General features: G+C 38.9%; 1 protein-coding gene and 1 pseudogene across 3 annotated transcripts; both read right to left on the bottom strand.

The window, feature by feature from the left end:
* Positions 1-15,358: 15,358 nt before the first annotated feature.
* On the bottom strand, positions 15,359-68,998 carry RNF182 (ring finger protein 182). Of its 3 annotated transcripts, none has more exons than XM_033216282.1 (2): positions 68,733-68,998; positions 15,359-17,593 (listed from the first exon to the last, which is right to left on the bottom strand). In XM_033216282.1, the coding sequence occupies exon 2, from the start codon at positions 17,380-17,382 to the stop codon at positions 16,639-16,641; it is 744 nt and encodes a 247-aa protein (XP_033072173.1). In that variant the 5' UTR covers positions 17,383-17,593; positions 68,733-68,998; the 3' UTR covers positions 15,359-16,638. The 3 variants fall into 3 exon arrangements, with proteins under 3 accessions (XP_033072173.1, XP_033072174.1, XP_033072175.1); XM_033216283.1 differs by lacking the exon at positions 68,733-68,998 and adding an exon at positions 33,304-33,393; XM_033216284.1 differs by lacking the exon at positions 68,733-68,998 and adding an exon at positions 20,119-20,285.
* Positions 44,747-45,675, bottom strand: LOC117086751 (annotated as a pseudogene).
* Positions 68,999-72,089: the final 3,091 nt, after the last annotated feature.

The following is a 72,089-nucleotide window of genomic DNA, read 5'->3' as shown; positions in this document are numbered from 1 at the left end:
AAGAAGAAAGAAAGAAGAAAGAAGAAAGAAGAGAGAAAGAGAGAGAGAAAGGAAGGAAAGAAGGAAGGGAGGGAGGAAGGAAGGGAGGGAGGAAGGAAGGAAGGAAAGAAGGAGGAAGTAAGGGAGGGTGGGAGAAAGGAAGGAAAGGAAGGAAGGAAGGAAGGAAGGAAGGAGAAAGAAAACAAGAGAGAAAACCTAGGCGGCCTTAAGTTTGGTGATAAATTTCAGATACAACACAAAAATCACAATCCACAAAAAAAGTTGATAAATTTGATTTTATTAAAAATTGATAAATTGGACTTTAATCTTTTCTTCTCTGAAAAATACATTGTTAAGTAAATGAAATGATCAGCCACGGTCTAGGAGAAGATATTTGCAAAACATATCTCTGATAAAAGGCTTGCGTCTAGAATATATAAAGAACTCTTAAAACTCAATAAAAATCAAACAACCTGATAACAAATAGGCAAAATATCTGAACAGACACCTCACCAAAGGAGATCTCTATTTCTATCTATCTATCTATCTATCTATCTATAACTTCTTCTTTTTTTTTTTTTTTTTTGAGACGGAGTCTTGCTCTGTCGCCGGGGCTGGAGTGCAGTGGCCGGATCTCAGCTCACTGCAAGCTCCGCCTCCCGGGTCACGCCATTCTCCTGCCTCAGCCTCCCGAGTAGCTGGGACTACAGGCGCCCGCCACCTCGCCCGGCTAGTTTTTTGTATTTTTTAGTAGAGACGGGGTTTCACAGTGTTCGCCAGGATGGTCTCGATCTCCTGACCTCGTGATCCGCCCGCCTCGGCCTCCCAAAGTGCTGGGATTACAGGCTTGAGCCACCGCGCCCGGCCTATCTATAACTTCTTGTAGTTCCCAAAGTAAGAAAGTGCTCAAAAAGAAAAACAACATAAAAATCCACCATAATTAGCATGTGTCAAAAGGAAATACAAGCCAACTGAAAAACTTCTCAATGGCCAAAGCTGGAAGAATTTCAGCAACAAAATAAATAAAGTCGTACTGGATTATATCCCAAAGTATAAAATGTGTACCCATGAGTCCATGTTGAAATAAATAAAGATTGAAAACATGAATAAATGAAGGAGAAGAGACAAATATCCCATATGGAAATATTCCAAATAATTGACTAGGTGCTCTATGCTCAAGAAAACGGAGCACAACCCACACTCCTTAAGTCCGGGCTGCTCATAGCGACTTCCTTCCAAAGGTACAGTGCAAAAAGTGGGGAAAAGAGTAGCCTCACAGAGGAGAAACATGATAAACCCAGGCCATCAACCATTATGAGTCATGTTGATAGTCTGTATCATGATATAATGCAAGAAAATGGCACTTAATCTCAGTGGTCTTGCTCCCCAGAACCCATAGGCCCTGTCTAATGATGAGAAAAACATCAGACATGTTGAGAGACATTTTGTAAAATACCTGACCAAATCTGCCAAAGTCATCAAAAACAAGAAAAGCTGGCTGGGCATGATGACTCACACTTGTAATCTCAGCATTTTGGGAGGCCGAGGTGGGTGGATTACTTGAGGTCAGGAGTTTTGAGACCAGCCTGGTCAACATGGTGAAACCCCATCTCTACTAAAAATACAAAAACTAGCCAGGTGTAGTGGTACTCACCTGTAATCCCAGCTACTTGTAAGGCTGAGGCAGGAGAATCGCTTGAACCCAGGAAGCGGAGGTTGCAGTGAGGCAGAGGTTGCAGTAAGCCATGATTGCACCATTGCACTCCAGCCTGGGCAACAAGAGCGAAATTCCAACAAAACAAAACAAAACAAAACAAAAAAAACAAGAAAAGAAAAGTCTAACAAACTGTCACAGCCAACAGGTACCTAAGGAGACAGGACAACTAAATGTAATGTAATGTCCTAGATGGGATCCTGGGACATAAAAAAGACATTAGAACAAAACTAAGGAAATCCAAATAGAGTATGAACTTGACTCAATAATAATTTATTAATTCAGGTTCATTAATTGTAACAAGCATACCCTATCAATGTGAGATGCTAAGAAGAGAAACTGGGTATAGGGTATATGAGGATTCTCTCTACTGTCTTCTGAATTTTTCTGTAAGTGTAAAGCTTTTTTTTAAATAAAAAAGTTTATTTAAAAAATATTTACTTCAGGCTGCTCGCAAGCATAGCATCTGACCGTTTTCGGAGTTTCCATCCCAAATCAAAAAAAAGCTGAGATCTCAGAATCAGAGTTTAGGGAACAAAGAGAGGCATCCAGCCATGGAGAAATTAGATCAAAGTTGAAGTATATGGCCTATTTGGTAGGAGAATTACAGAAAACATAATCAACAAAATTTAAGAGAAGAGAAAGTGGAAAGTAATGTGAGTTAAGTACCTCCACTCTCAAAGAGGGGAATCTACAGGTAGTATGTAAAGCAGATACCTTTTGATAATAATAAAAAACAGCTTAAAGGAAAAAGCTGTGTTTGGGAAAAGACAACTTTTCTTTTTCACCTGGTAGCATCCTGAATTTAGTCTCTAGATGAGCGCAACAGGGTTGCTCTGGTGATTGACTGAAATAATGCATTTTAAGACAGTTACCCCAGGCCGGGTGTGGTGGCTCACACCTGTAATCCCAGCACTTTGGGAGGCAGAGGCAGGTGGATCATTTGAGGTCAGGAGTTTGAAACCAGTCTGGCCGACATGGTGAAACCCTGTCTCCACTAACAGGCACCTGTAATCCCAGCTACTAGAGGAGGCTGAAGCAAGAGCATCACTTGAAACCGGGAGGTAGAGGTTGCAGTGAGCTGAGATCGCACCACTGCACTCCAACTTGGGCGATAAGAGTGAGACTCCATCTCAAAAAACACAACAACAACAACAACAACAAAACGGCAGTTAGCCCAGAACCAAGTATATGTAAGTGCTCAGTAATTTGACAGTGCTATCATTTGCAAGTCTCCCATGCTACAGATGCTACAGGGAGAGGGAACAAGGCCTTACATTTCTCAGAGGACTTATAATTCATAACCACAATGTAACTTAAAAAGTTCAGAAAAATACTTTGTTGCTCAGCAGAGTACATCACTTCAGGTTGGTTACTTCTTAATATATAGCGTGTTATAATTTCACAGCCCAAAGTTATGGAGTTGTCTGATGTACCAATGTCAGATGCCTGTACAGACATAATAGACTCTAGTCCCACATTTACCTGCACAATTGAAAACAAATGATGCCTGACAAATGTTTAATTATTTCTGCATTTTATATTAGAACAATGTCAGCATCTTGCAAAATAGATTTTGATGAATAACTTGACCACAATAAACCTTTTAAAAGAAAAACGCTGGCTTTTATGATCTGAGATTTTCAGATTATGAGATCATTAATCACTCCAAGTGTTATGTCTCATTTCTACCCGAGAGTTATTTTATACCCGTAGGGCCATGACATGTTTATTAGACTTAAGTTAAAAAAAAGAATGATTTCTGCTCATGGTTATTCAAATTCTATTAAAAATAACTTCTAAGTCAGTGACCATTTTTCCATGTCTCCATTAAATACAGGGAATGTTGGAGTGAGTTGGAAAACAAATCTACCAGACTCCTCTGTGCATTTTTCACACCCTAATACAGTGAGATGATATTAATACCCATTGATAAAGAATCTTTCTCTTGGGTAAGATTGCTACTGAAGATGTGTATCTCTTTTGCAATTCTGTACTCCAAGTGAACCCATCCATGCTCCAAGTAGAATTGGTATACAGCATTGCATGTGCTTTGGGAACATTTTTAACCCTCATTGCATTGTGTGTATACATTTTAAGAAAAAGTTCCAACACTCCTGGAACCCATGGGAGCTCATTTTGAATCACTACAGCCAATAAAGTTAGTAAGCATACATTTTACTGAAAGTTGCCCCCAAGCCTGCAGCAGGAGCAAGTGGAAAAGTACAGAGGAGAGGAAGGATACCAGAAAGAGGTAAGCTAATTCTTGCAGAAGAACCCTGGAAAAGCTGGAGAATTAAAGACACCAGCTACCTGTGAACCTGGAGAGGATTGGGCCATTGAGAGTTGGCACCCAGAAAATTCACCTCCCAGATCCCCTTGTCTACTCCTCCATGAAGCCTGCCAACTGCTCCTCCCCTGCCCTCCTGAAGACCAGAGAATGTCTGTCCTCAGAGACACCAGATGCACCTGAGGGTGGAATGAGCCCTGCTGAAAACAAAGGTATTCAACGACAGGCTGCCTATTGAGACGGGAGTCTGACACCCTCCTTCCTTCAGCTTCCAAGACACTGGCGGCCAGGATTATCCTCTGTGGGGAGACGTGTCAATGTAAAAGAAAGACCTACATGGATTGAGAATTGGGCATCTGCCAATAAAACAGAAGACACCTCCCAGGAGGCCCATCAGTTGACAAGCCCCAGCCATGCATACACAGCTTCCAACTAGTTTGTTTAGCTCCTCACTAAACTGAAAAGACAGCTAAAGATCAGATACGTGAGGGACTGTCTCCATGAAAAATAGAGACCAAAATAAACAGATAATATGACTCAGAGGAAATAGTGCAGGGAGCAAAAGAACACATAAAAACTCTAAAATTAATATTGTCACAAAAGAATGAGAAGAAACAAGAAGAGAGTATCACTCAGAAAAAAAAAAAGAAACATTCAGAGGACAAGAAAGCACTCTAAGAAATTAAAAATGATGGCAAGCATGATAAAATTAAAGACAAATGCTGAAGATAAATTTGAGGTAAATTCTCTGAAATTAGATTAAACATGAAAGAGATGAGAAACAGGATAAGAAAATCAGAGGATCAACTCGGAAGGTTCAGAAGCTGACCAGCAGGAGTTCCAGAAACAAGAAGAAAGAAAACATAAAGAAAGCTATTTTGTAAAAAAAGTTAAAAATTTTTTAAACTGCAAGAACATTTCCAGAACTGAGGGACATGAGCTTCCCAATGGAAAGGGCCTGTTGAGTCCCTAGTAAAATAAATGGGGGAAAACAGCTGCACAGTAATTTTTTTACTACGACAGTGTGGAACACTGTGGATAAAAAAGAAGACCCCAATGGTTTTCAAAATGGAAAAAAAAATGATATATGAAGAATCAGAGATGAGAATGTTAAATCACTCCTCCGCAGCAAAGTGGGGATTGAAAGGCAACAAAGCAATGAGGGAAGATCATTTCTAACCAAATCATCGATCAAGCTTAGGGCTAGAGGAAAAATGTTTTCAGACGAGATCAGGCACGTTCAGAATGGTATGGCTGTAGACGGAGAGATATTTTCAGACATGCAGGGTCTTAGCATTGTTACCTCCATGCATCTTTTTCTCCCAGCAAGCTAGTAGAGAATATGCTTTGTTGTCAAAAAATGAATAAACCTAGCAAAAGATGGCAAGGGACTCGAGAAAAGGGGATCAGAGAATTCTCACGATGCCTGGCTGGCAGCTGTGCAGAAAGTAACTAATCTGGATTAAATCAAGAGAGGGAAGGGCTCCAGGAGGGCTGTCCCATGAGGGTAAACTGGCACATTATCTATCATGTTTAACAGAAAGGAAAGGTTTTTTTCAATAATCATAGACTCTGGGGATGCTTCAGTTATACATACAAAGAAAACTAAGCAAATTCTAAAATGAGGCAATTAATTCCAGGGAAAACAAAAAGTTGTATATGAAAGAAAATGTATTCACAATACACTAGAACCTCAGCTATGAGTGATATTACATAGTCATAACAATTTAAGCACCAAATGTTGATTTTACCACGAATTGTGATATATTGGGAAGATGTAAGAACTGAAAAAGTGTGTGTGTGTGTGTGTGTGTGTGTGTGTGTGTGTGTAGGGAAGATCGTAAGAAAATTAAGTCATTTTCCACAATAGAATATCAATAGATAATGGCTAAAATTGAAAAAAAAATTAAGAAATTATCATATAAGTACAATTTTCAGAAATATGGAAGTAAAGAGAAAAAAATATTTAAGAGTAGAAAGTGGTTGCCCTTAGGAGGACAGGGAAGGATGGTTCAGAGGCACCTGGTTTTCATTAAAAGTGCTTAATACTATGTAACTTTTAATACCATGAACATGTATAATTTTAATAAAAATAGAAGTTACTTTTTTAAAGAGCTATCTATCAGTCCCTCTGAGAAAGCAGTTTCAGTGCAGTCGTAGTAGTAAAAGCCAAAATGCAAGCCACTCGAGAGCATGCATGGGTGATGAGAGCGAGAGAGTGAGAGGATGGCATCGGGACTCATCACCAGAGTGGAGGTCCGTGCACTAAGGGAGCAGAGCACGCGCACAGCATCTTCCCAAGTCTGATCATGATCCCAGGTACCGAGGTCAGAATGGCATAGGTTGTTCTTTACACGATGCAGTAAAATTGCCTCAAAGATGATTGCAACTATACAGGTAAGGGTCTAGATTAGGGTGGTGCACAGGGTAAGGAAAGATTACACGAAAGCTTCCTGATTCTGATCATTTGTCACTCACATACTGACCTCTCACCTCAACGCTCTTCCTTTCTGTAATGACTACAGCTGTCTGCTTGTATATGATAAAGCTCTGTGTTTGTTTATGAATAAGTTTTCTGTTCTCACATGCTTTGACCTTACTTCTCGAGAACAAAATGAAGAATGTAGGTGATTATTTCATATCTTCATTACATATTTTTGTAGCTAGACATAGCTTCTAGGCATAAAATAATCTCTGTCCCGCTGCATATTTTGTCCATAATTCAGTAATCCACGTGGAAAAAATAAATTGACGGCTAATGGCAAAGAGACAGGGGAATGTAGGGTAGAAAGCAGACTGAATGGCCCATATTAGAACCTATCTCTCACCTTTGTGAGAGGGATCATTTCGAAGTGTTGGTTTCATCATTTAAAACAAGGCAGCTTATAAGTGTTGGTTTTGTCATTTAAAACAAGGCAGTTCTATGTGTTGGTTTGATAATGTAAAACAAGGCAGTTGGACTCTGACATATAAAACCTTTCCAGCCCTAATATTCAATGACCAAAACTTTAAATCTCTGTTACACATTTTCCAACAGTTGGAATATTAGGTCTACTCTGCGAATTAGCTGTGGAAGTTTCATAGGCTCAAAAAATAACTAGCACTTAATTATTCCACTTGAAATCCCCTTCTGCATATATTTAGATATTTAGTAGGGGCTAGAGACAAAGTTCGAATATGTCATTCCATGAAAGTCTGACAAAAATTGTTCATTGTAAATTGTTTTGTGTTGGGAACAAGTGAAGTGACCAACATTCCTTCACTATCCATGTTCCTGGTGGTCCGTTCCTTTGCTCCTTTGCACTCTGCCACTCTGCTGGGATGCACTGCCTAATTGTGACTTTTTGACTGCCTTTTAGATTCATGCACTGGTTTAGTGATTTATGTCTGCCGTCAGATTCTATATGATGACAGTTTTATCAATTCTCTATTGCAGATTTCACAAAATATGCTCCACAGAACACTAATTCCACAAAATATTAATAGATGTTTTGAGAAAGATTTCCATGGTTACGTAAGTTTGGGGAAACAGTAGATTAGACTGCTAAGTAAGTTTCTTTAACCAAATTACTTCTCAGGCCCTTTCCTGTAGCAACACTTATGAGAACCTCTAAAAGAAAGATGCATACGCACAGCTTCTGAGCAGGCACAGCCAGGAAGTCCTCCCTTCCTGGGCCAGCTACTGAGACATGTTTTATGTCATATATTTTGAAACTACTGCCTTAATGAGATACACCTTGGAAACATTATAATTGTCTTTATATCCTTCCAATGAGTTGTGACATGTATGGATATCTTGTCAAAGAATCAAGAAATATTTGTATGCTATGTATCATAAGTAGTCAATAGTTTGAATTAAAATGATGAATGTTTAGGTTTTGTATCAAAAACTCTGGCAAGGTTCCCATTTGGGATATAAAGCTGTAAGTAGGAAACAGGGTTGTCTTCATCCATTTTTGCATTACTATAAAGGAATACATGAGGCTGGGTAATGTATAAGGAAAAGAGATGTGTTTGGCTCACAGTTCTGTAGGCTGTACAAGAAGAATGGCACCAGTGTCTGCTCAGCTACTGGTGAAGTCCTCAGGCTGCTTCCACTCATGACAGAAGGCAAAGGGGAGCCTATGTGTGCAGAGATCACATGGCCAGAGAGGAAGCAAGGGAGAGAGGGGAAGTGCCAGACTCCTTTAACAACCAGCTCTGGGGGAACCTAACAGAGCAAGAACTCACTCTCCAGCAGGAGAAGGACGGCACCAAACCATTCATGAAGGATCCACACCATGACTCCAGCCTTTTGTTAGGCTCCATCTCCAACACTGGTATCAAATTTTAACATGAGGTTTCAGGGGACAAGTAAGTATCCAAACTATATCAAAAGCTGGGTAATTAGCAGTGCCACCTGCCTCCCCAGTTTCAAGGACAGAATTTAATATTCTTTGGTCTCCCGATGACCACTTCTCCATTCTCCACTCTAGCAGCAGAAAAACCCCACAAAATTAGGGCATGTTGTTTACTCCCTCTTAACTGGTGATTAAGAGTTGGTCAAATTATAGGCTAGAAATAATTTCATAATTTGTAAAACTCTAACCAACAATAAAATTCGTAATGACAGTAAATTTAATCATATAAGTACATAGTTCAAACTGGAATCTCTTGAAAAAAAAAAAAAAATCGTATCAGGCCGGACGCAGTGGCTCACACCTGTACTCCCAGCACTTTGGGAGGGCAAGGCAGGTGGATCACGAGGTCAGGGGATTGACACCATCCTGGCTAACATGGTGAAACCCTGTCTCTACTAAAAATACAAAAATTAGCTGGATGTAGTGGCGCATGCCTGTAGTCCCAGCTACTTGGGAGGCTGAGGCAAGAGAATCGCTTGAACCCAGGAGGCGGAGGTTGCAGTGAGCCTAGATCGCACCACTGCGCTCCAGCCTGGTGACAGAGTGAGACTTCGTCTCAAAAAAAAAAAAAAAAAAAAAAAATCAAATGGAAGCAGCATCAACAACCATCCATCCCATCATTTAGCTAGGAATAATCTCCATTGCTCAGCTGTGGTGAATATTGCGAAAGACGGCATAATTACCTCTGAGACAAGCAGCCAGAATCCATTGTTCTACAAGAATTCATAAATGTAGTTGTTAGTCATCACAAAAATATTTTAAAATAGTACTTAAATGGATAATCCCCAGCTAGTGGAAGACTAATGTGGTTCTCTTTCATAGAGCTTTGTTTCCTGAAATATAAAGCGTGTGTGCACAGGAGGTGTGGAGGAAGGTGGCAGTGACTGCGCTAGGTCACTAATGTCCTAAATGACATTAAAGAAATCAGAGGAAATGGGGGCAAAAGCAAAGAGCGCAGGAGGTTTTGGCTCAGCACATAGCAAAAACAGATGTTCATTTATTGACTAATGATGTTATGTGGCATTAAAAATAACATTTCATAGCTAAAGTGTTACTTTAACTCTTTTGAAACTCCATGTTAAAAAATGAGCTCTCTTATTTGTAGGCATGGAACAATAAAACGTTTAACTTATTCTAAACTACTGAGGATTTACCATTAAGCCAACTCAGAATTACCTGACTTTAGTCCAGTATACATCTGTTAACCAAGAGCTGCTAGAGTGGAGAATGGAGAAGTGGTCATCAGGAGACCAAAGAATATTAAATTCTGTCCTTGAAACTGGGGAGGAAGGTGGCACTGCTAATTACCTAACTTTTGATATAGTTTGGATACTTACTTGTCCCCTGAAACATCACGTTAAAATTTGATACCAGTGTTGGAGGTGGAGCCTAACAAAAGGTTTGAGTCATGGGGTGGATCCCTCATTTGTGATTGGCTCAACCAAATTGGGACTGTATTAGCAAGAATTAGGGGCAAATGTTAAGTTTAGAATTACACAGCATATATGTACTAAAAAATAATGCTTACTAAAAGTTTGAAAACATTATCTAAAGACTACAGTATTGTGTGACTTGATAGGCATCCTGCATGCATTCTACTTGCTGCTATAAAGAATGAAAAAGATCTAAAAAGAGAGAGTACATATATAGAAAAGTTCCAGGATAGTGTAACACACAGTGGATGCTGTGGAGGAACCCACTGCCTGGCAGGGATTTTAAGAAGAGATGAAATGGTCAGACAATAGGCAAGAGGTTATTCTGTGCAAACAGGATCACTCTGAAAAACAGAATAAGGAGTGAACTAATTACTAGAGTAACAAGGAAAGAGAGCTGTCTAAAGCAAAGAATTTAAATTTGACAAAGATTGAGAATAAGGAGTACATAGTCTTCAAGGAAGTAATGATTCAGCAGATGACCTGAGAGCTGCTTATGAAATGTCAACAAGAGAGTGGTTGAGAATGGACAGTTCAAGGCTAGAGTTCAGTGAATTATTTAAAGGTTAAAAAAAAGTTACTTCACAGATGATTTGGGCTTCTTTCTCCTCTGAGATCATAGAAAGTACATTGGAAGATAAAAGTGATGTTCATTCCAGTTTATTAACTATAACGATGCATTCAAACCTTAAGATTTACTGAAGTTTTAGACAGGGCTTGGTTTCTATGGTCCTATTTCCTCCACTACACAGCTGACAGTCAGTAACTGGATCACCCTTACTTAAAAACCTCCAGTGAGGCGGGAGTTAGTTCTCACCAGAGTAACACTCCAAATCTTTGGAAAATGAAGTACCTGTAGTTGATTCACGCAAGGATCATAATTGGCTGTTAAATCCATCAGGTGAAAATTGTTAGGGAAGTGAATACTGGCATGGATCCAAAGTGTCATCCCATGGATTTTTTTTTTACAGTTGCACAGGGGCAGTAGAGAGACCACCTTAACTGAGGGATCAAACTGAGTATTTTCAATGGGAGGGCAACCTTTTATTTTATGCCTCCAAGTGTGATGCAATACAAAGGTGACTAAGACAACTTGTTGCCCAAAATCTGAGTCCAATCAAGCTTCTAGATTTTCGGCTTACAGAAAATACAGGTAACAGAAATTAACCACCACCAAACACAGAATGTGGGACATTGCACAAGGTAACTGGCTTACTTTCTTCAAGAAGTCAAGGTCATGGAGAAAACAAGGTGGGGTGACTATTCCAGAATGAGAGAATAAAGATATAAAACAACCAAAGGCAACGTGCCAGACTTGACCAGATCCTGGTATTTTTTTTTAATTTTTGTTGGTTGGTTTTTTTTTTTCAGTTACAAAACATATTTGAGAATAGAAAATTTTGAGAAAAATGCATATTAAATGACATTAGAAAAGTATTTTAATTGTCTGAGATACTATAATAATGTTTTAGTCAAATTAGAGGGTAGTTCTTTATTTTTAAGGACGACAGAAAACAATATTGCAAAAGATTAACTGTTGACTCTAAGTGGTACGTGTACAGGTGATAATCACTCTATTTTCTCAACTTTTCTGTATCTTTGAAAATCTTCATGAAATAAGCCTGAAGAACCTTTCTTCCACCAACCTGAATCTGCTTCTGTTGTGTTCACCCACTCATCGTAACTCCATCCCCTATCCTTGCCCCCATGACCACTGCCTCTGGTGTCCAATCTCCCCCTCTGGCTGCACCATGACAGGGGCTGTGCCCGCTGCCCTACTGAGCGTTCAGTTATATCCTGGAGAGCTCAGCCTCTCAGTCCTCTCTGGGCCTCAACATTTCTCTACCCCCTCACCTTCCACTGCTATTGAAATACACTGTTGGTGGAAATATAAACTAGTACAGTCACTAGGGAGAATAGTACAGTCGCTATGGAGAATAGGGTCCTCAAGAAACTAGTCAGAACTGTGATCCAGCAATCCAGAGCATTTATCCAAAGGAAAGAAATCAGTGTATGGAAGAGGCATCTGCACCCCATGTTTACTGCAGCACTGTTCACAATAGCCAAGATATGGAATCAGCCTAGGTATCTAAGAACAGATGAATGGATAAAGAAAATGTGGTATAGTACACAACGGAATACTACTCAGACATAAAACATAATGAAATCCTATCATTTGTGGCAACATGGATGGAACTGGAGGACCTTATGTTAAGTGAAATAAACCAGGAACAGAAAGTTAAATACCGTGTGTTCTCACTCATATATAGAAGCTAAAAAAAAAGTTGATCTCATAGAAGTAAAAAGTAGAACAGAATACTAAAGGCTAGGCAGGGTAGAGAGAAGGGAGAGATGGGGAGAAATTTGTTAAAGGATACAGAATTACAGCTCGATGGGAGGAGTAAGTTCTAGTGTTCTATAACATTGTAGGATGACCCTAGTTAATAATAGATTATATAGATTTAAATAGCTAGAAGGAGGATAGTGAACGTTCCCAACAAATAAATGAAAAATGTATGCAATGGTCATGCTAATTGCCCTGATCTGATCACTATTCATTATTATGTATCAAAACACCACTATGTACTACATATATACAATTATATTTCAATTTAAAATTTTTTAAAATACAGACTATAAAAAAGAAGAAAGAACTGCTAAAGACTCCCAAAGCTGTCTTCAGGCCTGATCTCTTATCTGAGGTAATAAGAATGTAAATATAATGTGAATGTGAATGTACAAAGAAACTTTCCTTACACTTAATGGGAAAAACAAGATCTAAAATCACCTACAATCAGAGCATATTCTTTTCTCCTATGAAATTCCAACCCTCTCAATTTAAAGTGTTAATATGTTACAAATCTAATAAACTCTTAATTAAAATGCTTGTGACTTTTTGGTTGATGTTTTAATTAAATCAAGGTTTAACCACTTTTAAAAATACATTAGCACAGATCCGTACTTAGTATACACAGTATTCAGGATGTAATTTAATTTTTGATTCTTTTATTCACAAGCTTAAAGCACCTTCATGTCAGAACCATAAATGTACCCTGAGTATATGCAGATTTGGAGTCTACCACAGTATGAAATGATATCAGGAACTGGGCTGAATCTGTTTTACCTCCGGGACCCATTTGGAATTTACTCAAATTTCAACATTTATTCACATTTTTAAATCTCTTTTACACAAAAGTAAATGTGTAAGGAAAGACCCAATACTAAGCCTATAGTTCCTCACAAAGGAGTAAAAATTCATGAAGGGTACTGAAGTAGAGAGAATAATTTAATAAAAGGGCAAAGATGTCGAAAGCACACAAAACTCTAACTTGGAGAGCAAATGGTTAAACTCTTTCAGGGACCTCACCAAGACTCTCACAGGTTTTGAATAAAGCTCTGGAATAATATGTGGTGTTTCTGTGGCATTTCCAAGGAATCAAAGCAAGTGGAGGTATTTTTTACCAAGAAGAGTAGGCAAAAAGAGCAAGTCTCAAAAAATGCAGAAACACATAAAATCGTAGTTTGCTTGCATTATACTCTCAAGTTAACTCATTTGCATCTCATCTGTATCCCATGAACTATAAATATGAGCTACTCCAGAGCTCATACTTACAATGGCTATATCAGTTCGCCTATCAATACCAGGATTCATTTGGCTTTGGGACTACCTGGTTGACATATTAAGAAATTTCTTCAAGGTGTCTTCGAAGCCTAGTATCTGTTTACAATCTGGAAAACACACATCATTCTCAGGTCTCTCGGGAGATATGCATGAATTCACTCTGTAAGTTATGACCAATACAGGTAACTGCTTTCTTTAAGCTGATTCTTTGCTCATTTACATAAACATTTCAGAAGAAGTGAATGAAGCCATTATTCTTAACATATGGTGCCAATTCACTAATTATCATAAGCATAGAACTGTTGCATATTCCCAAATTATTTCTATTTTGCCTAACAATGGTCAAATTTAGATACCATATAATTTTTAGATTTTTCCCAGACCATACAAGGTAAGTGATTTCTCAACTAAATTGGATTCTATTTTGTTGAGCAGTTAGACAAAAACCTGGAAATGAAATCAAACAAACTAAAACCGAAGAATTTATTTATAAAGATGGTATTTTTATTTCATCTCCCCTAATTCTTCTCCCCTGCTAAAAACAAAACAAAACAAACTATGAAGGCCTTTTAGAAGTGTGATGGGTTAGGTCCCTGTTGTTGGAAAGTTCTGAAGTCTTCATGGGCATGATAAAGGCATTAGCTGAACCAACGTTTCTAAAAGTTCATGTTTGCCATTATCTAAAACTAACAGAGGTGCAAAGTCATAACTGAATTTTAACCATAAGTCAGAGAAATTAACTTCTAAATTTGGAAATAATAACAATTTAATAGACAAACAAAACAGTATCACAGTGAATAAAATATTAAAGCATTGTCTTTTTTTCATTCAAAAGCATGAAGAGTTTTCTGGTGTCATACAAAGATTGCTTTTTAAAGCCAAATTAACTAGAAAAAAGACTGCCACAATACACGGAGACACAAATTTATCACTGTAGACATTATACAGATAAGCAAAACACATAGTACCCATGTCCAGAGCTTTCTAGAAATCTCATTATATAATTCATCAATTTACTCAATGTTACATTTCAGAAAAAACAAACATTTTTTTAAAAAACCTTATATATAAATCCAAACCACAAAACATCTTCTAAACATGATATTTACTCTAAACACAAATGGATTTCTGGAAATTGCATCACAATGCTATCTAAACTAGATTTTATGAAATCATAAATGTATTTAGCTGTATCTTGGGGCTTAAATTCATTGGACCATATCCCATGTATACTTTTCTCATCCTACTTAACTTTGGTCATACATATTCCCAAAGTTTAGTTTTACAATTAAAATCAAACTGCTATTCCAGTTGGAATGGGTGCACTGTACCTGCATCACACACAACAAAGATTTCATCACGAACAAGTTAAAGTCGTCTTAGTAATGCCCCCTTTCTAAATTACAAATATTTTAATGTTAATCATTAGTAATGGGTTTTAGAGACTAGAATGCTTTTTCAAATTTTTGCCTAGTTTCTGTGAACATTCTATTCTATTCTGCCAACTTGTAATCTGCTAAGCAATTTCTTCTCAGAAATATATACATTCAACTTTCCCTACATCATGAAAGTAAGTTCATTAACTCAAATCACCTAGGTTATGCTTGCATTCAAAATAAATTGTGTAAGAACTTGATCCCAGCACTTTGGGAGGCCGAGACGGGCGGATCACGAGGTCAGGAGATCGAGACCATCCTGACTAACACAGTGAAACCCCGTCTCTACTAAAAAATACAAAAAAACTAGCCGGGCGAGGTGGTGGGCGCCTGTAGTCCCAGCTACTCGGGAGGCTGAGGCAGGAGAATGGCGTGAACCCGGGAGGCGGAGCTTGCAGTGAGCTGAGATCCGGCCACTGCACTCCAGCCTGGGCGACAGAGCGAGACTCCGTCTCAAAAAAAAAAAAAAAAAAAAAAAAAAGAACTTGAATCCATTCCAAAACCAACTCAAAGACAACAGGGATAGCAGCATGTTAAGCTCCACTCTGTCCCTGCCATTTACTTCCTTGAAGAGTCTTTTCAAGTAGGGCATCAGCTTTGCATGTCTCTTGCCCACCCCTTTGTCTAGACTACAACATAAAGTCTTGCACATAAACCTAAACCATCATATTTTGGTACAACTCAGTACTGTACAGCAAAATACTTAGGTTCTTAGTACTTCAAACTGTAAACTGAAGCATCTCATTAACTGTTTCTGATTTTCATTGCCACAGTTCACCTCTAATTGTTGTAAGATTCAGTAAAGTAAATCCTAATAGAACCAAAAATACAATGGGGAAAAAAAGTCTTTATGAATTTATAGCAACTAATTTAAACGGAACCTTTTCAGGACAAGGGGTGAGGCTGATTGGGCAACGTGGTTTAAAAAAACCAAAACTAAGATGTTATAAGGAAAGACTCAAATGAAGGTTTTCATGAATAATAACCGCTCTATGGAGAATTCATTCTCCTCCATTCTTCTCAGAGAAGACTGAGGAGAGAGGAAAATAGACATGGAGGAAAGAGTGTGTCTCAAGGACAAATGGCCACATTCTGCCATGAAGTTGACTGTGATGCAAATTCTTCAGTGCTTTTCATTCTCTGTAGTAATGTGGCAAAACAGGTATTCAGTTGAAACCACCCAAGGGAATGGAACTGAGTTTCCTCTTAGCAAGGGAGAATGTGCAGAGGGAACAGGTATCTCAATAGGAATGCTGACTATAGAGAGTGACTTCAGAGAGAAAACACCTGAAGACAATTCCAGGGTGTTTCAATACCAGGAATATGGGGAGGGGAGGGAGTACACACTTTGTAAATGGATGTGTCTCAGAGCAACTTTCCTCTTGTGTCCAACTGCCATCACAGAGTATCCATGAATACGAAAGGAAGGATCCATTCATTCCTAAATCTCCCTACAGCATAACATACCACACCACTACCGTCTGTCTGACTGTGCTGAGTGAAACCCTGCCCTTTCTCTGGGAAGACTCACTGCTGTCAGTGCTCCATGAAGGGTGAGCTTATACAACTGTTCTAACCCCTAAGTAGAAATGAACATTTTTACTTCCGACCTACAGGAAAACCAATCAAGTCAACACATGGCCAAGGGCTCTGTTAATGTCATGGACACTAATCATAAAGAACATAAAAGAAAATAAATTATAAATTATCTAACTTCACACTCAAACATGGCAATGTGTGTCCAATTCTTATTTTGCATATCAGTCAAGAAGGAGGTGCCATACAGTCTAGAAATTCATGACAAAGACACTGGCAAAAACCATACACCATAAGAATAACAAGGCTCGAAGGGACTAAGCTGACAAAGACGACCCCAAGGGTGACTTTCTTAGACACCAATAAGTAGATTCCTAAGGGTAAGGAGCTGAAGTAGAGCAAACCTAGCAACCACACTAACACCCGGATAGATGTCTGAAACAGCAAGGACGTGCAGTTCCACACAGTCCAGTTGTGTGACACAGTGGTGACAGAGTCGAAACTCGCAGGCCTATAAAATTCTACCACAGGAGTGGAGCTCAGGGACGGTGAGCTCTCTCTCTGCACCTCCATGATGGTTATGACCAGGCAGTTGGAGGACGTGTGAGAAGGACTGACCAGAGAGGCCAGCCTCTTGGGGGTGAGCAGCAGCTCAGTGGGGTTCTCTGGCAGGCACTTCTTCCCTTTGCCTCCACAAGTCAAGTTAACAAGGATGTTGTTGTCATCGGGCAGGCTACTAACTTCATCATCTGGCAGGCATGTCTCAAACCTGCAGAAAGGACAGACAATGACACCTTGTGGGGAGTCCCCAAAGTCTATGATTTTGTAGAGGCATTTGGCACAAACCCTATGACAACACTTCAGCACTTTGGGTTTCCTCTGTTTCAGATTGTATCGATTGTAACAGATTTTGCACTCGAGCTCGTCAGAGGCCTGAGACTCCGCAGTGTCTTCGGGAGGTTGACTAGCCATCTTGAATTATGTGTGCAATCTTCTGCCAGGTGGGTCTTGTTGAAGAATGGCTTTGATTAAGGTGCCCCTCTGAATATCATATCATCCAAATCTGGCAGCAACACAAAAAGGCAGGACAAGTAGTGAAAGAAACCAGAAGTCTTCCAGGCATTTTCAACTTCTGCATATAACTCTGTCTCAAATGCATATTTATAAAGGCCACATGAAGAGTCTGTAAAGAAGAAAAGAGATTCTAATATAATGAACAGTTCATTGAAAAGGTGTTTCTGAAAAGTGCTTTATGGAATTTTCTGAGCTTCAAGGATTAGAAGCAATAAACTTAGAAGGTTAAATCCCCTTTATCTTTTCACATACTTCTATCATCAGAACAGGAAAGTGTTATCTCCACGCTTAGCTGTTTCAGTCAACAAGCATGATAGTGAAGAAAGAGTTAGGAATCCTAATGGGTGTAAAGGACAGTGTAGAGCTAGCTATGTGCTCTAGAACATACTTTAGATACAAGAGATTTTCACTCTGAAACTTGTAACAAATTCTGGCCTCTGAAAACAGAATGGGACATGTATCAGAAACAGAAGACTAATTCAGAGTATTGCTGGTGTAAATACCAGGTGTCTAAATACCGTCAATAGTGCTCAGGAATACATAAAAGGGAATATTAAGGACAAATGTTAAAAATGTGTTTTCAGAGAGTGCTTTGATAGAGATAAGAGCATATTTAAGTAGAGCAGACTGTTCTTACCTTCTCAGTGTAAAGAAATCTGTTATATAAAAGCCTTTATTGTTTGACTATTCCATTTCAATTTTTTTTGTTTCAATGCCAGTCTTGAAAACCACAGCTGTGCATATACATTCACTAAAGGAAGAATGAGGCATGTAACACCCAATATAAGCACTATAAACAAGTCAAGTCTAAGACCCAAGAAAGAGAAGTAAACACAGATAAAACATGCATAGCTATGTCTCTAGACATGAAGAAATCACTTGTGCATGGCTATCAATAAATACTCAACATTCACTTACTATCTACTTTATTTCACACAAACTCTTTAGTAAAAGGAAAGTGTAATAGAATCTACAGTCCTTACTACTACTATTACTATTACTGGTTATTACTGGCTTTGGACAAATGGCTGAAGGTTAATTTCATATGCACAGTCAGTTCTCAATTTTCAGTACTAATGGAAGGAAGCAGTGTTAACAGAAAATCTCCAAATTATTTTTAATTAGCTTTAATATATGTGGTATTTTTGGTAGTTGATTCACCTTAAATTATGTTTGGCTTAGAAAAATATCAAAATGTATTTGATTTTCTGAGCACATCTGCAAGCAATAACAGCAGAAAGCTGTCATAACAGCTCTGAGGGCAGAGAGTAACTGCTAGACATTTAAATTTGCTATGGATCATACTGCACTAACAGAAAAAGGCAGTGTGTAGCTGAATCTGGATAATTTTAAAAATCATGAATAGTTGACTTATTAATACATATTATCTTCATCTTAAGCCTTTAATTTTTAATTGACTTCCTATTCTACAAGAATGTGTAATGGATAGCAGTGGCAAGATGTATACTTGGTGGCAAAAGGAAGTCAATCTATAGAATCTCTGGTAACCAAAAATGTAGGTAGGATTTTTTAAAATACAGTATATGTATGCCTGTATTTCAAAACTGCTACCATGAACCAATCTCTATGCATCCAGTGTAATACACAAAAAAGATACACAGACACAAACATCAACTCTTCTCTCTCCTTTCCTTCCATGTGCCCTAATTTTCCTCATTCCTGATGCTGATCCCATTCAGGATATGCATGCCCATGTCCCTGCAAAACATGACTATGTCCTGCTCACAGTACCACAAGGCTGGCATTTTTCCTCCTATGGGATGAACATCTTCAGGATGATAGCCAAAGAACAAGAAGGAGTTCTATCCTGGTCAACATACACAGTCCTAGCTCACTTCATGGGACAGCCCCTAGCCCTGGGCAGTTCACTGGTGATCTGCCACCTAGAAAGCTCCCATTCATTCCCTGCTGAACACAGGGCTCTTACAACAGTACCCCTGTTAGCCACACACAGACTTCAGCCCACCCAAATGGAACATGTAATTTGTTCTTTGGAGCTACATGCCCACCCAGACATAACGCTCTCCTGAATCCAGAGGTTAGGAAGCTGATGGTCCCAGTAGGATTAGCAGCATTGTCTGTCCCCACTGCCATAGAAAGGACTGAGGTATGTGAAGTCATGTGGAAAAAGGAAAAGAAAGTATGTAAACATATGCATAAAGACATCAGAAAAAAAGAGTAAAACATCCAGTGAGGATAACTAGGCAAAATTACATCTAGAGGCACAGAAAGCTAGAGTAGACACATAAGTGTTTATGAATGTGTGAGAACACATTAGAACATCAGCATTTGACAGTCAGCGGTTCACATTCCTCCTTTCGGTACCAAGCTTCCAACCATTAGAAGAGTAGCAATAACACTTTATGTTGAGCCAGCCACAATTTCTAGCTGATAATTGTGTGAACCTAAATTATTTCCTTGACAATATTGAGCTATTATTTGAAACAAAGCTTTGTTTTGTCACAGAAATACTCTATCAGATTACTGAATATGTTAAGATAGAGTGTTATGTGATTACAATGTTCATATTTATAAAAATTTATATAAGGGACTTCTTGGTAACATGCAGAGAAAATACTCAATATTCAAATATCCAATAAACAATATACCTACTCTAATTCCAAGGCCAGCTCTAGCAAACCTATTCCATCAGCAGGAAAGCCTTCATCAAGTCCTGCCTCTAAGAATGGCTTTTCTGGGCAAGACCAGGTGACAGCCTTGAGCTCTGGCAGCATCCCTGGAAATGCAGCCAACACAAGTATTTCTTCCCGGAACGGCAGAAAACAGCATGATGATTGTTCCTCTTGAAAAGCTAGGCTACCAACTGCTAGAGTTTAAAAAAAAAAGTTTCATCTATCTCATTATGATTTTAAGATCCCTCAAAGAACTTGAATAATAACCAAAAATCCAAACCTTTCCAGGGTTATAATTAGTCAGAGTTGTTCTTTGGGCCTCTAAAATACAGTCATTCCATCCCATCTCCACCCTGTCTTCACTTCTGTCAAAGGCTGTGGACAACAATCATGATGTTCAGTGAAAGCCAGATTCAAAAAGAGTAATACTATATGAGTCCATTTATATAAAGTTCACAAACACACAAAATCAAGTTGTAGCATTTAGGGGTGCAAGCTTAGGTGGTAAAGTTATTATGAAAAGTCTGGAGGTGATTAGACTACATGTCAGGTTTATTAGTCCATTCTCATGCTGCTAATAAAGACATACCCAAGACTGAGTAATTTATATAGAAAAAGAGGTTTCATGGACTCACAGTTCCACATTGTGGAGGAGGCTGGGGAGGCCTCACAATCATGGCAGAAAGTGAAGAAGGAGCAAAGGCATATCCTACATGGCGTCAGGCAAGAGAGAATGAACGCCAAGCAAAATGGGAAACCCCTTATAAAACCATCAGATCTCGTGAGAATTCACTATCATGAGAACAGTATAGAGGAAACTGCCTCCATGATTCAATTATCTCCACCTGACTCTGCCCTTGACATGTGGGGATTATTACAATTTAAGGTCAGATTTGGGTGGGGACACAGAGCCAAACCATATTATTCTACCTCTGGCCCCTCCCAAATCTCATGTCCTCACATTTCAAAACCAATCATGCCTTCCCAACAGTCCCCCAGTGTCTTAACTCATTTCAGCATTAACTCAAAAGTCTACAGTCCAAAGTCTCATCTGAGACAAGGCAAGCCCCATGCACCTATGAGCCTGTAAAATCAAAAGCAAGTTAATTACTTCCAAAATATAATGGGGGTACAGACATTGGATAAATACACCCATTCCAAATGGGAGAAATTGGCCAAAACAAAGGGGCTGCAGGCCCCATGCAAGTCCAAAATCCAACAGGGCAGCCAAATCTTTGACTCCATGTCTCACATCCAGGTCATGCTAATGCAAGAGTTGGGTTCCCATGGTCTTGGACAGCTCTGCCCATGTGGCTCTGTAGGGTACAGCCTCCTTCCTGGCTGCTTTCACAGGCCGGCGTTGAATGTCTGCAGCTTTTCCAAATGCATGGTGCAAACTGTCTGTGGATCTATTGCTCTGGGGTCTGGAGGATGGTGGCCCTCTTCTCACAGCTCCACTAGGCAGTACCCCAGTGGGGACTCGGTGTGGGGGCTCCAACCCCACATTTCCTTCCACACTGCCCTAGCAGAGGTTCTCCATGAGGGCCCCACTCCTGCAGGAAACTTCTACCTGGACGTCCAGGCATTTCCATACATCCTCTGAAATCTAGGTTCCCAAACCTCAATTCTTGACTTCTGTGCACCCAGAGACTCAACACCACATGGAAGCTGCCAAGGTTTGGGGCTTGCACCCTCTGAAGTCATGGACTGAGCTGTACACTGACCCCTTTTAGCCATGGCTAGGATGTAGGCCACCAAGTCCCGAGACTGCACAAAGCAGTAAGGCCCTAGGTCCAGCTGACAAAACTATTTTTTCTCTTAGACCTCTGGGTCTGTGATGGGAGGGGCTGCCATGAAGACCTCTGACATCCAGAGACATTTTTTCCATTGTCTTGGCAATTCACATTTGGCTCCTTATTACTTATGCAAATTTATGCAGCCAGGTTGAATTTCTCCTCAGAAAATGGGTTTTTCTTTTCTATTGCATCATTAGGCTGCAAATTTTCTGAACTTTTATACTCTGCTTCCCTTTTTCTTGAGATGGAGTCTTGCTCTGCTGCCCAGGCTGGAGTGCAGTGGCGCAATCTCAGCTCACTGCAAGCTCCACCTCCTGGGTTCATGCCATTCTCCTGCCTCAGCCTCCCGAGTAGCTGGGACTACAGGTGCGTGCCACCACGCCCAGCTAATTTTTTTTTTTTTGTATTTTTAGTAGAGATGGGGTTTCACCATGTTAGCCAGGATGGTCTCAATCTCCTGACCTCATGATCTGCCCGCCTGGGCCTCCCAAAGTGTTGGGATTATAGGCATGAGCCACTGCACCCGGCCACTTTGCTTCCCTTTTAAACATAAATTCCAATTCCAAACCATATCTTTGTGAATACATAAAACTGAATGCTTTTAACAGCACCCAAATCACCTCTTGAATGCTTTGCTGCTTAGAAATTTCTTCCACCAGATACCCTAAATCATCTCTCTCAAGTTCAAAGTTCCACAGATCTCTAGGGCAGGGGCAAAATGCCGCCAATCTCTTTGCTGAAACATAGCAAGAGTTACCTTTATTCCAGTTGTCAACAAGTTCCTCATCTCCATCTGAGACAACCTCAGCCTGGACCTTATTGTCCATATCACTATCAGCATTTTGGTCAAAGGCATTCAAAGTCTCTAGGAAGTTCCAAACTTCCCCACATCTTCCTGTCTTCTCAGCCCTCCAAGACTCTAGAAGTTCCAAACTTGCCCACATTTTCCTGTCTTCTTCTGAGCCTTCCAAACTGTTTCAATCTCTGTCTGTTACCCAGTTCCAAAGTTGCTTCCACATTTTCAGGTATCCTTATAGCAGTACCCCACTCCTGGTACTAATTTACTGTATTAGCTCATTCTTATGCTAATAAAGATATACCCAAGACTGAGTCATTTATACAGAAAAAGAAGGTTAATGGACTCACGGTTTCACATGGCTGGGGAGGCCTCACAATCATGACAGAAGGCGAAAAAGGAGCAAAGTCACGTCTTACATGGCAACAGGCAAGAGAGAATGAATGCCAAGTAAAATGAGAAACCCTTTATAAAACCATCAGATTTCATGAGAAATTACTATCATGAGAACAGTATTGGGGAAACTGCCCCCATAATTCAATTATCTCCACCTGGCTCCACCCTTGACATGGGAATTACAATTCAAGATGAGATTTGGGTGGGGACACAGAGCCAAACCATATTATCAGGATAGCCAATGCCTTGAAGGGAAGAAAGGACAATGTCCAAGCAGACTTAGTGCAGGCTACAGAGTGGCTGACAATGTGCTCTTCTTGACTGGGGTGGTACTTACAAGGGTTCATTTTGTGCTACTCCATCACACAGTACCATTTTCTGTACTAGTGTTATCTTTCACCATAAAAAAAGAAAGGAAAGGAAAAACGAAAGGAAAAAGGAAAGAAAGGGAATCTATGACTTTTTTGGCTATTTTTATAGATACAGATTTTTCTACATTCAAAATGTATAGATGTATATTTTGGATCAACTCACTTTTTCCATATGATCTGTATGTAAGTTCATTAATTTTTTCACAAAATTGAAATGTCACTTATCTATCATCTTAATTTTCATGCATTACTATAAATCAATACTGCTGGTAAGAATATAAATTAGTACAACCACTATGGAAAACAGTATGAACATTTCTCAAAAAACTAAAAATAGAAATACCTTACAACCCAGCAATTCCTCTACTGGGTATCTACCCAAAGAAAAAGAAATCAATATATCAAAGGGATACATGCACTACCATTTTTATTGCAGGACTATCCACAATAGCAAAGATATGGAATCAAGCTATATGCCCATCAACAGAGGAATGGATAAAAAAAGTGAACTACTATTTGGCAATAACAAAGAATGAAATCCTGTCATTTGCAGCAACATGAATGGAACCACAGGCGATTATGTTAAGTGCAATAAGCCAGGCACAGAAAGACAAATACCTCATGTTCTCACTCACATGGGAGCTAAACAACTTTACCTCAGGATGAGGTGGGTGAGGGAGAAAGAAGAGAGGTTGGTTAATGGGTACCAACATACAATTAGATAGAAGTAAGAAGTTCTAATATTTGATAGCATACTAGGGTGACTATACTTAGCAACAATAATGTGTATATTTCAAAGTAACCAGAAAGCTTGAAATACCAACATATAAAAATAATAAACAGTTAAGGTGATGAATAACCCAATTACCCTGACTTGACCACTACACATTCTTTGTATGTTACAAACACTCACATGTACCCCATAAATATGTAAATTACTATATATTAAGAAATGAGGGAAAGTGGATGGAATCTCCAGGATGGACATATCTGTGCATGCCTTGGTGAGAACAAGGGCTAAAGTATGTCTCACCAGACACTGAGTAAAGAATCTGGTATGCTAAAATTGCCTTAAAAATAAATACAAAGTTTTCTTTTCCTAGAAAAATACATACATTTTCAAATATATGAAGCTGGTATACCTAACTAACACTTCACAGTCTTTCATCCTTTTTAAGTCATCTGGGGATAAGACTATACAAATAATTACCTACTATTATTCTCACAAATTAGCTTGAGCTCCTGGACTATTGGGCAAATGATTGTTTTCACAGCCCTAAATGTTTACCACTTATTATTAGACTCGAATCCATCTTACTCTGCTACTTAATGCCCTTGATGGTGAAGATGCAAACTTGGGTTACATTTTAAAGCAAAGTCCCTCTAGTGGACATCTGTTGTTTGTATCTACCTAGGATCTTTTTGCTCCTTTAGATCACACTGCTCCCTTCCCAACTGCCCCCACTTCTTTAGCGAAGTGTTCCCTACTCACTCAAATTACAAAATGGTGGGTGGGCTGTGCTAATCATAGTACCTCCCTTCTCTCCAAAGGTGTGGACTTGGGACCAGGCCTGACTGATCACATACTCCACTACTCCCCTATTCACAAGGATTAGTCTAATGGGCATGTGAGCCAAACCAGACTTCTCAAAGCTACTGCCTGGAACTCTTTTTATTTGAAGCTAGGGAAAAACAGGACAGGACAAGGACCAGGGGAGGGGACCAGAACCAGAAAAAGATGTATCAAGGAACTGCCATGGCAGCAAGAGGGAGAAGAAGAAGAACAAAGCCAAAATTATGAAGACAGTAAAGGAAAACAAGAGGCAGAGATAAAAAAAAAAAAAAAAAAAAAAAAAACCAGAGACAAACCTGATGAGACCTAAACTGAGTTTCTGAAGTCAATAATGTATGAAGGTTTCTGTGAGCCAATAAATTCCTTTTTATGCTTATGTTAGTTTTCTGGATGGATTTCTGTTACTTACAACCCAAAGTGCCCTAATACAGTTACCATGCTGTACTTGACGTTGAGAATTTATTGTTGTTTTAGATCTAGGTTGCTACTTAGTATTACAGAAATTTATATAAATAAATAATTCAACAAAACAACTCAGAGGCAATAGGCATTCTCTAAGATTTCATTTGCACACATGTGCACACACGCATGCACATGTACACATAAACACACATTTACATATATAAATACACAAAGGTCACCAGACATATTGTTGCTTATTAGTGGCCTTTGTGTGTGTGCATTCTTTTTTATTTGGTTCTTTTCTCTTCCACCAGTATCAGCCTGAATACCACCCCTCCCCTGTTCCACTTCCCCCAGGAGCCCATATTAACTACCTGGTATGTCTTCTTCTACATACAGATGGTTCGCAACTTACTATTTTTCTACTTTACACTCATGCAAAAGCCATACACATTCAGTAGAAACCATATTTTGAGTATCCACAAAACCATTGTTTTTCACATTTATTACAGTATTCAGTAACTGACACGAGATACTCAACACTTCATTATGAAACGGGAAAAGTTCCCTTATCCCTCTCACAGGGCATGTGATGGGGGTGTAGCTCGCTTCTTCAGTGCCCCACTGCTCAAACTTCAAGGCGGAGCATGAAGACAGGCAGGTTATGGGGCTCTGACCCCACAGCAGCGTGTAAGGCTGAATGTTTACAGCTCCTGAAGCCCCGGAGGGTGTGTGTTACCATGTGCTCTTTTAGTTTAGCCGTCTGTAGGCGGCTTACGTTAGTCAGCTCAATTAGACCCTCTGCTTTATCGCACGGAAAGAGGGCTTTCAGTATCCTGGGGTTTCTTGCCTTGGTGTACCAGAAGAATCGAATCACACGTGGGCTTAGAGAATGACTGCAAGGTTTTATTGAGTGGAAGTTCTCAGGAGATGGATGGGGAGCCAGAAGGGAGATGGAGTGGGAAGGGGTTTTCCTCTGGAGTCGGGCAACTCAGCGACCTAGACTCTCCTCCGACTACCTCGGCCAAACTCCTTGTCATTCCACCGGTTGATGGACTGCCAGCCTGCCAGCGTCTGTCAGTGTGCTCTTGTGCCAAAGTGCTCCTCTCAACGTCCAGTCGCTTGTGTGTCTCAGGGTTTTTATAGGTACAGGATGGGGATGTGGTGGGCCAGGGTGGTCTTGGGAAATGGAACATTTGGGTGTGAAGGCAGGAGGGCCTGTCCTCTCTAGGTCTGTGACAGGTCTGAGGGTGGAGCCCTAACCAGGGACCATGCCCTCCTCTAACCAGCACTTCCCTGACCCCCTTCTGTATCAATTATAAGCTTTGTGATAGATGATTTTGCCCAACAGACCAATGTAAGTGTGCTGAACACATTCAAGGTAGGCTAGGCTAAGATACGATGTTTGGTAGGTTAGGTATATTAAATGCATTTTCTTTCAACTTAAGTATTTTCAACTTCCGAAGAGTTTATTGGGATGTGACCCCATCATAAGTAGAAAAGCATCTGTATTTCTCCATCTACATATAATTGCAAGGACACAAATAAACACAATCTTTGTTTTTTATTAATAGTATATTATACCAAGTTTTCCGCATCTTGCTTTTCCTACTGAGTAATAGCTCATTCAACTGAGATAGCCCTAAATTACTTTTATAATGGCTGCATGATATTTCACCATTTGGATGTACTAGAATATATCCAACCATTCCTCTCCTGGTGGCTATTTGTCTAAATTTTTCCCCCAACACAAACAGTAATGCCGAACACAACCTTGTAATATATATATCCCTACATGTGGGTGCTTTTATTTCTTTAGGAGAACAAGGAGTAGAACTTCTGGATCAAACAGATACTACTTGTAATCTATTTTGCCAGACTGCTTTCCAAAAAGGCTGTAACACATACTCAACCAGTAATATGAATATTCTTTCTCCTGAACATCAATAGTTATTGAACTTTTAAGTTTTGCCAGCCTATAGGGTTTCATTCCATTCTGTCTGTTCCAATAGTTTTTATTACTAGCATCTATACATTTTGTTAAATGCTTTTGCAGCATCTATTGATGTGATCATATGATTTTCTACCTTTAAATAGATCATGTAATAAACTGCACTGACAGATTTTGACTTCTGTATTCTTGGAATAAACCCCACCTGGTCACAGTTGGGTTCTCAAATACATTCATGGGTTCTATTCACTAATATTTTATTTAGAAATTCTGCATCTGTACTCAAAATTAAATTGGTCTCTAGATTTTTTTGTGTGCTGTTAGGTTGTGACATTAAATGTATGCTTATTTGATAAGTGAAACAGGAGCTATTCATCTTCTGGAACAGTTTAAATACTGATAAAATTATGTATTCTTTAAAAGTTACATAAAACTCAGTTGTAATTTCATATGATTCCATTGTCATTTGCAATAGTAGATCTTTAATAATGTTTCCATCTGTTTTAGGGTTATTGTCCTATTCAAATGTTCCATTTCTTCCTAGGTTAAATTTAGACATTTATATTTGACAACCTGGGGACAGGTTCCTGATCTGTCACCCGGGCTGGAGTGCAGTGGCACGATCTTAGTTCACTGTAACCTCCACCCACCAGGGTCAAGCAATCTTATCTCCTCAGCCTCCCAAGTAGAGATTACAGGTGTGCGCCACCACACTAAGCTAATTTTTGTATTTTTAGTAGAGATGGGGTTTTGCCATGTTGCCCAGGCTGGTCTCAAACTCCTGTACTCAAGCGATCCACCCACCTGGGCCTCCCAAAATCCTGGGATTACACATATGAGATTACAGGTGTGCGCCACCATGCTTAGCTAATTTTTGTTTTTTTTAGTAGAGACAGGGTTTTGTCATGTCGCCCAGGCTGGTCTCAAACTCCTGTACTCAAGCAATTCACCCACCTTGGCCTCCCAAAGTGCTGGGATTACAGTTATGAGCCACCATGCCTGACCTGGGTTTTGGTTTTTAACTCAGTCTGACAATTTTCCCATTAAAACATTTAATGAATTACAAAAATTTGTGAATTTTCCAAGTTCATTCACATTTAATGTAAAGGCTGTCATATATTAACTCATTCTTTCCTTCTCACTTGATTTATTTGATTCAATTCCAAATATTTCCCTCCTGTCATCTTCCTTCATCTCAAGGTATGCGTTTCTGGTTAACTTGTGGTTCAGTTACTTTTTGTTTTGTATTATTATTTTTGTCAGAAAACACGTGATATTTCTGAATGCTTATATAGTAATAAATTTCCTCCTGACAGGGAAATGTATGGGATTTTCAGGCTGCTGTCTTTTTCTCTCTGAAACCAACCCAATAGTCCTATAGACTAATCTTTTTTATAAACATAGATTGCCCTTTTTTATCTTAAAGCTTAAAACTTAAATGTTTTATCTGAGCTCCTTCCTCAGGAGAGGACTTTCATGCCTCTCAGAAAAAGTATCAAAGAATTGAAACTCACCAGATCACCACACCAGATGAGGGGCCCCTCATTGATCATGATTGCTTCCTTGCCCCTCTCTAGTTCCTATTTTCTTACACATCGTTACATTTCTTCCCTGTTATATAAACCCCTGGTTTTAGTCTGTCAGAGAGATGGAGTTGAGAAGGATCTCCCATCTCTTCAGCCACAGCACCCAATTAAAGCCTTCTTCCTTGGCAATACTCACTGTCTCATGATTGGCTTTCTGTGCGGCGAGCAAGTAGGGCCTAGACCAAACCCTTGGTATTTTGGTAACATCTCCATGACCTGCAGAAATTGCTATCTCTAGTTTTCTGTGTCACAGATGAGAAATCTGCTGCTAGTCTGATACTTCTTCATGGTAAGTAATTTGCTCTGTCTAGAAGCTTCTAAGATTTTGCCTCTTATTTTTAATATATAGTTCAACAACTTTTCCAATAAATGCAGAGTGTCTTTTTTCATAAATTTTACCTGGAACTTAATAGGCCACTTGAATTTACAGACTCAAGTCCTGATTTTTAAGCTCAAAAAATTTGTTTCTTATATTTATTTAATTATTGCCTTTCCCCCATCTGTTCCTTTTTCTCTTTCTGGCTCTCTCCTGTTACTCACATGTTATATTTCCTGGATCTATTTTCTTTTGTGGTTTCCATTCCTTTATATTTTTGTTCTGTACTTTCATATTCTTCTACTTGACCAACTAGGCTGCCAATTCAAGCCCCAAGAATGATCATTATCACCTTCAGTTCATTTACTAAAATGTTTGATGGGGAAATCATGCATTTCATCTCTAGAAAGTCTTCTTGTGCTGCATCTGCATCTCCTTATGTGCTCTTTCTATTTTTTGTCAGGTTGTCATCTGTCTCTGGCTGCTGCTCCATCTCATTCAGCGTGAGTTGTCTTTTCTCATACACTGTCTTCCCTTTGGCTGCAGTGCCAATATTTTTCTTTGTTATATCACTGGGGTTCAGGCCTGATTGTTGAAGGACTCATGGAACTGAAGTTCTGTGAGTAGGGGAAACACAATGATCTCTTCTCCTGCGATCTAGCAGTGTGACAGGTGGGCTGCCAGGACCCTTCCAAGGCCTCCTGCTCCAAAGGATGCCCCCAACTACTGATTTTTCTCCTTGGTCTCTTGTGGAACACACACACCATGTGGTGAGGGTGAGTTTCAGTTTTCCTCCCAGGAGTCCCCATCCTCTGTAGGTCAAGCTCATCACAGTATCCAATGCATCCTGATCTTCTGGTGGGACTCATCCAGTGGATGCCAGCCCTCGGTACCAGCCAAGCCTAGAAGGGAATCTCCCATCTGCTCCCACACCCCTACCCTCAGCTTTCATAAAGCTTGGGGTTTCACTTGCACTCAGGGGTCTGCTGGCTCCAGAAGTAGTTGGGATCAGGAAAGGCAGATAGAGTAGAATTGAGAGAGCAAGATAGCAAGCCACTTTAGCTTGCTATCTTTCAAGAATCCTTGCCACCTATAATTCCTGGAGTTTTTCCCAAACAGTTACCTAGATGGAAAAATGGAAATTTGTGATAAAAGTTTAATTTGGGGAGAACACTGGCAATACTAATCATGTTCAGTGACTATTACATAAAGATATATACCAAACTGATTCTCATCCCTAAGTTAATTGTTTTTGAAATTCACTTTTTAGAATTCTCCTTTTTGCACATTATTTTGTTTTACTTCCTCTATAGCAAACTGTCTCATTCTAAGAATCCATAAATTGGACACTCAACAGTATAAGAATCATTTTCCTTTGCCTTTGGCTATCTTTCTTAAGTAATGCCTTTCAAGTTCTACCTTTTAATTCAAAGAGCTATATTTCTATATACTAGCTAGATAAAAAATTTTTTTTTTTTACATTTTAAAAACATTTGTGTTTTTTTAACTGAAATTGTCTTGAGTCTTTGCTGTTTGGTTCTTGAACTGTTTTTGGGTCTTCTTCCCCACTTTCTCATGATATTACCCTTCTATTTCAATTTTTTAAATTTATTAGACCATCTCCCCTAAATACTCTTTGTCCTAGCCCCTATCATGTGTGGCAACTTGTCTGCAAATATGGCTGCAATAATTCTCCACAGACCTGTACAAACACTTTCTACAATGTGACCTTCTTTTCATCAGATCAACAGGTAATCTGCTTTTCCCCACTCCTTAAATCTTGGCCTTGTGACTTGCTTTGACCAATATTAAGAGTTTGAAGCAAATTTGTGACCTCAGGGTGTCTTGAAGCTTCTGCTTTGCTCTCCTGGAATTCTGAGACCACCATCGAAGCAGCCCAGGCTAGCCACTCCAAAGATGAGAAACCACAGAGAGAAGGGCCCAGACAAAAGCCAGCACCAAATCCAGTCATGTGAGACCATTAGAGACCATCCAGCCTCAATTAACCACGAGGGACAACTCCCATTTGAATAAGTGTCACCATGAAAGAACAGTTGAAGAATGTGCCCCACTGAGCCCAGTAGAAAATGCTGAGCCACAGACTCACGAACCAATAAAATGGCTGTTGTTTCCAGCCACTAGTTTTGAGGTGCTTTTGTAACAATAGATAAGCAAAATAGCATGCTAAACTATTTATTTCCAAACTAATCCAAAGCCAATCTCTGCCCAAAGAAATTATTTCCCTCATTTATCAATGAGTATCATGCCTACCTAGAAGACTCTTTTATGAACTTTGAAGCTGTCCAATCCATACGTCTTGCAAGTTTTGTCAGTCAAAATACAGTTTCTATGTATTCTTCCATGCATAAACTTCAATAATTTGTATTATAATAACTTCTATTAATTCAAGTCTTTTTAAAAAGCTCAAAAATTTTAGAAACACTGCATAAGCTCTACTACAGTAAGTGGAAATTATAATTCCCACTTAATAGGTATATGAACATCCATTGAAATTAAGTACTTTTCCTAAGATTACATGAGAAGTCAGGACAAAAAAAGTCAAAATAAGTAGAGCTCAAAACAAAAACAAAACAAAACAAAACAGAGCTGTCACTGTGATCCTATTATTTGTCTATCCAGGGCTCTATGCTGTGTATTACTCCACTGTCCATATGAATTAATTGTATAGGTCTTAGGGTGAGTTGAATTTCTTTAAAATATTTCATATACAGTTTCATGTAGCCTGAATTATTCTTATAGAATCCATCAACCATTTTAATTTGGCATCAACAGGAGATATATTTTTCCCCTTACGAAAAGACAACTTTCAAATTTCAACTCTCATTTCCAAAAATACTCCTCCCATCCTAGAAAATAAATGTTGTAAACATTGCTCTCTAGATGATGAGAAAATATATTTTAAATGGCTCTGTAACAAGAAAACTGATACAAGTTAAGATATTGTCATTTTCATTAACTATGGTTTGTTTTTATAAATGGTGCTAAATACCTGCTTCTATGTTCAATTTATTTTTGTGCAAAATGGAGAATCACTCTTCAAACACTTTGACTTCTTGATCATCAGTTTTTATGATGTCTTAAATTCTTTGACTAATAACTCTATCTTCAAAAACATATGAGAGATTCTGGCACTTGTAGCATCATTTTTCTTTGTGACTATCAAGGTAGAACATTGGTTTTTAAGCTCAGCTATTGATAAAGTATACACGCTTGCCATCTCTCTGACACCCAATTGCTCATTCACAAAACCCGATGTTCCTAACCTCATTATTTATGGAGCTTGAGTCTCAAGTTAAGCTTAAACCACACGTGGAATCTACCTCCAACAAAGTCCAGTTTTTCCACCTAGAGATTCAGAAGCTGGATTCTAGTTAGAGCTTGAAAGACCCGCATTACTGTTAATAATTACTAACAATAATATCCTGGTCTCAGTCCCAATTATCACAGTTATGCCTTAGGGAACATTAATAATAGTTGAACTTTGTAGAGATTACAGTCTCAGAATTAAGGGTTTTAGTATACCTTTCATTAAAAACAATCCTTCTCACTATAATAAAAGTCTCCAAAACTCAAAAACCTAAAAAGAATAGGCTCAACAAATGCCAAGCTCTCATTCTTGAAGGACCATCAGCTGACTCTAGAAGAATTTAACCCACAACACTCATAACCCCTAATGGTTGTTTGGCAGCATAAGGAGCAATTCCAGAAAGCCTCCCTCAACAATTAAAACTCTTACCTCCCCCCTCCTCCAAGAACAAGCAATTTAATTTGATGGAGAGTCATAATCTATTTATTAGGATACAGCCAAGTTAATAACCTAGCAATCTAAGTTATTAATTTTGGAAGAGAGGCCACTATTTTTATATATGGAGTTGTGATTTATGCTGTGCTGTTTGCCAGCAGTTTTAAACGAATAAATGTTCAGGAATAAGAGAGAAAAAAACAGGTACACCGCACCCTATATTTAGGTATCCATATCTGCTTTCTTCTTCAAGACTCTGGAAGTGCAGCCAGGAGCATGACCATTGCTTGCGGGCTGTCTACAATGGAAGCACATAGCATCTAGAGTCAGGATACTGAGATTTGGGACCTGGCTCTGACACTGTGATCTTAGACTAAAAGATAACACCTGCCTCACAAAGTGGTTGTGAGGATTCAATGAAATCATTTAGGTGTAAATATTTTACATACATAAGCACTATATGGATGCGACTAGAAATTTAGAAATAATGGATCCATTGATATGGTACTTCAGCATTCTAAATTAGTAGTGGATAGAATATGCATTGAACACAGTATCAGAAAGTACACAGGTTTTCTGTCTATAGATAGATCAGATAATAAGTAAAGCAAGTAAAGCACAATTTACCAATGTTGTAATAACTTCCACTACCTGATGAGCTGAGAGAGAAATGTCATTATTTCTCTTTTGTTTATATTATCTATATGGAACACTAACAAATAATATATAAAGCTCATAAGTTTAGATTTTTTGCTTAGTACCTTACTCTTTATTTGGAAGAGGCAAAGATATAATATAAGATCATGGTTAATAAGAATATGGCCTGAAAATTACATTATTAAGAATGACTGAATCCTCTTCCATTAGACTAATTTCTTTCCTATTAATTTCTTCCTTCATAATTTCCTTTAGCCAAAGTTTAATAAAACTCTCTAACCTTATCAACAAAAACTAAAATGTCTAAAGAAATTAGCACAGATTACATGTACCATTTCTACAATTTCAAACTTAAGTAGATTATTTTGATGCCTATTTCACTAAATGGAACTAATAGTGTATATAACATGCGCACGGGCGCCTGCGCACGCGCACACTCTCTCTCTCTCTCTCTCTCTCTCTCTTCCTCCGTCAAAAAAAGTGCATAATACTCCCAAAGCCATGGCTGAAAATCACCAACTGTCCTTCATCAATACATTTGTGATTGACAGAAAAGTCATCTTCAACTGCTATAGAACTCACTTAAAAGAGTAACAGCTGGGTTTGGTTTTTGATTTGTTCGCTTGTTTTTTGTAGAGATGGGGTCTTGGTACATTGCCCAGACTGGTCTCAAATTCCTGGCCTCAAGCAATCCTCCTGCCTTGACCTCCCAATGTGCTGGGACTACAGGCATGAGCCACTGCACCTAGCCAAGATAGGTTTTAATTCTTGATGGACTCATGATGTAGCCCTCTTTTGATATATTATCACTTTCATTTAATAATTCAGCAAGCATTTACTTAATATCTTTTAAGTGTCATACCATGTGCAAGATGCTGGGGATTCAAAGACAATCAAGACAAGGTTCCTGAAAGCAGAGGCTGATTGTAAAGGCAAATGGATCCTTTCCTGCCTTTACCTTGTCTCATTTGTTCTTCACCTTCTTCCCAGTGGCTATACCCTTACTCTTGAAACTATCTATTCTCACAGTTCCATGACATCACAGTCTTCCAGTTTTCCTCCTAGTTCACTGATCACTGATCACTATTCTCAGTCTTTTCTGCCAGCTCCTCTTCTATCAAATCTCTAGATGTTAGAACTCCGTAGCCCTTGCTTGCACTCTTTCCCTTGGATTGTTCCATCTCCTCCAGTAGCTTTGAATACCATGACATGATGACTGCTCCCCAATTTGTGTCTGCAGCCTATCCCTTCCCTCTGAGTTCCAGAGTGCTTACAGCACCTCCACTTGTATTAACACAAACATTTCAAATTTAACAGGTCTAAGACAAATTTCAATCCTCACCTCTCACTACCACCCAATTGTTTCCTGCAGTTTAAATAAATGGCACCACCATTCTCTTAGTTTTTCAAAAACTAGGAGTCACCTTTGATTCTACATTATACCTCACTCCTCATGTCCAATCCACTGGCAAGTCAGTCAATTCAACCAAAGTATGTTTCCAATCCTCCAATATCATTCCATCTTCATCATGAACATCCTAATCCAGGCTTTGACCCTGTTCATTGCAGAACCTTCTAATTTATCTTCATGCTTCTAATCTTGCCCCGTTATAAATTATTTTCATTGCAATAACCAAAGTAAGCTTCTAAAAATGTAAATGGGATTATATCTACCATCTGTTTATTACACTTAAATTGTTTTTCATTACATAGAGATTAAAATACAAACTCTACGCAGCAAGGTACTGTATGATCTGGCCTCTGCCTTCCCTCCAACCCTGTCTTGAACATATTGTTTTCCTGGCACACTGGCCTTTGTTAAGTTCCATGAACAGTCTAAAGTCTTTCATGTTTTAGGCTGTTTGCTCAATGTGAAATATCATACTAATTTCATTCCTTCTTAGAGATCTTGCCTTAGTCTGTTTTGTGTTGCTATAAAGGAATACCTTGACGCTGGGTAAATCATAAAGAAAAGAGGTTTATTTGATTCAAAATTCTGACTGGCTAGCAAGTTCAGGACTGGACACCTGTATCTGATGAGGCTCTCAGGCTGCTTCTATCCATGGGAAGAAATGAAAGGGAGCTGATACGTGCAGATATCACATGGCAAGACAGGAAGCAAGAGAGAGGGGAGGTGCTAGGCTCTTTGTAACAATTAGTTATCAAGGGAACTAACAGAGTAAGAATTCATTCACCTCCAAAGAAGAGCATTAATTTATTCAGGAGAGATCTGGTCAAATTTCAACATGAGGTCTGGAAGTAACAAATATCCAAAACAACAGCAGATCTCAATATAAAGTCCTCAAGGAGGTCCTCCCCAATTACTTGTTTTCAAAATCACTTATCCCTTGTTTTCTATTATGGCACTCTGTTTACTTCCTTCAACAAACTTCAAGAAGTCCAATTTAACTAATTTGTCTGTTCTAAATTTCTACTACTACAATGTAAATTATAAGAATACAAGAACCACTAATACGTTGCTTACCATTCTAGCACAAGCACCTATCGATAAGCTAGCACAGAGTAGATACCCAATAAATACCTGCCATATAAATATATTGAAATGTTTCCAAGACTCCTCCCACCTCTTCCTATCCGTGAATGGTATACCACACCCTTCTGAATGTGGTGAAGTCAGCACTTTGTCTTGATAAATATTCTTGAATGTGACACATTTTATAATGTAGATTTTCAGATTATGGATTTTATATTATTATTATTACTACTATTACTATTTTGAGATGAAGTCTTGCTCTGTCACCAGGTTGGAGTGCAGTGGAGCAATCTCGGCTCACTGCAACCTCCGCCTCCCAGGTTCAGGCAATTCTCCTGCCTCAGCCTCCCGATTAGCAAGGACGACAGGCATGCACCACCACACCCAGCTAATTTTTGTATTTTTAGTAGAGACAGGGTTTCACGATGTTGGCCAGGATGGTCTTGATCTCTTGACCTCGTGATCCGCCTGCCTCAGCCTCCCAACAGATTATAAATTTAACACTCTAAAATGTCCATGAAAATATCAAATCAGCTGGACTTCCCAAGAAATCTATAAACATTAAAAAATACATTAAAGACTTATAGCATCTAGGAAGCTCTCAATACATGTTGAAAAAATAAAAGAATTCCATTATTTGTCTTCATCATTTAAAATCTCCAATTTGATAAATATTTGTCCACAATCAGCTTCAGGTTTAGGCTCACTGAAAGTATCTATTAATACAATTCAGAGAATAAAATTCCCATAGGATTGTTTCTCTGTAAATGTTCAGATATGTACCTGAAGAAGTATACTTTGTGCTTAAGGCTTTTAAATTTTCTACAAATGTTTCTTTACATACTAAGCAAAATAGTTATCACTACAATATTTCAGTATTCACAATGTTCCAAAAATTATACATACAGTTAAAGCTAGAAAGGTATTATTTTTATAATATTATCCTAAAATAAAAACAAAGTCACAAACCAAAACGTTTTGCTCACTTTCTGTAATTCTAAAGAATACACCATCTCTTTTTCAGCATTAATAAAATTGGCTACAACATCTCATGAGATGAAGTAGATTTCTGTTTACCAAGGTCCAGCTGTACTTGGACTCAGCAAAAATGTCACCAATCCAATTAATGAAATGCCTCAATTAATAATAGGCAAAAGGTTTTAAAATGAAATAAAAACACTTTCTATATTCTACCACATTTAATATATGCCTTGACCCAAGCTTGACAAGAAAAAAAGAACTCTATAGATTAAATTTTATTGAATTTATTTGCCCTCAGTGGCTTTTCTCAATAGGCCTTTTAGAATCAATCTTAATGAATGTGTCACTTTGCAACACAGCTACATAATGTGGCATTATTGATTGACATATATTCAACTGTGAAGATTAGGATAAAGTAAAAGCCTGTAGTGTTTTTTAAAATGAGACAAAATGATACTTACATAAAAAGAAGATTGCTAGGAAAGATAGTTTTATATTTATTGTATATTAAGATTAAGTAATTTTGTCGTGTGACAGACATTCTAAATACTCTATTCCCAAAAGGCCCCTATGCAAGATGGAGTCTCTCTAGTTTGAACACCTCTGACAGATCCCTTGGTGTGGAAACTGTGTGACATTTCATTCCATTCAGTCACACAGTGGACAGGTGAGTTACTAGTGAAGATGTAGAACAAAGGGATTAGTACTGCCCTGGGTGTGTGTGTATGGTGGGGGCAGGGGGTGGTGCTTGTTACTGACTATAGAGCAGGAAGAAAGTAGAGCACGGCTTCCTTTCATATCAGCCCAGGAAATGATGAATTTGGGGAAGCTTTTAAATTATAAATAAATTCTTCCTATATTTGTGGTTGAGAGAAAAAGAGCTCAGCCGTTGGAATCCTCGAAGATGGTCATAATTAGTCTGGAAAACCTCCATGGAAAGAAGTGAAACTCTGGAAACTTTCATAGTGAGCCAAGATACATTAAGGAGAGAAAGAACATTATAGAGTAATCTAATGCAAAGGACAGGCTGGGAACAGTGGCTCACGCAGGTAATCCCAGCACTCTGGGAGGCCAAGACGGGTGGATCACCTGAGGTTAGGAATCTGAGACCAACCTGGCCAACACAGTGAATGCCTGTCTCTACTGAAAATACAAAAATTAGCCAGGCGTGGTGGCATGCATCTGTAATCCCAGCTACTAGGGAGGCTGAGGCAGGAGAATCGATTGAACCTGGGAGGTAGAGGTTGCAGTGAGCATAGATCACACCATTGCACTTCAGCCTGGATAACAAGAGCAAGACTCCATCTCAAAAAAAAAAAAAAAAAAAAAAGGCAAAGAACAGTCAGGATACATTAGGCCAAAGCAGAGAGAGTATGCAGCAGAAGGTAAAAATAGATAGCTGGTCACTATTACAATAGCTAATATTTGGAATCAAGTGGCCATCAGCAGATGAATGGATTTAAAAATGTAGTGGGTATACACAATGAAATACTATTCAGCCCTAAGAAAGAATGAAATCTTGTCATCTGCAGCAATATGAATAAGTCTGAAGGACATTATGTGAAGTGAAATAAGCCAGGCACAGAAAGAGAAGTACTGCACGTTCTCACTCAAATGTGGGAGCAAAATAAAATTTTAGCCCATGGAAATTTTAAATATTATGTAAAACTGTTAGAATCAAATTTCTGAATTTGAAAACAATGTATTTTCATACCTAATAAAGGTATGAAAGTGGGGAGGGCATAGAGATAAGGTCTTGCTATGTTGCCCAGGCTGGTCTTGAACTCCTGGCCTCAAGCAATCCTCCCACCTCAATCTCCCAAAGTGCTGCGATTACAGACGTGAGCCACACTGCACCTGGCCTAATAAAACTTTTTTAAAATGGCACCATCATGGATCGTAAAGCTGCAGACAGAGACCACTCATAGAATTTACAGTAACAGTACAACTGAGACATGGAAACCATTCTGCCAAGCAGCACATAATGCATCAAAGGCCCTGTGGTTGCAGTGCAACTGTTAACCAACACCAGCCATGGGGCTCCTCCTGTGTACCCACAGGACCTAAGTCTAGAAAGACTGAAACACCAAGTATGTCAAAAAGCCATGATTTCCTGATGATACTTAAAAAACAAAATGAACTCCTTTGGAAGATGTGAGGAAAATAACCCACTCTGAAACCAAATAACCAAGCGAAAGACACAAGAATTTATTCTGCCTTTTCTTTATATGCAGCTTCCTTTCTGTTACGCCTTTAAAGTAACCAAATAATTGATGAGGTAAAATTCTTCTTTATAGAAGTATTTCAACCAATGATGATGGAACTGTATTATTTTGTAATCCTTAGTAAAATAATCTAGATCAGAAGTTGGCAGATAACTCCCAGTAGGTCAAATCTAATCTGGTAAATGTTTTATAGGTACGCAGTTGTGCCCATTCATGCACATACTGTCCAAGGCTGCATTCCTACTACAATGACAGAGACCATATTGGCCCTCAAAGCCAAAACTATTTACTATCTGGCCCTTTACATAAAAGTTTACTAACCCCTAACCTAGGAATTAATTACCAATGGCTGCCAAAATCACAGAGCAAAAAGCAGATAAGGAGGCGGATGACACACGGGTCAGGCTTACAACACCTGTGCTCACTGATGGGGCTTCACACAACAAAGGGAGGGACAAGGCAGCAGGTGCCTCCTGATGCCATTAAGCGGGAAGCGTACAGCACCCCCACCTTCATAGGCCTTCTTGCCAAAAATCTGAAAACACGATCAAACCTCAGATTGTTATTACCTGTTCATAGGAAATACAGCAGACAGAAAAATGAATTTAAGTACATGGGGATGTAGTTAGTTAAAATTCTGACTGTGGGAAATTCTACAAGACAAAGGATCCAGTTTCTTCAACGAATAAATTGCAAAGAAAAAAAGAAGGGTGAACCCACAGACCAAGGATGCCCAATCTTTCAATTTCCTGTGCCACACTTTAAGGAGAATTGTCTTGGGCAACACATAAAATACACTAATGCTAATGATACCCAAAGAGCTACAAACAATTAAATTTAATTTAAATTTAAATTTTGAAATCTCATAATGTTTTCAGAAAGTTTATGAATTTGTGTTGAACCACATTCAAAGCTGTCCTGGCAGCATGTGGCCCACAGGCCACAGGTTAGACAAGCTTGCTATAGACTAAAAGAAGCCTAAGAGATTTATTAGCTAAATACATGAGTAGTCCTTGTTTGGATTCTAATTCTAACTGACCAATGGGGAAGGGGGGAATTTACAAGACAATAAGGGAAATTTGAATACCAATATTTCATGACAGTAAGGAATTACTCTGCAATTGTTGTCTGGTGTGATAATGACATTGTGGTCATATTATTTAAAGGCAAGTCTCTTCAATGTTTTGAAGATACATACTGGGGTTTCACAGATGAAATAATATGACATCTGGGCTTTGTTTCAAAATAATCCAATGGGGAGGGGGGCAGATAAATGAAGCAAGATTGGCCATATGTTGATCACTGTTGAGGCTGAGTGATAAGTAAAAAGGGATTCATTGTACCATTTTCTCTACTTTTGAATATGTTTAAACATTTTCCATAATAAAAAGATAAAAATAAAATCATTAGTAAAGCTTTCTCTCTACTTTCCAACATCTGTGCTCATGGATGCTTTGTTTCTCCCCCTGCCCATCTACCACATATATTCATTCATTAAACAAATGCCTACTGAATGTTTAGTACAGCATAAGCCCTGGGCTAGGTGCTGGCGATGGCCTCACCTTCAAGAAGTGTACATCCTAGAGGGGGAGCCCAATAAGGAACTCAGCCTTACCACACTTGATGGTCAATGCTGCGTAAGCAAGACCCACAGGGTGCTAAGGAATGCAGAGAAGGGGCATCTATGCCTTCCCATGTTCCTCATTCCCACCCCTTAATATTCTTTAACAGTATGGCCACTCTCTCCCGATTGTCTACTTTGCTCTTCTAAGGAGAGATTTCCTTTCTCTAAGTGGCCCTGACTTATAAGCCAGAGGCTTCACATTGCCTATTCCATGAATATAAAACACTGGACTCTTCCTCCACTCTGTCCCTCACATGCCTTTGACTTCTGTGGTAACTACCCTGACAGCCCCAAAATCCCATCCTCACCCAGTGCTATCCTACTTACTTCCTGCTCCATAGTCAGTAACAAGTGACACCCCACCCCCGCCCCCACCATACACATACACCCAGGGCAGTACTAATGCCTTTGTTCTACATCTTCACTGCTAACTCACCTGTCCACTGTGTGACTGAACGGAATGAAATGCCACACAGTTTCCACACCAAGAGATCTGTCAGAGGTGTTCAAACTAGAGTGACTCCATCTTGCACAGGGGATGGGTAAAATGAGGCTGTGAGACCTACTGGCTGCATTCCTAGCAGACTAGGCATTCTTAGTCACAGGATATTAACAGTTAAGGGAAGAAGTTAATAATGTTTATTGAACAGACCCAGGACTTAACAAATCCAGGAAATAACAGACCCAGGAAATGTTCTGATGTCCTGTCTTATGAACAAAAGCAGTCTTAGTTTAAGAATAAGTTTTGCAATGAGATTCCGTCTCAAAAAGAAAAAAGAGTAAGTTTTGCTTTTAAAATAATATTCTTGTGAAAGTAGTTACACAGAGATTAACAATCCTTTGTCAAAAGCCCTTGTAGTAGAGCACATCTCCCCACGACTTTTTGCTTTGTTATCTTATATATAAACAAGCATTGTACCTCACTAAGGCAGATGTGTTCCTCCTCTCACTCTTGGGAATGCCCTGGTCTCTCTATGGAGTAGTCACCCTTTTATTCCCTTACTTTCTTAATGAACTTGCTTTCACTTTATTCTGTGGACTTGCCTCAAATTCTTTCCTGCTCAAGATCCGAGAACCCTCTCTTGGGGTCTGGACTGGGACCCCCTTTTCAGTAACATATTTTGTGATGAGCCATGAAGGGATGATACTGAAGAGACCCCCACTTAACCAAAGTAAAATTGTCTGCACAGCACCAACTGGCCGACTTTGGATAAGTGGTAGGATACACTTCATCCCAGGTAAAGGACAAAGTTGGGTTAAAGGCCCAGCTCAGACGGGTTAGCATCCCTCCTGAGACATAAGGGGTTAGAGAGTCCTCTCAGTAAGGCCTCTTTTGGTCAAAAATGGATTTGACACTATAGGATGTTGACCGCTTTTCTCTTTGGATTAATCTGCCTTGAACTCTTTGCTGACGGCTGTGGGTGACAGGATTAGGCACGTACAGGATTGTCGGACACTGCGGAGCTTTCTCTCCCACAAAGGGGGAAATGTGAGAGCTGATGGGGCTGCTGGAGAAGATCTCTTCACAACTGACAAGCAGCTGCCTAGACTTTTGATTCAGTGTTGCTGCACTGGGTGGGTCTTTCCCTGGCCTCCCTGAGCTCCTCGCCTCCCTGCCCCACCACAGGCAATGAATGCTTTTTGCCCTTCCCTTTCCTCTCTCTCTTTCTCTCCTTTCTTTACTATCTTTTCTGTCATGCAGGGCAACTGTCCGCTTTTCTATCTTGCCCAGAGACCACATGTTGAAACTCCTGGTTAGAGGTCATTCCACCCCACTTGAAGTGGATCAAAGACGACAGGGGTTGACAGGGGCCAACAGGGGAAAGTTTGAGCCTTGCCAGGTTGATGCTGGGTGCTGACTGGGGTGACTGGTATCTATGTTTGTCATGTGTATTTGGTCCAGACAAAATGGAAAACGTTCATTTGTTTCCCCCACACAGCCTGTTGGGTGGAAGCTCGCAAAACTGAGAGGCTTTACCTATGTGTCCATGAAATGGAAAAAGATGATTTTCTTTTGTAACGTGGCTTGGACCCCACAGCTATGGGGCAACAAGCAAGACTATCAAAGCCACTCAGAGAAAGGTAACTCAGAAACCTATCACGCTGGCAAAAAGGTAAGAATTTCCTACCAGTCAGGCTTCTGGTCTCTCTGTGAAAACGGGTTAAATGAATGGTCAAAATCACTTGCATTTTGAGAGCTTTTAGCCTTGGTGTCTAATAACCAGGTAGGACATACACTTTTAGGGATAGCTAATGGCAGCTATGAGGGAGGAATACTCTGCACTTGGCACACTGGGATCAGAGAAGCATGTTCTTGACCACCTGGAAAGTATGGAAATGTCCCCAGCCCTACTGAAAGATAAGACTCCCATAGGGGAGGGGCTCATTCTCTCTTTTGGGGATCAAGGATCCAGTATAAAAATGGGACTTTTAATTTTGGAGGATCTGTTTTGACTTCCATTGTGCCTGCTTATTAGGCCCTAGAAATTGCATGCTTTTTAGCCCTGTTCTTTGAAGGGCTTCAGCCTGAAGCCAGTAATCCAATTAAGAAACTTAAAACTGGCAAATAAAAAAATATTATAACTATTAGATCTTCTTCCATCTGTGTATTTATATGTGTTATGTGTGTGATGTTTACATATGAAAGAGCTCTGGTTAACTGACTTAAAGAAAAATAAGTGGCTGGGTACAGTGGCTCACACCTGTAATCTCAGCACTTTGGAAGGCTGAGTTGGGCAGATCACCTGAGGCCAGGTGTTCAAGACCAGCTTGGTCAACATGGTGAAATTCCATCTTTACTAAAAATACAAAAGTTAGCCAGGTGTGGTGCCGCACGCCTATAGTCCCAGCTACTCAGGAGGCTGAGGCAGGAGAAACACTTGAACTCAAGAGCCGGAAATTGCAGTGAGCTGAGATTACACCACTGCACTCCAGCCTGGGCAACAGAACAAGACTCTATCTCAAAAAAAATAAAGGGGGGTACAGGTGTGGTGGCTCATGCCTGTAATCTCAGCACTCTGGGAAGCCAAGGCAGGTGGATCACCTGAGGTCAGGAGTTCAAGACCAGCCTGACCAACATGGTGAAACCCCATCTCTACTAAAAATACAAAAATTAGCCACGTGTGGTGGTGTGTGCCTATAATCCCAGGTGCTTGGGAGGTTGAGGCACGAGAATTGTTTGAACCTGGGAGGTGGAGGTTGCGGTGAGCCAAGACTGCGCCATCACACTCCAGTATGGGAGACAGAGCAGAACTCTGTCAACAACAACAACAACAACAACAAAAACAAAGAAAAGAAAAGAGAGCTGAATAATTATTTTAAGTTAGATAGAATAAAGCTAAAAATTTGACCAAATGGTAGAAGGTTTGTAAAAAATTCATCTTGTAAAAGAAATTCTGTGTGTGAACAAAGTGACTAAAATTAAAAGGATATTGTTTAGTTTTTCCATAAATTGAATATTGGAAAAACGCACAACAGGGTTTGCTTAGAGTACTGACTTAGTCTTCAGCAAAAAATTGTTTAAGTTTTAAAACTTTTATAAGTTTAACATTGGCACTGTATGTTTACCTATTCGTTGGTACAATTTACATGAAGTTTTACATTTACCCATTTTTGCGAAGATATTATGTACACAAATATACATATTCAATAGCTGAGAAACAAGTGAAACTTCTGATCTATACTTTCAGGTTTGTTTGATCATAATACTTTGATAAGGATCATCATCATACCGGTTTTTCGTCTCTTCCAGAAAGAAGTCATCATTTTATCTAAGAGTTTACTCTGGGTTTTACTGTAGAATACAGATTCCCTCAATCGCTTTTTTTCTTGCAAGTGTTTTTTTCCATAATTTTTTCTTTTTTTTTTTTTTGAGACAGAGTCTCGCTCTGTCGCCCGGGCTGGAGTGCAGTGGCCGGTTCTCAGCTCACTGCAAGCTCCGCCTCCCGGGTTTATGCCATTCTCCTGCCTCAGCCTCCGAGTAGCTGGGACCACAGGCGCCCGCCACCTCGCCCGGCTAGTTTTTTGTACTTTTTAGTAGAGACGGGGTTTCACCGTGTTAGCCAGGATGGTCTCGATCTTCTGACCTATAACCAGCCTTTGTCTTCAACCAAAGGCCAGAATGAAGTCGAAGAAACCTACAGATGACAGCTTTCACAGTCTTTCTCTTGCCTTTTTGTGTACAGGCGAATGTTAGAGATCTGACTGGCAGCTTCAGGACACTTGGAAGCAAAGGGGCCACTCTATTAAAGATCACTGCAGGATGCCCACAAGTCAGGTTTCTGACAGATGTGGTAAGTCTGGGAGTGGAGGAAACAACTGGTGTCTGAATATGACTAAAACGTCCAGTAGACAATGCAGAAATAAGAGAGGCATTCTTGACACAATTTTGGTAGGCTGAAGATGCCAAAACATTCAGGGGCTATAAGGTTCCTGAAGCTGCTCTCACTACACTGGCAAAGACAAAGGCAGCCATCTTGCCATCAACAAAAAATTTAAAGGATTATAAAAGGTTTATGAGAATCTTACTTTATGGTCAAACTGATTTGGAGTGAGTAGATTTGGTCCATATGATTTTATTAAAAATTGGATTTGACATTAATAGTATATTAACACAAAAGCGAAATTTGGCTTTCTCTTTTGAACAAGATTTTCATGTAATATTAAAATATAAAATATTTTTGTTTGCCTTTTGAATAAAGAAAAAAAAGAAAGGAAAGAAAAGAGACATTATTTGGAAAGCTAACTCTTCCCTCTATCAATGGGTAAAAGTTTTTGCCTTTTCTAAATCTTTAAGTTACCATTTTGGCTAAAGAAATCGGTGACCTGAGATTCTATTTTATAACATAACGTGTTTTACACCTTTGCTATTTAACAAACTTTCCAAAATCAAATTATAAATTAAGTCTTTCCTGACTTGATAATCCTTTTAGATATGAGGTCCCCTGAAGTTAAATAATGGCATATTTGACTTATTTGACATACTAAAATCACATAGGAAGTATTGTCAAATACAAAATGGCATCAGACGTTCTTTGGGTTATTTATATGTGTCATTGGTATGTGTTCCAAAATTATGCAAAACTACAATAATTCTTGCATAACTTAGTATATGTTATCATTAATAGTTATAATTGTTATCTTAAATTATTGTGTGTCACAAGGGTAGCCAAATTTCCTTGTCAACTGTGTCTCTGACTACAGCTGCCCTAAGACTTTTTGTCATCCACAAGCAATTGTCTTGTTTCGATTCTCTTCAAAAGGCAGTTTATAATCAGCTATAGGACTCTGACAAGTACTCTTATAAAGCAGGATTTTGACAGCTTTGAAATGTATGCCATTAAAATAGAAGAAAACTTCCAAGACTCTTGGAAAACTAATGTATTCATAAATATTGAGAAAAACAGGAATTGCATAGACAACTAATAAAAGACCAAAATAATCTATTTATGACTTTTTGCCTTTCTGTTTTAAGAGTCAAGAAAACTTTTATTTTGAGCTATTTACAGCTTTTAACAATTGAGTATAGTATACTACTGTAAACAAAATTTACAGCACGTTTCGTTCTCTCTACCCGATTTCTCCCAAATTTGGAAACTATTTGTGAGTATTTTTAACTTACAGTGATATAGCTATTTACGTAAGTCCAGTAAGACTTTTTCCTTTGTGACAAGACACAATTGGAGACACTAGTTATTTTACCAAGGCTTTGACTGGAATGACTGACATGCTTTCAAATGTAAACAGACTGCTTTAAGGAATCAAAATTCATTTATAGAGCCAATTAAAGCCCCTAAGAAAATTGACCTCATATCTTGAGCCTTGTACAGAGCTCCTGACCTGTGGTAAGTAAAGAATGTCACTTTCTGACAGGCCCTGGAGCCCCAAATATCTTGGGACCTCCAGAGGAGAGAAACTTACCCAACTCGTATTTGCAGGCACATATAAATCCATGACTGGTCTCAAGGCTTTAAAAAGTCTAATCTAAGATTACATTATAGAACACAGTTCCATCAAAGTCAAAAGACGCTATATGGCAAATTATTATTCTTGCTTCACTTTATACAAACAACCAGGCCACATACAATAAGACTAAAATTTATTTTGCAAACCAATCAGTCCTACCATGGTTTGTTTTAATAAAAACAGGGACTGGAGATAGAAAAATTACATTTCACAAACTATGGTACACCTGTTATTAGACTCTGGTCTCGTCCATTGACTTTGAGTTTTTTCTGCAATTTAGACTGACCCTGCTTATTCCTGTGAACCAACCAGTGATCTCTGGTTGCTGCTCAAAAGAAACAAGCAGCATGAGTAACGTAAAAATCTGAATTAATATTCTAATTCTGGACACATAATGAAATCAGCTAGCAACCCCATATCACCTTGGTTCCCACAATTCCCCAGTTCATAGAGAGCTGTCTTATTTCGTTTGAGACAATTTTACTGATTTTGCTTTGCAGTTCTAGAATATATTGCTGTGGTACTCTTTGTCTATAATTTAGAAGAAGCTTACTCCATGTTTTCTTAAATACTTATTAATCTTCCAGGTATCATCTTTCATCAGGACTCAGAGTTTTGAATGACCTTCACCATACTAACACTTTCTGACTAAACTCCTCCCAACTCTAAATACAAGAGACCCTAAATATTGTTAGGCAGGAACATCATAGCCCCTGTTCAGCCTGAAGACGCTACAGAAGATAAATTTCTATCCCTCTGCAACCTTTAGGATTAAGGCTCCCCTTATAAATGGGAGGCGGGAAATGTGCCAGAGGCATTCAAACCAGAGTGACTCCATCTTGAATTAGGGCTGGGTAAAATGAGGCTGAGACCTATTGTGCTGCATTCCCAGGAGGCTAGACTTTTTAGTTATAGGATATTTACAGTTAAGGGAAGAAGTTAGTAATGTTTACTGAATAGACCCAGGACTTAACAAACCCAGGAAATAATAGACCCAGGAAATGTCCTGATGCCCCAATATCTTATGAACAAAAGCATTCTTAGTTTAAGAATAAGTTTTGCAGTCAGGCACGGTGGCTCATGCCTGTAATCCTAACACTTTGGGAGATCAAGGCGGGTGGATCACCTGAGGTCAGGAGTTTGAGACTAGCCTGGTCAACATGGTGAAACTCCGTTTCTACTAAAAATATAAAAATTAGCCAGGTGTAATAATGCACATGCCTGTAGTCCCAGCTGCTCAGGAGGCTGAGGCAGGAAAATTGCTTCAACCTAGGAGGCAGAGGTTGCAGTGAGCTAAGATCATGCCATTGCACTCTAGCCTGGGCAACAGAGTGGGACTCCATCTCAAAAATAATAATAATAATAATATTTTGCTTTAAAGATAATATAGATTCTTTCCAAAGTAGTTACACAAAGATTAACAATACTTTGTCACAAACCCTTGTAGTAAAGTACATCTCCCCATGACTTTTTCCTTTGTTATATAGAAATAAGCACTGTACCTAAGGCAGACGTGTTTCTCCTCTTGCTTTTGAGAATGCCCTAGTCTCTCTATGGAATAGCCACCCTTTAATTCCTTTACGTTCTTAAAGTACTTGTTTTCACTTTATTCTGTGGACTCACCTCGAATTCGTTCTTGCACAAGATCCAAGAACCCTCTCTTGAGGTCTGGTTTGGGACCCCTTTCTGGTAATAGATCCACTGGTGTAATCAGAATGAATGGGATGCCAAAAAGGCAGAGGAAAACTGTCAAGATGAAATTAAGCCACTGCAGTAATGGACTGTAACAAGGGAATAAACATTTTACCGTTTAACACTAAAAACAGCATAAACTAATAGGTATTAACATAAGTAAGGGAAAAGATCTATGTCAATCTTTGAAATTGTTAAAACATTGTAGTGACAAAAAATTTTTAAGGTTCGTTTGTTTATCCACGTTCGTTGTTTTGTTGTTGTTGTCATGTTGCTGTTACTATATTTTTGCCTGACCTATAGCATCACGCTAAACACTTTAGACAGAAGCGTTTAAAACAGAAAGCTCTGCAAAATCACCTGATTGGGCTCTGAGGGGCACTGCTGAGGTACCATCATCTCCCCATAAGGGCAATTCCAACGTTTAAGGTTATTTGCTAAAGGAATGCACTGGCAACGAAGTGGCAGTTTCACATTTGATACATACATTTTGTGATGACAACATCTGAGGGTAAATCCCCAAAGTGGGCCACAATAATTTTTGGCTAAATCAAGCCCAGCTCTAATGCATAGACTGAGATCTTGAGTAAATCACTTGGGTAAATCACTTAAACTTTCTGGGTCATGGCTTTTTTATCTGAGAAATTAAGATTCTGGGCTTGATGGCTAAAGACCTTCCAGTTTCAACATTATAGGTTGATCATTATATATATCATATATAATTAAGAGCAACCTTTCCACATGTATTGGGGTGTTAGCAGGAATTCAAGTGACAACGGAGGGCATTTCCACCCTAAGAAAGCAAAGCTCTAGTAACACTCTTATGTTCTCACTCCTCAATGTTTATTAAGCCCGGCTAAGTGTTCTTCTTAGGATCAGCCACTTAGTAAGCAGCTTAGCAATCTTACTTAGTAATTCACAGGGGGGGACAGGCATGTATGCAAAATATAGGAGTTCCAAGGCAGTAAGATAAGTACCAATGATACAGAGTCCTACCAGCACCTCAGTATTCACTTACCCAGTAGCATACATGACTTACTGCTAAAAAAAAAAAAAAAGTCTTATTTTTATAGCTCCATCAAAAAAACATAGACTTCAGCCAGGCACAGTGGCTCAGGCCTCTAATCCTATCACTTTGGAAGGCTGAGGCAAGAGGATCACTTGAGCCCAGCAGTTCAAGAACAACTTGGACAACATGGTGAGACCCTATTTCTACAAAAAGAAAAAAAAAAAAAAAAAACAAGCAGGAACCACCTCTATGCACATGGTAATAACACCTTACATTGTATAGCATTTTAGCATTTTATTTTTACCAAGGGTTTAGATATATATGTTATTAAATATAATTTTTATTTGGATGAGTAAAAGTATATATTAATAGTACTTTATAATTTAGAAACTACTTTCACCATTTAGATAAGGTAGCCATTAGTATTCCCTGAATGTAATTAAATAATTATAGCTCTATCAGGGCTGTTTGTATCTACTAATCTACCAAATAAGAATTTCAGAAAAGACAAAGAATAAGGTAAGATTTTCTTCTCTGGTTGCAGAACTCTGTGAATTTAACTAACATCATTGAATGCTACACCTACAATGGCTGAATTTTATGGTGTATAAGTTATACTGCCATAAAGCCCTAACAAAATAAAATAAAAATAAGAACAGAACAGAAGATGAGAACATTAGTGAATTGAAACATATGTCATTAGAAAATTTCCAAACTAAAGAGGAAAAAATACAATGGAAAATAGGAAAAAGAGTTTAGGAGTCAAATAGAACAGGGTGAAAGATCTAAAGGATATAAAATTGTACTTCTAGGAGGGGAGGAAAGTGATCAGACCAGAAGAAATACTATTTGATGAGAAAGCTGCTAAGAATATTCTAAAACTGGCCAGGGGTGGTGGCTCACACCTGTAATCCCAGCACTCTGGTAGGCTGAGGCAGGTGGATTGGTTGAGGTCAGGAGTTTGAGATCAGCCTGGCCAAAATGGTAAAATCTTATCTCTACTGAAAATAAAAAAAATCAGCCAGGTGTGGTAGCACGTGTAGTCAGTCCCAGCTACTCAGAAGGCTGAGGCAGGAGGATCACCTGAGCCCAGGAGGCAGAGGTTGCGGTGAGCTGAGATCACACCACTTCACTCCAGCCTGGGCCACAGAGCAAGATTTTGTCTCAAAAAAAAATTTTGTAATTAAAGAATATTCTAAAACTGATTCAAGAACCTCTATGATCCTCAAGCAAGATAAATAGTAAAGAAAAAGTGCCTCAGCACATCATAATAGAACTCCTCAATACCAAAGACAAAGAAAAAAATTTTAACACACAGAGGAAAAAGGCACATCACCTCTAAAGGACCAAAGTGAGACTGACAGCCGATTTCTCAACAAAAATAATGGAAAACAGAGGACAATGAAATTACATCTTTAAAGTGCTGAAAGAAACTGTCAATCTAGAATTCCACATGCAGCAAAAATATGCTTCAAAAATTAAGACAAAATACTTTCAAACAGGTAAAAATAGAAATACTAAAGGGAGTTCTTCCAGCAAAAAGAAAATAATCCCAAAGGGAAACACAGACTTACATGAAGGAATGAAAATAAATGATACATATAGATAAATACTGTATAAAACAGCAATAATAATGTATCAGGTTATTTTATTCATGTGTGGAATTAAAACGATACAACCATTCCAAAAAGAGCAAGGGGTTTATAGAGTCAAAGTATTCTAATAACACTACATCATCACGGAAGGATTAAAATACTAATCTAAAGTATATTCATAAGTGAAAAATAGATGCTATAATCTCCAGGATAACAGCCAAAAGAGTAAAACACAATGTATAACTATCAAGAAAAGAGAGAAGAAAACTGAATTAAAATTGCTTTATTAATTTTTTTAAAAGCAAGAAAGAAGAAAAGAACAAAGAACAGATAGGACAGTTAGAAAACAACGAGTACAATGGGAAGTTTAAACCCAATTATATTATCAAGTACTTTACATGTAAATGAACTATTAGCTGCTCCAAAGATTGTCAGGTGAGATAAGTAAACAAAAGCCAGCTATATGTGGCTTATAAAACAAACAACTAAAAATAGAGTAAGGAAATTTAAAGTATATAAAAAGATATACCATGGAAACACTAACCAACTAACAAAGGAGAGTTGGTATATACTACTATAAGACCTGTAAACAGTAAGTCAAGAACCATTATGAGAGGTACAGAGAGGAAAGGGGTACAATACACCAAGGAATTAAAACAATTATAGGTTTGTATGTATTTAATAACATACCCTCAAAATATATATTTAAAAACTGACAGAATGAAAAGTAGGAAAATTCATCACCACAGTAAGAGATTTTGCTTATCCATTCCAATAACTGACAGAATAAGCAGACTGAAAAACTGTAGATAGAAACTTTGATCAACACAATTAATGAATTTGACCCAATCTATGTGCACCAAATTCTGCAACTACAACTACAGAATATATTGTGTAGTCTATTCAAGTGCATGTCTATCACTCAGCAAAAATGATCATATCCAGGCCATAAGAATAGTCTCAAAAATATCAAAAGACTACAATGTTAATAGCATATTCTTTGACAATAGCTGGATTAAGCTAGAAATCAACAAGATTTTTAGAATATCCTAAACCATTGGAAATTAAGCAATAAATGTCTAATAACTTGTGGTCAAAGAAAAAAACACATGGCTATTTTTAAATATTTTGAGCAGAAAAAATGTGACAGAATTTAAGAGGATACTATTAAAGCCATGCTTAAGGAAAATGCAGAGCTTTGAATGCATATGTTAGAAAAGCTGAAAATCAATAATCTAAGTATCATTTTCACAAAGTTAGAAAAAACAGAAAACCCAAAGCCAAAAATATTAGGAAAGTACTAATTATGAACAGAAATTAATAAATTAGAAAATAAGCATACAATAGCAAAAAAAAAAGTCAAAATAAGTTCACTTATAAAATAATAAATTTGATAAACCCCAGGCAAGGGGGGAAGAAAGGCACAGATTGTAAATATCAAGAATGCAAAGGGAGGCACTATTCAGATACTTACACCAATCTCTCTCCTAAACAGACAAATTCTTAACAAAATATCACCAAACTGAGTCCAACAAAACACTAAAATAATAGCACATCAGTTGGATTTTTGATAGAAACGCAAAACTGTTCTAACATTTTTTAAAATGTGATTACCATATTGACAAAATAAAGGAGAAACAAATCATATGATCATCTCAATAAATGCAGAAAATAATTTGCTAAAACTCAAAACATGTTCATGATTAAAATAACCATTAATTAGAAATGAGAATTTTCTTAATCGATAAAAAGGTTTCAACACTTCTAAGCAAGAGCCATATTTTAAATATTGAATGCTTTCCCCCTGAAGTTGGGAATAAGACAAAAGTACACGCTATCACCATTTCTATTCAAAATTATAATTGAGGTCCTAGATAGAGCAATGAGGCAATAAAAAATAAATAAAAGTGAAAGAGATAAGAATAAAATTTTTTATTTTTTTATTTCATTTTTTATTAAATTAATTATATTTAATTAATATTAATTATAATATTAAATATAATATAATATTAATTATATTAAATATTTTTTAATTTTTATTTCACAATAAAAAAAGTGAAAGAGATAAGAATCAGACAAGAAAGAAACAAAGCTCTTTATCCATCACACACAGTGATTACGCACATAGAAAATCCAAATCATTCTACAAATAAGTTATTAAGATTAAGAAGTGAATACAGCAAAATCCCTGGAATCAAGGTCAAGATACAAAAATGTATTTATATACATAAGAAACAAAAAATTACAAGGTGAAATTTTAAAAGATAGCATTTGCAATAACAATAAAAAGAACAAATCTAATGAAAGAAGTACAAGAATACTACAGAGAGAACTTCCAAACATTACTTAGAGAAATTAAAGACAACAAATGGAGCGCTATATTGTGTTCATTGATTAGAAGACTCAATATTATAAAAATGTCAACTCTCCCAAATTGATCTACAGAGTCAATGCAATTCTGATAAAAATCTATCAGGTTGTTTGTGGAAACTGACAGGATGATCCTAAAATCTGTATGTAAATGCCAAACACTAAAAATGGGCTAAAAGAAAATCAAGACAAAAAAACAAAACTGAAGAACTTATACTACCTGGTATCAGGATTACATCAATGTAAGATGCTTTTTTGTTTTTGTTTTTGTTTTTTTGAGATGGAGTCTCGCTCTTGTCGCCCAGGCTGGAGTGCAGTGATGCAATCTTGGCTCACTATAACCTCTGCCTTCTGGGTTCAAGCAATTCACATGCCTCAGCCACCCAAGTAGCTGGGATTACAGGTGTGAACCACCACGCCTGGCTAATTTTTGTATTTTTAGTAGAAATGGGGTTTCGCCATGTTGGCCAGGCTGGTCTCAAACTCCTGACCTCAAGTGATCCACCCACCTTGGCCTCCCAAAGTGCTGGGATTATGTAAGACACTTTGTTAGACAAATATATCATAAGGACAAAATACAGAATCCAGACAGAGATTCATAAGCATATGATTACCTATTTTTATGAAAAGGATGCCACTGCAATTTAATGGAGGAGGGATAATCTTTTCAATAAATAATGCTGGGTCAACAAGATATTTACATAGATAAAAATCATTTTGATCCTTACCTCACACCATACACAAAAATCAATTCAAAGGAGTTATAAATCTAAATGTGAAAAGTAAAACAATAAAACTTCTTGGTAGCATAGGAGAATATCTTCATGATCTTGGAGCAGGCAAAAAATTCTTAAAGAAGACACAAACAGCACTAACATTAAAAGAAGATATATAAGTGAGTTCATTAAAATTAAACACTTCTGATTGAAAAATTGTAAGAGTTAAAAGCAAGCTATAGTGTGGAAGAATTCCACAACAAATATATCGCACAAAGGACTTCTATCTAGAAAATATAAAGAACTCCATAAAAATCAGTAAGAAAAAGATAATCTTTTTTAATGGACAAAAATATTTGAACTGGCATTTCATCGAAGAGGCTATCCAAATGGCTAATAAAATATGAAAAAATGCTCAACATCACTTATTAGGAAAGTACAAATAAAAACTACAATGAGATATCATTTTTCATCTGCCAGTATGACTGGCAATACAACTATGAGCAAGAATGAGAAACAACTAGAACTTTCATACACTGATGTTGAGAATGTCACTGATATAACGACCTGGAGAACTGTGTGGCAAATGCTTGATAGCAATATCACAGCTAAATCATACATATAACCCATGACCTTCCTACTTCTACAGAGATGCACAACAGAAATGCTCATATACACATGTATAAGAATGTTTATAGCAGCACTATTTGTAATAGCTGAAAACGGGAACATCCCAAATGTCTATGAACAGTACAATTTTAAAAAGTGTGCTACAGGCAACAATGAAATACTACACCAAAATGAGAGAGACAAAAAACAAACTATTACTACATCCAGCAGCAAGGATGAATATCCCAAACAGTTGGTGAAAGCTATCAAACACACACACATAAAGTACACACTGCCTGATTCCATTTGTATAAAGTTCTAAAATGGGCAAAACTAATCAACAGTGTTAGAATTCAGACTATGGGTCGCCTTTGGGGGCAGGTAATAACTGAAAAAAAGGCAAAGGAAGGATTTGAGGGTGATAGTAATCTTCTATTTTTTGATGTGAGTAGTAGTTACACAGGGGACTCACCTGAAAATGCATGAAAGCTGTATATCCTTATGATTCGTGCACTTTCCTATATGTATGTTAACCTTCAATAACAAGTGTATCTAAAAATAAAAGTAATGCTTCCTGTGTCTATACAGGATACATACAACACAAAACAGGTAATGTGATTGTGAAAAGTCTACATGTAACACCACGAGAGATTTTCTAAAACTCAAATCTGATCATTTACTCCCCTGCTTAAAATATTTTACCATCTACCTCATCTGGCCTCTGTCTACCTCACCAGCCACATCTCTTACTCCTTTCTCCTCCTCGACCTCACTCCATCCCCACCCCCCAATTCTTTTTACTCTCCAAAAGAAGCCACATTATCTCAAATGGACTCTAAGCTTTTACGATGCCCAGTTCCCTCTTTTTTTTTTTTTTTCTTTTGAGGCAGAGTCTTGCTCCGTCACCCAGGCTGGAGTGCAGTGGCCGGATCTCAGCTCACTGCAAGCTCCGCCTCCCGGGTTCCCGCCATTCTCCTGCCTCAGCCTCCCAAGTAGCTGGGACTACAGGCGCCCGCCACCTTGCCCGGCTACTTTTTTGTATTTTTAGTAGAGACGGAGTTTCACTGTGTTCGCCAGGATGGTCTCGATCTCCTGACCTTGTGATCCGCCCGTCTCGGCCTCCCAAAGTGCTGGAATTACAGGCTTGAGCCACCGCGCCCGGCCCCAGTTCCCTCTTTATAGCTCTTTTACCCACGCTCACCACCCCAAACTTTCCCATATTTGCCTGCTTTCCTGTGTCATCCTTCATCCAGTATAGACATCAATTATTCCCAAATCCCAAATCTTGCTTGGATGCCTCTCCTACAGATCCCACAGGCATCATATATATGCCCTATCATGATACACACTTGCGTAACGACCAGACACTTACCTGTAATTTCTTCTGTTTGCACCAGCAGGGTAGGGCTATACTTGATTTGTTCATCTTTGAGTCATTAGTGCCTAGCACAGTGTTACTTAAGAAATTTCCTACTCTACAATGTGAGATTTTTACAAGAGCTGTCTAAATTTTCCCCTTTTAAAACTGTCTGTGAAAGAAAAATTTATATTTATAGACCAACCACGACCATTTAAATTTACTGCAGATCAAAGAATAACTGAATCTCAATAGAGATATTATCCTGACTTCTAAAATGCTTTACACTTCTCCTAATTATGTGTCCAGTTGTTTACATAAAGCTGTTTAAGGATTTCTAACTCTTCCATCATTGTCTATAAAGACAGGGAAAAGGAAAACATTAAATTTGTCATTATGCTCGTTCCTTACTGATATGGTTTGGCTCTGTGTCCCCACCCAAATCTCCTGTTGAATTGTAATTCCCAAAGTTGCAGGTGGGGCCTGGTGGTAGGTGATTAGATAAAGAGGCGGTTTCTAATGGTTTAGCACCGTACCCATAGTGCTGTCTCGTGACAGAGTTCTCAGGAGATCTGGTTCTTTGAAAGTGTGTGGCACCTCTCCCATCTCTCTTCCTCCTTCCTGCTCTGGCCGTGTAAAATGTGCCTCCTTTCCCTTCGCCTTGTGCCATGATTGTTAAGTTTTCTGAGGCTTCCCCAGCCGTGCTTCCTGCACAGCCTGCAGAACTGTGAGTCAATGAAATCTCTTTTCTTCATAAATTACCCACTCGCAAGTAGTTCCTTATAACAATGTGAGAATGAACTAGTACACTGGCCCACCAAAACTGTATCAACCGCATAGGGCATTTCTAGCACCCAGTATGATAAGTGATGTCTATCTCAAATGAATCATAGCAAGATGTCTTATTTTTAAACATCTTTTGTGTATATTCAATGTAAGACACATTGCTGAGTACATTTTCTATCCATACATTATCATGATTAAGAGATCATAACAATTTCAACAGTTTCAGTGACATCATATGGTTATAACTAATGTGCTATCTTTTTGGATCATCAAATGTTCTGATTTCCTGTGAAAATATCTTCTACTTGTTAATATGTGGTTTGTAAGTCATTTCACTGTCCGAATCAGAGTGAAAGACTTCCAACTCTAATCTGAATATCTGAATAAAGGCCTTGATATTCTGACTTTAGGAATACTTTCCTGCTAGCTACAGTAATTTATTTGGTCATGATACATACACATATCTTCTATGTGTGAAATATGGAAAATGCTGAATTGACAGTTAAGTCAACATACAGGGACTACATCTGGGAATACTACACTGGGATTACAACTTTAGGCAAAAAAAAAAAAAAAAGACATTGTTTCCGCCCTGTTGGAGCTTACAGTCTACTGAGGATGGTATCAATCTATCACATAAATAAATGTAAAATTAAAATTGTGGTAAATACACCATCTCTCACCTGGACTATTGAAACAGGCTCCTAACAAGTCTCACTGGTACCAATCTTGTCCCCTTACATCTTCCATGTAGATTTGTTCTCTACATGGAATAATATTTCTAAAATGTTAACCAAATTACTCCCATCTTTCCCAGACCACCTCTACAAAAAGTCCTCCAATGGCTTCCTATTCCACATAGAATAAAACTCAAGTCCTTACCACGAATAACAAAGCTGGAGCAATCTGGCCACCCCTTTTCTTTCTAACCTCATTTCATATGACTCTCCTGCCTTCTCTCTCTGCCTCAGGGCCTTTGCACTAATTCTGTCTGAAATGCTGTGCTCTTGAGCAAATCTTCTCTTGTCACTCAAATCACTATTTAAATGTTACCTTACTGTTTAATCTAAGGTACTCATCCACTCATTTGCATTATTTTAATTATCTCAATTTTATTTATCTCTGCTAATATTCTTGTTTATTTGGATTTTGTTTGTCCAAGATAGAAGAATAACAAACAGACTAGAAAAAAGGAGTGGAGGCCAGGTGCGGTGGCTCAAGCCTGTAATCCCAGCACTTTGGGAGGCCGAGATGGGCGGATCACGAGGTCAGGAGATCGAGACCATCCTGGCTAACACGGTGAAACCTCGTCTCTACTAAAAATACAAAAACTAGCCGGGCGAGGTGGCGGGCGTCTGTAGTCCCAGCTACTCGGGAGACTGAGGCAGGAGAATGGAGTAAATCCGGGAGGCAGAGCTTGCAGTGAGCTGAGATCCGGCCACTGCACTCCAGCCCGGGCAACAGAGTGAGACTCCGCCTCAAAAAAAGAAAAAAGAAAAAAGGAGTGGGGCTGCCAGCCAGCATTGAGAGCTCATGCTTGGATCACAGTTCAGTCTTCATAATCCTATCTAAATGGCAAACTACCTATGACGAAACAGAGATGGCATAAGCCTACCCCACTGCACCACCTTTGGAAGTACAACTGTTGTAAACAAATCAAAAAAACATTGTTGGAGAAGTCACTCAGAAAAACAGGCAAAAGTATAGAATATTTGGATCTAATGAAGTCACATTAAAATGCCTTTCAAACCAAGAGATGTCATTAAAACGACGGACATAACTGTGAGCAAGGGAAATGAAGAATCCGACAGAATGAAAGAAGATATCTCAAACGTTGGTGGGCAAAGCGTAAAGCTGATATAGACAGATAGGCTTGGCCCTCCTGTATAGTCATCATAACAACAAGGGACTCCATAACAATAAGAGACAGGGTGACGAGTGACTCTGAATCAAGTCTAGGACTACACTATTCAACATGGCAGCCACTCGTCACGTTTGGCTATTGAGCACTTGAAATGTGGCTGGTGCAACTAAGAAGCTGAAATCTACATCGTATTTAATTTCAATTAATTTAAATTTAGAAACTGAACCAATGAAAACTATTTTTCCTGCAAATACAACATTACTCTTTTGGTAAGACCACATTTCTTTTCTTTCTTTCTTTTTTTTTTTTTCCTTTTTTTTTGAGACGGAGTCTCCTCCTGTTGCCCAGGCTGGAGTGCAGTGGTGCAATCTTGGCTCACTGCAACCTCCGCCTCCCAGATTCAAGCGATTCTCCTGCCTCGGTTTCCTGAGTAGCTGGGACTACAGGCACGCGCCACCAGGTCTAGCTAATTTTTGTATTTTTAGTGGAGACAGGGTTTCACCATGTTGGCCAGGCTGGTCTCAAACTCCCAACCTCAGGTGATCTGTCCACCTCAGCCTTCTGAAGTGCTAGGATTACAGGAGTGAGCCACCATGCCTGGCCTCACTTTAACTGCTGAAAATTTACCATCCAAATTGAGATGTTTTCTAAGTATAAAATGCACACCAGATTCCAAATAGTTTGTGCAAAATGAAAATGTTTAATATCTCATTAATAATTTTTTTATTGATTACATGTTGAAATTATGGCAATTTTTATATATTAGGTTAAATAAAATCTACTACTAAAAATAATTACTTTTTACTTTTCCTTTTTTTTTTTAAGGGGCAGAGTCTCGCTCCCTACTGGAGTGCAGTGGAATAATCATGGCTCATGGAAACCTGAACTCCTGAGCTCAAGCAATCCTCCTGCCTCATCCTACCTCGGCCTTCAGAGCAGCTGGGACTACACATGCGTACCACCGTGCCCAGCTAATTTTAGCACTTTTTGTAGAGGTGGGATCTCACTATGTTGCCCAAGCTGGTCTTGAACTCCTGGCCTCAAGTGATCTTCCTGCTTCCTCCAGGTGTGAGTCACGCACCTGGCCAAATCTTACTGTTCAATATCACTACCCATAACTTAGAAGTACATATTGGACAGCACTGGTCTAAGGATTAAAAAACCAACACTATCTGAAAAGAAGGGTTTGGAGTCTCCTATTGTTATGATGACTACACAGGAGAGCCAAGCCTGTCCATCTATGTCATAGGAAGAATTCTCCAGAATGTGTGCCGTCCAGTTGCAGCATTCAAGCCTTAAATGTGTGATCAATAAGCAACCATATTTTAATTAAAAAATGGTCAGACAGCAATTTCAAATCAATATGGGATGGTAAGATAACTAAAGTTCACCTAGAATGGCATCTTCAGTTTATCTGAGATTATAAACTTCCTTCTAGTGGGTAACTAACTCCCATCTAGAGAAGGTTTAGAATTAAATATAGAGATGAGGAAAATCAGACTTGTATTATTACTTTTTAGAAAAGTTTAGAAATATGTCTTATATTAATTGGAACAGCCTGTGCACAATTTAAAAGAATCTGACATCAAACTGACAGATGAGCCTTGTGATTCTAGTTCAAAATGTGTAATAGATTTTAGATGATTTATTTTGATTGAAATGTTTAGGAGTATTTGACTATGTCTATACAATATTAATTTTGTAAGTGACAAAATATTCAAAGGAACTTCACCTAAGTATTTGGTAAGGTTTTACTTACTTGAGTCATAAATTTGCCCAATAAGCATATGATTTATCTAAACAGAACAATCAATAATTAAAGTAACATGTGCAATTTTAAATATTTAAGGTTTGAAATTTAACTAAGTTCATAAATGAGGCTGATAATTTAAGAAATCCAATCTATTCAATTTGAATTAAAGTTTAGTCAAAGAAAAAGTGACGATGATTGCGCATATTTACCAGATATATAAACAGAGTATTAAGATATGCAAGTTAGCCGGGTGCGGTGGCTCAAGCCTGTAATCCCAGCACTTTGGGAGGCCGAGACGGGTGGATCACGAGGTCAGGAGATCGAGACCATCCTGGCTAACACGGTGAAACCCCGTCTCTACTAAAAATACAAAAAACTAGCCAGGCGAGGTGGCGGCGCCTGTAGTCCCAGCTACTCGGGAGGCTGAGGCAGGAGAATGGTGTGAACCCGGGAGGCGGAGCTTGCAGTGAGCCGAGATCTGGCCACTGCACTCCAGCATGGGTGACAGAGCGAGACTCCGTCTCAAAAAAAAAAAAAAAAAAAAAAAAAAAGATATGCAAGTTGAACTTAAAGGCCTAAAGAAAATTAATTTTTGTTTCTACCTGAAATAAATTAAATATTAATTTTCCTTTCTCCACACAAAACTTACCCTTAATAACTAATACTTAAGTACATTAGAAATGTTAATTCATTTAATCCTCACAATCACCAAGTGAAGTAATATTATTGTCTCCGCTTTAAAGGTAATTGTCTTAGTCTGTTCAGATTGCTATAATAAAATACCATATGCTGAATGGCTTATAAACAACAGAAATTTATTTATTACTGTTCTGGGAACTGGAAAGTCCAGGATTAAGGTGCTGGCAGATTAGGTATCTGATAAAAGACCACTTACTGGTTTACAGATGGTGCCTTCTCACTATGTTCTCACATGGCAGAAGGGGCCAATGACTTCTCTGGGGTCTCTTTTATAAGGGCACTAATACTATTTGTGAGGGCTCCACCCTCATGGCCTAATCACCTCCCAAAGGCCCTACCTCCTAATATGATCACCTTGCGGGTTAGAATTTCAACATATGAATTTGGAGGGGACATAAGAATGCTGTCCATTGCAGTAATGAAATGAAGGCACAGAGAGATTAAGCAGCTACCTCAAGATCATATTACTAAAAGGTGGCAGAGCCAGTATTCAAATCCAGGCTGCCTGGCTTCTCATATTGGCATTGAACATTAAAAAAAAAAAAAAGTCATAGTGATCTAAATAATTAGATGATCATAAAAGTGGTTTTATTCCATACTATTAAGATTCTAAATCTCTTACTCCTTTTTTCCCCCCAGGAGTTATCAAGAAAAGTATGTACCAGGAATTCCAGGAAAACCCCATGCCGTGCAGGGGAATGACCCAAATGAAAACATCTTCCCAAACTTCTAACTTCATCCCTTATACCACACTCCAGACCTTCAGCATCCTAAAACAAGGAAATCTCCCACTGTAACAAAGAGCACGTTGCTCTGACCCTCAGAGAATTTAGCCTGCGGTGTATGACATTTATTGAGTTACTTTTCATTTCATTTCATCCTATACCACTCAGGTAGCACTTGTCCTTATTCATTTCCAATCCAGAACACAGTATAAAACAAAACACAAATTCAGGAGACAGAAAATAACTCCATTTAATTTTGGGGGGTTTTTTTTCCAAAATTAGGCTTGAGGATAGGGGCTCTCTCCCTCCTTCTACTCCAAAAGCCCATCTGAGGTCTGCAGCAATAATCGTAAACAACGATGTCTTTTTCTTAGCTACCTCCAGAGAACTACCTCCTCCTTCTCAGCCATCCATACCTGCCACTCTGAATTTGCTCTACCAGGCAGTCCTCAACTGCCACTCTTTCAAAGTAACATAATCCCAAAAGCATCTTCACTGCAGCAGGAAGGCATTCTTTGTCTGCTGGTAATTAACAAAGCAATCATAGTCAAATTCAGATTGTGGTTTATCCACACAAATCATATTTTTAAGTCTACCAACTCTGTACAATCTTGGATAAGCTATTTATTAGCCTTTTATAGATGAGGAAACAAGAATTATGGTGATGATCAAAAGAGACAGCTTATGTGGAATACTTAATAGCGTACCTGGCACCAAGTAAATGCTTAATAAATAGTAGTTATTACAATATTTACTATTAAATGAATCTACAGAACTGTTTACTCACTTGCTTTTATGAACAGCTGTCTCTTATTTAGTACTACTTTTCACATAGCTTAAATAAGGCTCCTGAAATTAAAATGCTTACTCATTCTTCTATGGAGACAGTAAGAACATGTGTTATTTCAGAGGAGGGACATGCACAGAGTTCCACTGGGAGAGAGTGAGAAGGCAGTATCACTTAGTCCTTAGCACATGTAAGAGGTAGCCTAGGGAAGAGCAGGTGAGCCCAGATTGAGGATAACCCCGTGAGGCAATGCAAATGGATCAACATTTCCAAGATAGATTTACATGTAGATAGCACGGCCAATACCACAGAAAATATGTAGTCACCCCTCAATATCTGCAGGGGGGTGGGCTTCAGGACCCCCAAGGATACCAAAATCTGAGGATGCTCAAGTCCCTGGTATAACATGGCATAGTATTTGCATGTAACCTATGTACATCCTGCCATGTACTTTAAATCATCTGTAGATCACTTATAACACCTAATACAATGTAAATATCATGTAAATAGTTCCTAGACTGGGTTTCTTATTTGTATTATTTTTTATCATTGTATTGTTGTTTTTTCCAAATATTTCCAATCCATAATTGATAGAATCTGCAGATATGCAAGGCTGACCATATTCTTTAAATATATGAATACAAATAATAAATTAAAGAACAACCACCTTTGGAAAACATCTTTTTCATAAATTATTCTAGTTTCTATGTACAGAAAAAAATACTGGTACATGTCACAAAGTGCTATGAAGAAATGCTTCTTGTTTTATGACTTTAGGTTTTGTTTATTTTTAGCAAAAAGAGAAAATAAGATGGGGGAGGAAAGCCCAAGCATAATAATTAGTGTCATTATTTCTACACTTAGTAGATATCAGTAAATAGAAAATAAAGCTTGCTGCATTCCTTGACATAAAGCCAGGATTCTGGTATATTTTGTGTACCTTTGGGTTAACATAACAGAAAGAGATCATATCAGTTTCCTCATTCATAAAATAGGGATAATAGTACCTACTTCAAAGGGTTGTTGTGAGGATTAAATGAGTTGATATTTCTGAAGTACTTGGAAAAGTGGCCCATAGGGAAGAATTCATAAGGGTTTGATTGACAGAGAAGAGCTGGAAGTCAAAATTACTGCAATCAGACTAAACAAGGTCTCAGGAAACCAATATACAGGAAGAAAAAAAGGCCAGAGAAGACCACACAGAAACCTTTTATTGTAGATTTAAAATTCAAGAGTTTGAGTAAACAACAATTCTTCAGTATAACTATGGCTGACACATCACATGGTGATCAACTTATGTAAAACACCATGTCTGCCTTGAATGACCATAGCTATAGAAGAGGGAAGATGGTTCACAATAGACTGCTCGGAAACACAACTTCTCACTCAAATACATCAAATATGTTAGCCAAACACACAGTTTTATTTTATAGTTCCATTGCCATCTTGATTATCTAAATCATGTACCTGACCAATTAGATAACATTATTCATGTGGAAACATTTTATTATTGGGCCTTAATTTGTGGTTTACAATATTTAAAGTGCACTTAAATCACAATTTGAGAGAGTCATGTTTTAGTTAATTGGGAGGAAAAACGGAGGCAAGTGACCAGGACCAGCACCAGCATCTCTTCTGCAGGACTGGCCAGCCTGTCACTAGGTAATGGTCACTAGGTAAAGACCTCAGGTAATGTGCTTTAGAGTCTGGACCATAAAGTGTTAAAGAGATTATTAGAGCAGTCACTGTCTCCCAGCTTCCAACCTCAGACTCCCTGACCCTGCCCTCCCAACCACCCCCACTGCACCCCCACCCCTGCACCACTTTTGGCCACATACCCGCAGACTCTCAGTATGTACTGATCTCTTTAACACCTTTTAACTCACTGCTGCCTCCACCTCCTAGTTCTTTGGTTTTCACTTCAAACGACTATAAGATAAAGAAGCAAAGATCAAGTTCAAAATATGTATGGAAATAAGCAATCACTTAACAGGATCCCAAATTCCACTACCCAACATACAATGTCTATAAATACTCAAAACGCAAAATATAAAGATCATAATGTGTTTTTTTATGCACACTATTTTCTGATCAAATTACAAATTAACCAAATCATCATTAAAATAAGCTCTGGAAATATAAAACGTTTTTTAAAAACATTACAAAATTAACGACTTCTGAAAAAAGGAAGGCTGAAAACAAGACCAAAGGAGAATATTTGGGTATCATACATAAAGAATTACATATAAAATAAATAACCCTAATAGTTGAAAAACAAGTAAGTCCCCAAATATAAGAGGTCAGTTGACTTTCATCAAGCAACACAGAATATATAGAAGGAAACCTTTGATAAACATTTGATGACTGATGTCCAAAACCATACTATATAACTGCTACAAACAATTGGCACATAAGGAAAACAATCGTTTACCTTGAACTATGTTTATATCATTTAAGTTATGTACAATACTGTATAAAAGTATATATTTTCCCCAAGCACTTGTGGCTTACCAAACAGCTTAAGACATCTTATCTCCATTTGAACTGAAAACATGAAAAATGAAACACATGCCCACAAAACTTTTTCAGCTTCTATCAATCACTATTAATAATCCATGTTACTAAACACCACATCCTATCACCATAACCATGTGTCTCCTGTGCCTTTTCTCAGTACAGTAGTTCTGATCAATAGCCACTGTGCACAGCAGGTCAGTTAACAATATCTTATATTTATAGCATTTTGTCTTGAGGTCTCAGGGTCACATTATTCTCCCCAGCCACAAATCTAAACCTAACTGTTTTGGTAATGAAGAAATCATTTAAAACCTACCATCCTTCACAAATGTGCTTTTATAAATGCTACGACACATTGCACTACATGCTAAATTACCAACCAGTAATCATGTTATCACAGTGCAACTAGAAATTGCAAGAGAATGTTGACCCAGAAACAGCTAATAAAGGCTTCAGTGGTTTTAGGCTGCCCATGCAGGCTTACGTGGTTACAACTGACTTTCAATGGCACAAATATAATGTTAATCCTAACTTACACAGGAACATTTGTGGCTTATTTTTTTTTTCTTTGGATATGCTTCATAAACTAAACTACAGAATTCTTTCAGGTAGAATACAGCTATGGTGACGATTATCAAGCCATATTTTACAGCTTATATCAAAACTCAGGGCCAGTTTTACTTCATAAAATTAAAACTCGGAAGCTAGAAATGCAGGAAAAGACTCCTAGTCCTGTGAATCAGCAAGAGTGATGACTAGTATTTTACACCTGGGGATATGCAGTGCTGTTGCCTGCTTCCACCAGGTGGCTAAACCATGGACAGAAAGTACACTTTCTGTTTGCATTTTCTAAGGACATATTGCAGATATCACAGTATTTTTTGTTTCATTATCCAGTTATGCACATACCTCAGAACACTAGTAACACATATAATCATGCCAGATTATTGTTTTCCACTGCACTGACACAAGCTTGATTTCATGCTTCAGAGCTCTTATAACTACAACCAAGCAGCGCATGCAATACATGATTGTTGATTTCTGTATACTGACTTTATATTTTGGCAGAAAATGATGCAGCTTTGAAGAAGCCAAACTATATTGAATGTTGTGCTTGCGTGAGCTAGCAGGAAAGGCAAAGCACCAGTTCTTACTCTGCTAAATTCACCATGGATACTTCCATTCTTCGTCATTCAGATTAAGGGCCACAACATAAATGTTGAGGCTAGAACTCACAGTGTGGGTTTCATCTGGCTGAAAGCATGGACCAAGTCCTTTAACTTGAATGCTCATTTTGCTAACAAAGATCTGAATAAAGCTGTTCTCTTGGTCCCTTAGGAAAAACACACACACACACAAATAATTTATTTTTAGTACAAAACATAAAGCTACATTCTCTGTCTATATAATGTGCCTAGGCTTCAATATCCTGTTTGCTGTTCACACTTAAGTGAGAAAATACTTATTTTTCTCTTCTGTTTATCTTCTCAAAACAGATCTACTTCGTTTTAATCAATGTACCATTTCATTACCGTCATGAAAGAGTATTTAGCAGAGCATCTGTGAATCTTCCACAGGTAAAATTCAGTTTAAAAACAAGCCCAATTGTGAAATAACCTGCAAACTGTTATTGCAACTTCAATCCTTTAGTTTCCAATACAATCTTTTAATGAAGTGACATTACTTAAAGTTGCTGGCAAATATGAACAGACTGAGAAACCTAGTAATCAGCAGGCTAACAGGTGTTGAAATCCCAAAAGAGGGAAGAGGAATATTAGATAATCACTCTGCCTGACACCTCAAATAGCTGTAATATCCAGAATTCCAATCAACTTAACTGCAATTCAAAATGATCAGTGGTACTGTTTGTTTTAATTACTTTCTGGCAAAAATATAACTTCTTGCATTCCATATAGAGTTCTTTAACTGACCTATTCCAACTTATACATTATTTTACTAAGGTGGATATACAATTTTATGTATGTTAATTAATTTTCCAGTTACCAATATGACATCTCATATTATTTAAATATGATTTAAAACAGATCTTATTAACATATATACAATTTCCTTCTGAATTGATCAACTGTATCTCTGAAAATGTATGTTTTCTTTCATATTACTACATGTAAGATGATGTCTAAGTACCAAAAACGTAAGTCTTCACAGTCACAATTTAAATCTGTGCTTCGCATCTGCAATAAACTAATTATCACGAAATGACTGCAAGGCTTGGGGCCACTGAGAAAGGGCAGGGGTACCTTTAACATATCCAGTGCCCCAATGGCAACCGCATCATGGTCCTTATCATCACACTCATAAACACCGAGGCAAACACCGGCCAGCTACCTGCCTCCAGAGGTGTTTTGGATTGCCTCCCTACACACAAAAACACACAAGCCACTTTCCAGTTCCTTACGGCATGAACACAATACCTTCCAGAAACAAAAGCAATGACCTCGGTGCCAAGTATCTCCTCGACAAAGTATCGGTACTGCTCTACACTCAGGTCTTGCCAGCCGGGGAAACCCGGGCTACCCTTACCATCTAGTTATAGGTGCAACTGCACCGTCCAAAGGAAAAGGTCTTTCGATTCAATATCCAAACGAACTTCAGAAGTCCCCTCAAAATGCTTCAGCCACAGACACAAAAATGGGCTCACTTTTCAGAGATTTGTAAAAATCTTTCGCTTGTCCCTCCATGCCCTCCTCAAAGAGAATACCATGAAACATGAAAATCCAAAAGTAAATATTTTCATACCTTTTTTTTCCCCTAAAAGCCTCGATGGCACGCCAAGAAGGAAAAAACAACAACAGAGGGGCAGCTCCCTGAGCAGGTGCAGCCCGCGCGGGCGCTCCAGAACCGCCCTCCGCCGCGCAGCCCCTCAAGTTGGTGCCAGGACGGCGGCCTCCGCGGTGCCTGGAGGGAGACACCGCGCACCCGGCGCCGCTCGGCCTGAAGTTTGCCGCCCCCTCTCCTCGGCGCGCTCAGGCGGCCCGGCGCGGTCCAGGACTGCGGGGCTGGCGGCTGCCCCGGCGTGGGGGAGGCCGCGGCGGCAGCGGCGTCGGGGACGGCCGCCGGCCGTTTCCTCGGTGGGGACGCGCCCCCGGGGACTCGGGCGCAGCCGGATACGGGCACCCCTCCCTCCGCGCGCCGGGCGTGCCCCACCCCACCCGGCGTCCAGCCGACCCCTCCCCGGCCGCGGGCGCGCTCGCCTTACCTGGCCGGCGGCGGCCCAGGGCCCGGGAGTCGCTCCGGCTGCGGCGGCTCCTGGGAGGGGAGGGAGGTTCCCGCGGAGGAGGAGCTCGCGCGAGGCGCTAGCGGGCTGGCGGGCGGGCTGCTTTGTCTCCACTGCGCGAGCCGCCGACCCTGCGTCACCATGGCAACCGCCGGGGCCCCCCCAGCCCTTCCCCTCAGCAGTCCGGGTATTCGGAGGGGACAAGGACCCCCGATGGGCCGCCACCAACACAAACACGCCCCTCTTTCAGTCTCCCTCACAAACCGCCTGTTTCTCCCCAGCGAGAGCGGAAGGCTAAAGCGGAGCGAGCCCAGGGCCAAGTGGTATTCGCATCCTAGTAGGCACTCCTTTGCTTTCCCACACTGGACATTCCAACTGCCGTCGCACCACCGTCCCCCCACACACACCCTCCACCACCACCACCACACCTTTCTCTTGTGGAGCTGTACCCTCAAAATGGAAATTTACTTAAGGAAGGAGAAAGAGCAATGCAAAGTGATAAAGTGTTGAGCAACTGTTACTCGGTGCTCCTGTTGCAACTGCCGCAGCATGCACGAAGCTGCCAAGGGACGCCGTGCCGCCTTCTCCCTCTCCCCCTCCTCCTCCTCCCTCTTTTACCAAGCTTTGCCTCTGCTGGATCTGGTCTCACTCCACCCAAACCGTGTATCTGTCTTGTTGAGGGCTCCCGTAGGAGAGAGGGAAAGGGGGCTTTATCTCTGATGTAAACACAGGATACACTTGTAACCTCACAAGCTGAAACACAACTTTCAGGCTGCAGTATGGATCTCAGCTGGTGCCACACTGCGCAGCTACTGGCCGTGACTGCCTAAGCATCTACCATGAGCCCTGAGTGACTCTGTGCCAAGGACCGGTCACTTACTGCAGGCCATGGCACTCAGGAGCAGAGAAAAGAAAGCTAACTTTTTCCTCTCCTGAGGAAATTCTTAGGGAGAGAAAAGTACTTGCAGACCCTTGGTCATGCTTCCTCTAAAGGACGAGCTAGAGGACAGCCTCCACGGGGGGAGTGAGTCATCCCCTCCATACTGTTTTCTTGAAAGATCCGTTGCTGAATCCAAAAGCTACAGTGTCTTTCTTTAAACCCTGGGGAACATGACATTTATTTTTTGGCTTTCGTGAATCACCAAAAGAATGTCAATAACTTATAATACAATCCATGGTAGCTGATGTTTTCTGGGTTTACTACTTATCTGAGAAGTCACAAAGCAGAACAATGTGATTGCCATTTGAAAGTACACATATATTAACTAATGAAAAGATAAGATCTATTTCATGGTGGAAAAAGAAAACAGTTTGTTCCTCGGAGAGACTGGCCTCTTTCTTGTAATGGGAATATTCTGAATGAAGTCAAAAATACTCTAGATGAAGTCAAAAGACAAGTCTTTTTGGCAGGCCCTTAAGCATTTGGCAATACCTGCCGAAATTCAAAATGCACATACATTTCTCCCAGCTATCTCAACTCTAGAGATCTGTCATACAGAAACACACAGATGTGTAACGATAGATATAAAAGGATATGCATTGCAAAAGTTTTGTAATAGTAAACGTTTGAAACAACTGATATGCCTATCAATCGTGATATGGTTAAATATTGTGGCATATTCATACCATGTAATACTATGCATCCATGAATAAAAATAAAATACATAAAATTCATAGATACTGATCTCTTATTAAATGGAAAAGGGGGACTCAGAACAGTATGTGTGGGTGATCCCATTCTATACAAAAGAAAAAAACTAGATAGATAGAAACGGAACAAAAACGTAGAGATAGAGGTTTATAAGAATGTCTACATAATTGCTACTGGTGGTAACCTGTTAACTACAAAAAAAATTGAAGGGACATCGTAACAGTACCTGTTACGATGCACAATTTGGTACACATATTTGGTTGGTTTGGCTTTTTTAAATGAGCATTTATTAGTAATTTATCAATGAAGAATCAAAAACAAAGAGCTTTAATAAATGTTTGTTGACCTACATGCACATTACTGCCTGATCAAAAACTGAATAAGGAGGCCGGGCGCGGTGGCTCAAGCCTGTAATCCCAGCACTTTGGGAGGCCGAGACGGGTGGATCACGAGGTCAGGAGATCGAGACCATCCTGGCTACACGGTGAAACCCCGTCTCTACTAAAAAATACAAAAAAACTAGCCGGGCGAGATGGCGGGCGCCTGTAGTCCCAGCTACTTGGGAGGCTGAGGCAGGAGAATGGCGTAAACCCGGGAGGCGGAGCTTGCAGTGAGCCGAGATCGCGCCACTGCACTCCAGCCTGGGCGACAGAGCCAGACCCCGTCTCAAAAAAAAAAAAAAAAAAAAACTGAATAAGGAATAGGGAGGGACCATTAACTTGGCCATCCCTGCCCTCAGCTGAAGGCTTGGAAAAGTCCACATTGTGCCCCCACTTAGAGAATTGCTTAGTGACCTGGCCCTGCCTTATTCTGTGAGACATTCTTCCAGACATTCACTTTTCCAAAAGAGGTTTAGCTTTATCTTAAGGTCTGCTTCCATTCTTCCTCTTGGAGAAAATTAAAAGATTTGTCAAGAAACCATCTTAAAATGTGCCACCTTACTTACCAGCGGATATAATTTGAATAGGTTAAGTGGCAGCTTTTAGTCTGTTTAGCCAAACTGAAAATGAAGGTACTAAATCTTAAAAATTAATGTGTGAATACATAACTAGTCTTTCTTATTCTCACCATTTTTGAAATGAGGTTAAAATAATGAATTTGCTTTCCTAAAAAGATCTAGAGCTGCACAGTCTAATTCAGTAACTGCTAGCAGCCACATATGAATTAGCTACTGAACTAACATGTTCAGTAAGTGCAAAATACACACCAGATTTCAAAGACTTGGAACAATAACTTTAAAAAATGTTATTAATAATATTTATATTGGTTACATGTTAAAATATATTTTTAATTTATTGAGTTAAATAAAATATGTTATTAAAATCACTAACATTTGTTCCTTTTCACTTTTTTAACATGATTATTAGAAATTTTTAAATTATATATGTTGACATTTTGGACAGCTCTGTTTTAGAATTAGTGTTTATAGCAAAATATCATTAAGAAATCTAAAGGTAGCTATTCTTCTTAACCTTCAGTGAAAATGTAGTTACCTCATTAATGCTCCCCAACTCATAAATATGCCACAGTATGGCAATTTCTGTTAAATAATTTCAACTTATTAGAATACTATTATACGCAAGCATTAACTTATGCGTTTATATTTTAGAAAGATTTTAGCACAGACACTAAAGTCAGATTACCTGGACCTGAATCCCAGCTCTGTTTATCAACTACATGACCTCAGC

The sequence above is a fragment of the Trachypithecus francoisi genome, unplaced genomic scaffold, assembly GCF_009764315.1.
Source record: "Trachypithecus francoisi isolate TF-2019V2 unplaced genomic scaffold, Tfra_2.0 Lachesis_group10, whole genome shotgun sequence".
In the NCBI taxonomy this organism is placed as follows: domain Eukaryota; kingdom Metazoa; phylum Chordata; class Mammalia; order Primates; family Cercopithecidae; genus Trachypithecus; species Trachypithecus francoisi.
This window is presented reverse-complemented; position numbering and strand designations above follow the sequence as displayed.

Coding starts and splice junctions, on each gene's coding strand:
- RNF182 (XM_033216282.1), bottom strand. CDS start 17,382: ATGGCTAGTCAACCTCCCGAAGACACTGCGGAGTCTCAGGCCTCTGAC.